General features: G+C 45.4%; 1 protein-coding gene across 1 annotated transcript; it reads right to left on the bottom strand.

Moving 5' to 3' along the window:
- Window positions 1-24,849: 24,849 nt before the first annotated feature.
- Window positions 24,850-51,615, bottom strand: LOC119376554 (uncharacterized). Its single transcript, XM_037646344.2, has 3 exons — window positions 51,366-51,615; window positions 35,353-35,504; window positions 24,850-30,872 (listed from the first exon to the last, which is right to left on the bottom strand). Exons 1-3 carry the CDS (start codon window positions 51,613-51,615, stop codon window positions 26,535-26,537), a joined length of 4,740 nt encoding a protein of 1,579 aa, XP_037502272.1. The 3' UTR covers window positions 24,850-26,534.
- Between the last annotated feature and the right edge of the window lie 8,386 nt (window positions 51,616-60,001).

Raw genomic sequence — 60,001 nt, 5'->3', positions numbered from 1 at the left:
TAAAGGCCATACGATTTGTGAATGTCTGGCAGTAGTGGTTCTTGATGGAAAGGAAGGCGCTAATTTCTGTCTACCTTGTGGTGACACGGCAAAGCGCCTTTAGGTGTTGGGGAAGTGAGTAAAAAAGAAAAGTAGGAAGAGAAAGAAATCGAAGCGGCAGCGTGGTCGCCATCGTTTCGACGCGCTGCTGTTCGGAAGCCTTCAAGTCGTGTTCACCCTCAGCGGTTCCTTCAAGGGTGTCTACGTGCTTCCTACTGCGGGGGTGCGGCCGAATCGGGCGGTGCTCTTAGACATTTCAACCTAATGTCTCTTTCGACTCCCGGCCAGGCATATTCTGCCTGGTCGGCTTCCCTTGCTAACAATGACCTGCCAATCGATCTTTTTTTGCGCAGTGGTCTGAACAGCGTTCCTGTGGCCCTGGTTCCAACCAATGGTGAATCCATTCGCATGAAAAACCCGAGAATCATTCAGGAAGAGCTCCGGAAGATAACTGATCATTTCCAACTGATCACCGAGGTGCGTCAGTTTGGACGTGGTGGCATTCTGTGCTGCTCGCCGGACCAGGCCTGCATCACAGATCTTCTGAAATGCACAACGTTTGCCTCTCATCCGGTGAGCTGTTTCGTGCCGGCCCATTTGGCCTGTGTGAAGGGTCTAGTTCGTGGCGTGGACTCGAGCCCTACACCACTAGTGATACTAGAAATGTTTGCCGTAGCAGGAGCAGTATCCGTATTCCGGTGCTCGCGTAACGTTGAGAACAAGAAGGTCCCTACAGAGTCGGTGATCGTGACATTTCCCGGCACGACTCGTCCAACCGAAATCAAAGCATGGCCTCTGATTTATCGTGTTGAAGCGCTATCCCCTCGCCCACTTCAGTGTATAAAATGCTGGAGGTACGGACATACCTTAAAGGGATGCAGATCGGAGGTGAGGTGCCGTACATGCGCTGAACAACACAATACTAATGAATGCTCAACCCAAGAAGTGAGATGTTGTTTATGTAGTGGATTTCACGCAGCTGATGATGAAGGTTGCCCTATGAGGACACAGGAGTTGCAACTTCTAGAGATAATTGAACAGAAACGATGCTCCCGGCTTGAGGCCCGATCTGTTCTTTCAGAGCGCTCACGTGGCTATGCCACCGCTGCCAACTGGGCCAATCAGATGCTCGACTCGTCGCTGACGGATATAATAGCATCAACGGTGGAAAGATCGATGACGAAGTTGATGGAAACTATTTGTGAGCCTAACCGAATCATTGGCACAAGTAGTGAATACTCAATTGACGCAAATCTTGCAGGGCGGTAATCGATATGCTGAGAATTCTTTACTACCTTCTCCACGTGAGATTACTGAGGTTTCATCAGAACCAGGCCCTTCGAAACCAAAGCCAAGCACGTCGAACACAGGCCGTAAAATAATTGTACCTACTGAACACGAGGTAGATTGGAGCTCTGACTCCGGATCCCATGACTCGATACCGGAGAAAATGGACCTTGATTCAAGAAAAATGAAAAGACATGCTTCTCCTGAAGAACAGGGGTCTTCACAGAACTCCAAAGCAAAGAGTAAGAAGTACCAGAAGGAAACCTCATCAAAAAAGGATTTTTTGAAGGATAGCATTTTGGAGAAAGCAGTGAGTGCTGCTGGTATTTCACCACAATAGGCAGTTTAAAAGTATTACAGTGGAATTGCCGTTCTATTTTTTCAGCAACTACTGATTTATTCCATCTTTGTGATCATTATTCCCCCGATGTTATTGTTTTACAAGAAACTTGGCTTTCAGAGGAAAGGTTCTTTAAAATTAAAAATTACCGCTCATTTAGATTAGACCGGCCCTCTCGCGGTGGCGGTTTGGCAGTTTTTATATCCTCCAAAATTGCTCATAGAGCGAAAATTACATATCAGTTAATGACTTCAGATAGCGAGATTCTCGCATTAGACATTACTATTCCGGGATACCTCCCATTTTCGTTAATTAATTCATACTTTCCAGCGGGTGTTCAAAATTCTGCCGTTCTAGATACCGTAGTTTCATATTGCCGCAAAGATATTATATTAGTGGGGGACTTCAATTCTCATCATATTTCGTGGGGTTTTAAAACTGACTTGAATGGAAAGCGACTGTGGGATTGGGCTAATAAGAATAACTTGCTGTGTATCAACACCAGAACTCCCACGTTTGTGTATAATCAGTCTTATTCTGTGCTTGACCTGACTTTTTCTAGTGTTAATTTGTCCATTTCAACGTGGTCTGCTATTAATTCTGGCACAAGTAGCGACCATATGCCTATATTTTTTGAGATGGTATGCCCAGTAACTTCCATGATTCGACCATCGGTTACGCATGTAAATTTCAGTACATTTGGAAAATTACTATGAGCGGCTTTATCTAACCGAGCAGATGATAGGGAACCAGACGCTATCAGAATAAGCAACATCCTAAAAGAATCGTTGAATAAGTCCAAATTTACCATACACAGCTCCAAAAGCGCTTCGACCAACCCTTGGTGGAATGCGGACTGTTTGCGGGCGTATAGAATAAGAAAAGCTGCATGGAAAAAATTACTTTTCAACCAGTGCCCTCGCAACTGGAGTGACTATAAGTATGCCGCCGCGAGTTTTAAACGAACCGTTGCCATTGCGAAGGACAAATTTGACAGTGAACGATCTGAGTTTCTCTCAAAGACAGCAATCAGACAAGCACTATTTCGCTTTCTGAGAACCAAGAAAGTTCTTCCAGTACTGAAAACCGTGGAATCTGTAGTATCACAACCAAGTGAACTGAAGTCTTTTCTCGAAGACATAGCTCAGGGCCTAAAGAGTCGCTTTACGACTGTTCTCTTATACCAACCCCAGACCCCTCAGAGGGGTGAGGATTTTGAGGAGGTCACAGCTGCTGAGCTAGTAAATGTGGTAAGAACGCTGCCTAATTCCGTTCCAGGTCCTGATGGTATGACGACGTCGGTAATAAAAGCAGTACATAAAATATACCCCCTTGGCCTACTCGAAATTTTTAATCACTCAATTAGAAATTCTTGGATCCCAGCTGATTGGAGAGTTGCAAAAGTTATTCCATTATTAAAAAAGCAAGGCGCAGGGTTTACCTTAGATAATATCAGGCCTATAGCACTCACATCAAATCTAGTAAAACTCGTCGAGAGAATTTAACATAGCCGGGTAGATCGCTGGATGTCAGAAAAAATGACACTGAGCCCATGTCAAATTGGTTTCAGGTGTGGGTGTTCCATTTGGTGTGCACATGTTGATCTGGAAAGTAGAATACAGCTTGCTCGATATCAGAAACAATATTCAGCTTTAGTAACCTTAGATATCACCAAAGCCTACGACTGTGTGGAGCATGTGAAACTGATAAATTCGCTTCAGAACTTAGGACTGCCAGAATACTTTGTGGCATGGGTCTATGCTTTCTTGAGTGATAGAGAATTTTATTGCTCGCAATCTGGTGTCAGTTCTTCAAAATATAAGCAAACGAGAGGCCTCCCGCAGGGATCAGTGTTATCACCCTTATTATTTAATATTCTACTATGTTCTATTCCCATACAGCAGAACGTGCAGGTGTATGTGTATGCCGATGACATCGCATTTTTCGCTACGTCAGCAGACATTCACACTCTTTACCAAATCCTGCAGAAATATATGAATAGCCTGGAAACGTGGCTAGAGGGTATTAATTTATCGCTAAATATTAATAAAAGTGCAATTGTTGTTTTCGCACAAAATGTACCAGTGCAAATTTCATTACTTTACCGACAAGCCGTGATACCTCAGGTCGAGTCAGTTAGGTATTTAGGCGTAACCTATACCGACAAACTTGACTGGAGACCCCATATAGAAAACATGGCTACTAAGGGAGCACGCGCAGTAGGTATGCTGTGTAGGCTCAGCAATAAACGTGCCGGTTTGCGAAGAGACGTGCTCGTCATGATTTATTGCATGTACATTCGACCAATACTAGAATTCAGCTGTGTTTTGTTTTCTGGCGCTCCGGCTTATAAAGTTTGACCATTGGTTTTGTTAGAACGTGAATCATTACGATTATGTCTGGGGCTACCAAAATTTGTTGCAAACAATATTCTATACGACGAAGCACGCCTGCTGTCTCTTATCAAAAGATTTCATATTTTAACAGTACGTACATTCCTAAAAATCTATGCTTCTCCACAGAGGAGGTCACAGTATGTCTTCATTAACCACCAAGGCTCATTTTTTACCCACCAATGGTCTAGATTACGTTGCCCCCAGGTCATTTTTACACAGAGACTTTTGGACCCATTAAAAGTTCACCTCTGGGAAGTACAGATACTCAGCACTGTAGAAACAATTAGGATTGAATTTGATTATATATATCCCAAGAACGCAAAAAATTTACCATATAGATATCTAAATTGCATTTTGGAAGATCATTTGGCCACTTTAGAAACAAACACTGTGATAGCGACTGATGCTTCCATTTGTGAAGAGAAGGCAGGTGTGGGAATTGTATCATTCTCTCTAGACTGGTCATTCTCGATTCGGTTACCGGACTTCACCCCTATTTACCAGGCTGAATTGCTGGCAATAGTCCTAGCATTGAGTAAATTGCCCCACTGTCTTTCAGCAGTGGTTGTATTAACAGACTGCCTCTCTGTCTGTTCTGCCTTAAGTGCACCTAATTTATCGAGTACCTTACAGACGTTCTATTCGCTGATTCCCAGGCATGTACGGCTGGTTCGATTAGTGTGGGTACCAGGCCATAGAGGGCTAGCACTCAATGAATATGCGGATGCACTGGCAATATCATCCCATGATGGCCCTATTTTGTCTGTATTGCCCACGTCAGCGTATGTCACAGCAGCGAGATTTGAAAAGCGTACCACGGCCAATACCTTCGATAAATCTCCTTTGTTTTCATCGGATTTCCCACAGCTAAAGTTCCATTGGAAGAGCAGGTGGTGTTCATCTAGGAAGGAAGAAATACTAATTACAAGGCTACGCTGTCGAGTCCCACCACTGAACTTTTACCTTCACAGGTCGGGTCTGGCTCAGTCACCGTTATGCCTCCACTGTAATGAGAGGGAATCTCTGGAGCACTTCTTTTTAACGTGCCAAAGATTTAAAACACAAAGAAAAAGACTACTAGAAGAACCCCTGCGGAAGTTGGGCTTGAATTTGTCACTTCCGGTGATTCTTTCATTTGGGGCAACCATATTTGGTTTTAGCCACAGGAGCGTTTTCAATGCTGTCTCTAATTTTTTACGAGAATCCAAAATAATTGAATGTTGAGTGTAGCTGAATTCAGTTGTCTTATATGCAACTGTATATATTTATTTTTATTATTGTTCTTGTTGTTGTTTCCATATAGGCGTTTTTTTTTTAATTCTGTTTTTCTCTTCTTTAAATCTTGCGAGTTTATATGTAAAGGCTAAACAATTCATTTCAACTTTTTCCTTCACTAAGTGAATTAGTCTGCTAAGCAAGGCACCGTCCGCTTCATGGCCTATCCCCCGCAGTGGGTCGAGCCAAACTGAGGAACCAACCAACCTTCAAGACAGCTAAGTGAGCACTCAAGGTTTTTGTCTAAGGGTCGGGCGGATCTAAATCGTAGTGGTTGAAAGGTGATTTACTGTTTTATTGGCTGCTAGCACAACTGATGTCGACAAATTCTCCTGGAGATGGCCCGGGGCGGTCTCCGCCTTGGTCAGCCACTCTCTCAGCTGATCAAATGCCGCTTGAAGCGTTTTTTCGCAGTGGTGTGAGCAGTATTCCTGTAGCGCTAGTGCCCCTGCACGGAGGATCCATTCGGCTTACCAATCCGAAAGCGGTGCAGGCGGAACTCCAGGTGGCCACGTGCCACTATCTTCACATTACTGATGTCCAGCAGTTTGGCAAAGGTGGGATTGTCTGCCGATCGCCGGACCAGGCTTGTGTGTATGATCTTCTAAAATGCTCGTCATTTGGATCAATGCAAGTGAGTGCTTTCATCCCGTCGCACGTTGCCTGCACCAAGGGAATTGTTCGCGGAGTAGACGCTACTTTAAGTCCAGCAGAGACACTTGAGAAGCTTTCCGCAGCTGGTGCGATAGCAATTTACCGGTGCAACAGAATGGTCGACAACAAACGAGTTCCAACAGAGTCGGTGATTGCCACGTTTGCAGGTACATCATGCCCTTCGGAAATCAAATCAAAGTGTGGCCTCTTATTTTTAGAGTAGATCCGCTTGCCTCGCGTCCATTACAATGTCGCAACTGCTGGCGATATGGACACAGTTTGGGAGATTGCAAATCTGGCATGCGGTGCTGTATGTGTGGAGAGAGTCACTCCCCGAACGACTGCACTGCTCAGTCGCACAAGTGCTGCCTGTGTGGAGGTGCTCACAAAGCTGATGAACCCACCTGTCCAGCTAGAACGCAGGAAATCCAAGTCTTAGAGATGTTGGATAAAAGGCGGTGCTCATGAAGAGAGGCTATTTCAGCTGTAAAGGAAAGAGAACATGGATATGCTAGCATGACTGCGCGACACCAGGCGATGACTGATGCAAATATTTCGCAAGTGATAGCAGAAGCTGTAGAAAAAGCTATGGCCTAAATGATGGAAAGAGTCGTAGAAAGTGTGACGGAATGCCTTAGTGGATTATTAGCATCTCAAATGGGACTAATGGCTCAAGCGGAGTCTATTCAGTCAGAGAGTCTCAGCCGAAACGCTCTTCCCTCGCAAATCGATGGTTTAAATGCGACTCCCTCTCACGAAGGCCCTATTTCAAGCTTTCCGACAAAAAGCGGTGTGAATCTGCCTACACAGCAGATTCACAGGAATACGCAAGCATGGATGTTGGCTCGCACGTACAGAAACGAAGGACTCCTCCCCTAAAGGCGACTGATACTATTCCCAGCTCAAAATCAAAGAAAATTTTCCCGCAAGGCAAGGCAACAGCTAATATTTTGGAAGAGGCAGTAGCCTCTGCGGTGTACTGCAGTGGAACTGCCGATCAGTATTTGCTGCTTCTACAGATTTAAACGTTTTAGTTTCCCAAATTTATCCGGACGTAATCCTACTACAAGAAACTTGGTTATCTTCTGACAAATTCTACAGTTTGTCTAATTACCGATCATTTCGATTAGATCGTCCATCCAGAGGTGGTGGTTTGCTTACCTTTGTATCAAATAGATTTTGTCACAGAGCACAAATATCATTTCAGCTAATGTCTGCAGAAAGTGAAATTTTGGCGGTAGAATTAACTTTTCCAGGAGGTTTCACATTTTCATTGGTTAATGCTTATTTTCCTTTGGGTGTGCAGGATACACGGACCTTAGATTCGATTCTTCTAAGTTGTGGAAAAAAGATTGTACTAGCTGGAGATTTCAACTCTCATCATATATCATGGGGATTCAAAACAGACCAATGTGGAAAGTGTCTATGGGACTGGGCGGCATCCAATCAGTTCAGTTGCCATAACACTGGATCCTTAACGTTTCTGCGGGGTCAGTTTAGATCGGTATTGGATCTTACGTTTTCGGGTCCAGGACTTTCGGTATTATCCTGGGAGACATTTGAGGCTGGAACGAGCAGCAATCACATTCCAGTGGTATTCGAGATCAACTGCTCACAGTACTCTGTGCAGTTAAACGTTCGTTCATTTATTGATTATAACATATTTAAAATGAATTTGCGGAAATCTTTTATACCTTTAGCTGAGAATCCGTGCAGCGTGCGTAATATTTGCGCTACTCTCGACTCCTCTCGAAAAAAATCGGGAGTTCGAAATACAGGGAACGAAAGACCGTACTTCTAGAAATTGGTGGAATGACGACTGCTCGAGGGATTATAAGCGACGGAAAGCAGCGTGCAAGCAGCTCATGCACAATCAGTCTCCTAGAAACTGGAAAAACTACAAGTTTATTGCAGGGACATTCAAACGAACAGTAGCGAGAGCGAAGGACGAGTACAATGTTCAACATTTTGAATTTCTGTCAAAGTCTTAAAATAAGAGCGCGTTGTTTCGGTATTTAAGATCAATCAAATTAATTCCGCGTTCTTTAAATATAGAATCAATTGTGCTAACTACCCGAGAAATAGAAGACTCTCTAGATGTAATTGCCAGAGGTTTGGAGGTTAGATTTTCTTCCTGCATTCCTTCAACTTTTGTGTGACAAGACAGTCTCGAATATAGTGAAGAGTTGTCATTGACTGAGTTATCCTCAGTGGTATCAGGTTTACCAGCGGCAGCCCCAGGTCCTGATGGCATCACTACAAAGATGTTGAAAATTTTCTTCGATGTCACTGCCAATGTTTTATTGGATACCATAAATTATTCGATAAGAAACACTTGGATTCCTTCAGTGTGGAAAGTAGCGAAGGTGATTCCACTGCTTAAAGATAAAAATAAAGAGTATGCTCTTGACACATTAGACCGATTTCGTTAACATCCAATTTTGTCAAATTAATTGAGAGATTATTACACGCACGGATAACCAAATTTGTGACCGCTAAAGGATTATTGAGTCGCTGTCAAATTGGATTTAGACCAGGGATGTCAATATGGTGTGCACACGTTGATCTGGAGAGCAGAATCCAGCTGGCACGGCGTCAGAAACAGTACGCAGCACTAGTTACTTTAGATATCTCTAAAGCGTACGATAGCGTAGAGTACCCGATTTTACTTGAAAGGATGAAAGAGATTGGCTTGCCTGACTATTTTATTGCGTGGACGACTGAGGGAGTTTTACTGCATATAGAGTGATATTTCAACTGGGAAATTCAGACAAACACACGGTGTTCCTCAAGGAGTAGTGTTGTCTCCGCAATTGTTTAATATCTTGCTTAGCTCCATTCCTTGTCATCGAAGCGTGAACATGTATGTTTATTCTGATGATATAGCATTCTTTGCCTCGGCGGGTGACGTTCAGTCACTGTACGGCCTTTTACAAGGATACTTGTCCGCCTTGGAATATTGGCTCGACAGTATTCGTTTGACGATTAATGTACAGAAGTGTGCAGTTCTGTCATTCTCTCCACTAGACAACATAAATACTATATCCCTTTCATTCCATCAAGCAGACATTCCCCAAGTGCAAACAGTGAAGCACCTCGTAATTATTTATGAAGGAAAGCTTAACTGTCGTATGCATATTAAACATATGGCGACTAGAGTATCACGTGCGATCGGAATACTCAGAAGGATTAGCAATCATCGATGGGGCATGCGCAGAGACACATTGATAATGATTTACCGCATGTATATACGCCCTGTACTGGAGTTTGGATGTGCCTTATTCTCCGGCGCACCAGCATGGAAGTTAAATTTGCTAGTTTTGCTTGAACGCCAAGCACTTCGCTGGTGCCTTGGGTTACCAAAATTTGTAGCAATGCAGTTCTATATAAAAAATCCCAAATCCCATCTTTGAACACTAGATTTAAAATATTAACAGTTCAAGCATTCTTAAGGGTCTATGAATCGCCGATAAGACGAGACCACTATGTATTTATAAGCCAGCCAGAGCTGTTTTTTAATGTCTTGTGGCTTCGGTTCCACACCCCACAGGTGATTCTTACACAGCGGCTATTGGACCCATTAAACATAAACCTAATGATATAATGGTAATGAATAATAGGTTGAGTTCATTGGCGATATCATATGATGATATATTCCCTAACAACGCGAAGTTACTTCCTTGGAATGTACTGAATGGACTTTTCAAGATCACTTAAATCAGATTAGCACGGCTGTTGTGATAGCAACTGATGCTTCGCAGTGTGAGGAAAGGCCGGTGTTGGTATTTTTTCCACGCAACTAAACTGGTCCTTTTCTGTAAGACCCTGATCATACACCAATATTTTTGGCTGAATTCTTAGCTGTCATTTTGGCCCTACGTAAACTTCCCGTCTCCATAACTTCTGTGGCTATAGTCACAGATTCATTATCATTGTGTTCTGCTTTAACAACCCCAGCTGAATCGCATACTCTGAGATTATTGCGCATCCTTGGTCCACAGCATTTGCGAAACCTGCGGTTAATTTGGGTTCCGGGGCATAAAAGAATAGCATTGAATGAAGTTGCGGACACTTTGGCAAAGGCTTCCCTTGCAGGCCCAGTCCTTGATCTACTTCCAGTTACGGCATTCGTCGCTGCGGCCAGATTTAGAAAGCACGCTCTTTCATTCCTTACTCTAATTCTCGCTTCATCGCCAGATTTTCAGCACCTTCAGTTCCCTTGGAGCAGAAAATGGTGTAAAACAAGGCAGGGGGACAGAAGTGGCAACGACAAGACTGCGATGTAGAATCCCAACTCTTAATTTATACATGCACAGAGCTGGTCTGGCGGTCTCTCCTACATGTTTCTTTTGCAATGAGGTAGAAACAATCGAACATTTCTTGCTGAAATGCCGACGTTTTTCCTCTCTCAGAAAACGAATCATTGAACTGACAACTGCACTGTTGTCATTTGGGGCTTCTGTGCTGGGGCACTCGGACGGGAATATATGCACTACTATCGAGAAATTCATATGCGAATCAAATTGTCTTATTCGACACATCAACCGCTAATAATTTTTAAATTGTCATAATGACATAATCATTTTGGCCATTTGGGAGGTTATGCAACACGGTCTAATCTAAAACTGGAATTCATTAAAAAAAAACCTTCATTCTAATTGATACTGTAACCTGTATTAGCACCTAAAAATTTCAGACTATATGATCCACCCGACTCTTGGCCGATCCCCCTGAGTGGGTAGGTGCCAATCATCCCAGGAGCATCATCATCATCCTCAGGTAGGATAGATGGGGGAGCGGTCACAGGAGTTCACAGACGGGGACCGATGCGGCGAGTGGTCTTCATGATGGCATCGCGGGCGAGACGGTGCCCCGATCGGCGAGCGGCCTTTGGCGAAGACATCGCGGTCGATGCGACCGACTGCGTCGCACAGCTAGTACTGTGGCGTATGTGGATGTGTGGTAAGTGCGTGCGTTGCGTGGATCAATGGCTTACAGTTAGACAGTCATTTGGGCGAAGTGTACTAGAAGCATAGCTTGTATTTAAGTTCCGTCTTGCGTAACTGCGCGAGGCAGATACGGAATGCACAAGTTGGAAACGACAGGATAAAGGCATTCACCCGACGTATATTGTCCATGTAGCTTATGATGTCACCGATGATGACAATCGGTTTTCTAAGCAGTGTCTATTTACGTAGGTGCATGCAAATGAACAAGGAAGTAAAACGGAAAATTTATTGCTGGGAGCTCTAGTATTGTCCAGCTTAAATTGCCGAACCCTAAACGTCTTTCTAAAAGTCAACATTGCCGCAAGAAAGCCGTGTCATGCGGCAAAGCGCGCGCAGAGTATTGCGGTAAAGCATACTTAGTACGCGCGCACGTGTGTGTGCAAAATGGAAATGCAGCACTGTCATTAGGACTCGTGTGTGGGCCTTCATTATGCACGCGCCGTCCCCTGCTTCATTCGTGGCAATGCGGCGGACAGCGCCGCCACCAACTTTAGCCTTTGGAATGAGCCTATAACAATTTACCCTGTAAAAAAACATTTTGTGGCAAGCGATTGGCAAGGCAGTAAGCTTCTGGTTCATTGCAGAAATAATTCAAAATTGTTGCATGGCCCCTTTAAATAAAAGCAAAATACCTGTGATAGACTCCAGTGGTACTCCATATTTTGCGCCTTCATGTATAAGCTCCGAAATGAAACTGATAATTAAGGAAATGTACACTCAGGCATAGAGGATGAGCAACTTTTTGAAAAGTGGTGGCTTATGGTTCACTTTATCGAGTTTTTTCGAGTACTCAAGATAAATAGCTATTGGAGAATGGCCTAAATTATACATGCAGTTTGTCAAGGAAGCAAGTTTAGCTTTGCAAGAAAATAATTTATGAAAACCATGCTGTGCCAGAACTAAGGGCAAGGTGGTTTCAGCAAACTTATGGGGACCTTACGTGATAGCAGGTGTTCAAACATCTTACAGGGGCTGCTTGTTGTTGGCAAGATGGGGTGGTAATTAGGCCTGTCATCAGGGTGTGGAGATGCATCGCATCCCTGATCATCAAGTCCTAAAAAATGGCTATGAAGGGGATGCCAAAAATTTCTTGCAGGCATGAGCACACAGCAGTACTTATTAAAGCATCTGTTTAATGAGGTTAGCACTGGTGCTAGCAAGTATCTTAAATAAACTTGTCACTTTAATAATAATAGTAATATCTGGGGTTTAACGTCCCAAAACCACGATATGATTATGAAGGACGCCGTAGTGGAGGGCTCCGGAAATTTCGACCACCTTGGGTTCTTTAACGTGCACCTAAATCTAAGTACACGGGCCTCAAACATTTTCGCCTCCATCGAAAATGCAGGCGCCACGGCCGGGATTCGATCCTGCAACCTGCGGGTCAGCATTCGAGCGTCATAACCACTAGACCACCGTAGCGGGCCAAGCTGGTCACTTTAGTAACACCCCCAAGGTCAATAATTATTGGGTTCACAGCAAGGTATGGATGAAGTAGGATTACGCCAATGGGGAAATTAGAAGTAATGAAATCAATGAAAATATGTTGTTGATAATGCCTGCACAGTCTTAATGCAGAATGAAGTTTCCAGCACGGTGAATCTACTTTTGCCGATACCTGGTGGCATCATTGCAGTTTATATTCACTGGTTTCATGCACTGTATATCAAGCATCACTAAGGACAATCTGGTTTTTTTAAGGTTAATTAACTGATTAAAAAAATAACATGAAAACCTACATGCTATTGTACGGCTTAATCAGGCACACAATGTACAGGTAATTTGTGACTATTTAGCGAATTGTATCGGGGAGGTCTGTGTAGGATATCATAGTAATCTTTTAATGCTCTAGCTTTGTTTGTGCAATGCTTGAAGCCACTTTTTTAATTAAAAATTGCTAATGAGCAAACAAGTTCCAATACCAGTATTGGCCTTTGGGTGAAGCAAGTGGTTAGAGTAAGCTCAATTACAAGCCCTGCAGGAACAAGTACCTATAGGGCGAAACTTCCTGTGCACCAAGACAGAAATTGGAGAAGGGGTTAACATTTCAAGAGGGCATCTCCTGGCCATCATCCCTCCCTAGCCACAAACTTGTATGGCCAGTATTTAGGAGATTCCTGTGAGACAGAATAGGCATAAATGTTGCTTCTTTATTGCAAGATGGCACATCAGACCTTTTCCGAAAGCCTTCATTGCAACCCTTACATTTGCTTAAAAATCTTTCCTTGCACAGTGTCCTTTTTTTGCTACCACACAGTTGTCTCAAGCAAAAGTATGCAGCTTGTCACAGTCTAGATGGTGCCACACAGGGATTGCTCCAGCCATAGTGATGTTTACTCCACTAGAGCTGTCAGACACTGTAGAGTCATAGTCTGGTGTGCATGCTTAGGGCATTAAAGATGTAAACAGTGACCACTCCTGCTTGCGTCCCCTGCACTGGTTCATACCTGTCACACACATGCACAGGATGTTGACAGAGACGTTAGTTCTGGCAATGATGCCGCAGTGGTAAGAAGATGTACACCCAGAGGTACACCACGGCAAAGCAAGCTGAGGTCCATATCGAATATAATATGCTACATGCAATACAATGGTAATATAAGTACTCTTGCATTCATTTAGAGTGTTAGGCATCACATAATTTTGCCTAACTGTGATATTTCTTACTTATTATCTACATAGTTTTCCAGGTTGGTCACAGTACAGAAAGAAAATTTTCTTTGTGGGAGCACCACATTTTAAGCTCACAAGACTCCACTGAAGTACTTAAAACATATGCGAACAGTGATATCCTGAATGCCGCCGCTTTTTGTCCTAACAAAGGTAAACTGGTTGTTATCTTTGGCCTGTGATCTTACAGGAGCTTTAGCATATGCCCTGTTGTCATCTTGTGTCAACGATGCCACATACAATAAATAGTTTAACAAAGCTTATAACTCGGCAAGATGTACGCGCATAGCTTCAGGGAGGTAATAAAATGCAGAAGTGACACTCACATAAGACAAGAAACACAGGACATGTGTTAACTTCCATCTACTATCTATATTTGTGGCTTTGCCAGCAAATATGTAAGGAAAGAGACACATGCGCAGTATGGCAAAGTGCAACGTCACAGTCATTTAACATTCAGAAACATCACAAGACAACGCTCAAGAAACTTTTCTGCCTTTCCAAGTTTCAACAGATGTGTCACTAATAGACACATCACTCCTTCCCCATCATGAAGTGCTTCCAACAGTTCACATGCCATTCTATCACAACCCTTGCCTGGAATTCTTACCTCATATTTATTCTCAACTGGCATGCTCTGCCACTCATGCAACAACAAGACAGATTTGCCTGTCCACTCTTAAAAGTCTGAAAGTCCACTCCTAACATCCCCCCATCCACCTGCCCAGCGTTCATAAGCCAGGTAGGTTATATCCCTGTAATGCCCACTGAAACATATTTGATACATTGAATATAATGCCTCAAAGAATGGTAATGAAGCTCTCAAACAGGACTGGATTAACAGTTTAAGGCCCAGTTCAAAAAAACAAGGGGGGGGCCTCAGCCCCGCCCCCACTTCTTCGCCTAAATATTTCGTCATTCTTGAGACCGGAAGAAAATTTGCGCTAAACTAGAAAGGACAACACAAAGAAGGAACACTTCAACAGATCGAGTGCGCTTGATCTGTTGGAGTGTTCCTTCTTTGTGTTGTCCTTTCTAGTATAGCGCAAATTTTCCTGCATAGTATGAACCAACTAGCCCCTCAAGACGTCTTGAGACCGGAGCTCTTTTAGAAGACGCCAGAAAAAAAACGCATGCCGTATTTACTCGAAGAATCTCCGAAGTGTATATGAACATTGCCTGTGTGTCTACTTTCTTGCAGAGCACGTTCACAGATTGTCATCAGAATTGAACTATACGAGGATCAGAATTGTAATAGTGCGGAAGCAACACAAGGGATGAGAAGGGACGTCGACAAGCGCTAACGAGAAGATGAATAGATATAGACAGCATCAGTCATGTAGCAAGGGGCCCTGCCCTCCCCCTACCCCAAAATTCTGATGGTTGTGTGCTTTACCGAAAATAAATAAGGAAAATGGGTGTTTTTCATGGCCTCCAGCAAGTGCCCCCCCCCCTTCCCCCAAGAAAAAAAGATCCTGGCTTCGTGCCTGGACAGCATTAAGAATTACTGGGCTTGTTGATTCATACTGAAAGAAGGGTAAACTGTGCCAGAAGTTCAGATGAAAGGAGGAAACACATACGACACTTAGAAGTGCACTATAAGTGTCGTATATGTTTTCTCCCTTCATCTTAAGTTTTAGTGCAGTTCACCCTTGTTTCAAAAGACATCTTCCCTCAAAAATCAGGAAGTGCAATCACGAAAAATGGCTTCCTCTATCTGCTTCACCAATTTGACAGCGCACGCTTTGGTTGCCTGCGCGTGAGCACTGTCAAAGTATACAGGTGGGCCTTTCTAAGAGAGTGTTCGCACATCCTTACAGTAAATACGCTACCATTCATCTGGCTATTTTGTGATTTCATACAGCAACACAGATTTAAGCACTGCTAAGTCAGCGTTTTGATACGAATGGTGATATTATATTGTATCATGCTGATTGAGCAAAACTATAATTTAAATGGTTTATTATTCAAATGTTGTCATCATGAGAGGACCTACATCATTTAGAAAAGGTGGCGCCTGAAAAAATTAGATCGACACTGAGCTTTCACAAAAATGTTTTTAGAATGCACTTGAATTAACATTCATACATGCTTTCATTTATGTACAGATTGCTCAGTTTTAAACAGGTCATACATTTACAATTTTGCAACCAATATCCATTTTATCAAAGGAAGAAACACATTCATAATTCATGTGCATTCTCTGCATGTGCAGTAAAATAAAAGTTTACATATTCACAAATTTCTTTTTACTTCAACAGTGTAGAAAATAGGCTATGCGTTTCGCAGAAATTAAACCTTGAAATGAGGCATCCAAGTTTTATATTTTAATTAATCTTTTCAGAAAAGAAAGAAAAGTATGTGGGTTTCTACAAGTGTTCTTGTGCCTTTTGCTGGAACAGTTTGTTGATGACATCTTCTACATTGACCCTCCTAAAAATCTCCGTCCCCACGTTCAGCAGCGATAAAATTGCTGAGGTGGCTGTTAGTCATTGTTGAGGGAAGCCTGTTTGTGACCAAAGTCAGCCTGCTGAATGATCGTTCGCTAGTGCAATTCGTGACCATCAAGCACAAAAAATTCTAAGAGCAGCATGAACATCTGGGGATGCACCTTCAGACTTTTCACGAATTAGAATTTTCAGCATGTCTGCCACAAAAGAATAGCCTTCATTGCTCACAAATGAAATGAACTGTTCAAGCTCATCGGGAAATGTGCCAGCCAGATAAGAACGATACTTTTTCAATGTGAAGCATTTATTTTTTATAGAGCGTTTCTATCTACGTATCTATGTCTGGGTGTTTTCGTGATCACCTCTTTAGCTTGGTGTGCACCAAAATTGGTATGGGAGGGTAAGAGAGTTTGACGAATATGGCTGTCTGGTCATGACATGAATAACGTAAATATTCTGTCGCGTACGTTGTCAAACCCTTTCCTCCAGACACGTGTGGCACATACCTGTATACCAAAGGCCTCGGTATGCAGATATGCGCCGCAGGTGTATGACAGTTTATATCTACCCGGGAATGGCGAGGACAGACATTAGCAACTTCAATGTGACAGCAATAAGAGAAACTGAAATCGGCCAGTGTTGCATAGTTGCCACTCCGGAAGTGGAATGACTCCAGAATCATTCCACGTTTTCGTGACCCCGGAATGGAATGGGGTCAACGCTTGGAGGAATGGAATGGGAATGGAATTACTTCTTTTTCAGAAAATAGAACTTGGCATGATCTTTATCTCACGAGCAGTTCGAAGAGGCCTGGCACACGTAAATAACCTTTGCGACAAGGAAGACATTGTATACCTACGCACAGGCGAACACAGAAAGTTCTCCTCGCCCCATCCATGCTTGCAAGGCGCTCTTGACAAGAGTGAGAGCTGACTGAGCAGTGTGGCCCAGTATTCCGTATTCAATGAAAAGGCACAAGGTGCCCGAGTGGTGCACTGTTCCAACTAATACCAGCAGATCTAGAGGGTTTTGTTCCCTATTAACCAAATCTTAGTTTTCTCCATGTTCACGACTGCTCCAGGCACGTGGCAAAGCTGCTTAGTCTTCTTGAACACTATTTTGCCAGCATAAAAATACGCTATGTCGTCATTTTAGCATTAACACATTTAAGCTTAAACAATATTAAAACGTCACCATTCATTCAAACATGCTGACCATGCAAATACTATAGGTAGCGGGAGAACTGCTTCTGTAGGAATTAGTAGGGTGGTTGTACTGCACGAGATGTCACCAAGCTACTACCCCTCAACCATGGTAACGTGTTTTGCGTACTTTTGCAGTTCTTAATGCGTCTGATGACATCAGCTTTAAGGGGTGTTCATTAGGGATGGGCGAATATTCGGGCGTTTCGAATATCCGAACGAATATTAAAGTATTCGAATTCGCTTCGATACGAATTCAGATTATTCGAAATTTCGAAGTATTCGAAATGAACGAATATATGTATACATTTGACCGCACATAAATTCCTGTAAAGGTGGTTTCACTGCAGCGTCTGGTTGCTGTGCCGTGAAACAACCCATCCAGGGGAAATCTGCACTGCCGCGAAGCCACACTTCAAGGTACAATGTACATATTTTTTTTAAGTTTAAAAACGTGTTATATGGGCTTATATGTGCTAAGTATAGTAATTTTTAAGTTGTAACATATTGCACCACTTATAACTTGCACCCTACTGCTATTCAAATTTTGATAATATTCAAGGCTGCTTCCACTTCATTTCAAACCAAAAAAGTGACATTCACTCATACCTAGTTCCAATCCTTAAAAATACTGTGCAAGGGTCATGACAAAAATGCTAATTTTTCTTAATAATATACAGTAAATACTATTCGAACTATTCGATTCAAAATTATTCGACCAAATCACTATTCGCTTCGGATTCGCTTCGAACCACAAATTTACTATTCGCCCATCCCTAGTGTTCATTCTTAACTAGATAAAACTATCAAGATGCCTTTCCTACGTTGAGGAATTACAGGAATGGAATTGAGCTGGCATATATTGCAAAACAGGCACATATTGCAAAATGGCTGGTGATAGGCCAGCAACAAGCTTGGCATGCTTGACTGTCATCAATATTGTGCACACAATACATACAATAGATATAGTTTTGGGAGGCACAGCTATCTGAATGAATCCTGGGAAGCCAACTAGCAACCCTGGGCCCGTATGGCTTTTGGAAGAGTGGCCCCACCTACAATTAACCCCCTTTTTTATTAGTGAACGTTTGTGTCCGCGCTTGGCTGTCCTGCGATAATTTTAATGTTCACAAGACACAGCTCGAGCGTATAATTAAGGAGCTTACATTCTCCCATAACAGTGCCCCCTTGGAGTATGCCTGGGAATACAACATTCTCATGAGCTTTTGGGAACACTTGCAAGGTGATGGGCACATGGAAGCATTGGCTCATTGCTGAAAGATAATCGACATGGCAACAGTAGTGACTTTAAGTAATGCTGTTTTGGAGAAGAAAGTCAGTTATCCATTACCTTTCTTGCGTGTGTGCCGCGTGTCTCTAAGACATCCGAGACCCTACTTGATACAATTCAGATTGATTTTACCAGGATGGCATGGTTATTACCATTTAGCACAATTTGGTGCAGGGCAGGAATCACTGCCACACTAATCCTGTTCTATAATCACGTTTCTTTACCAATTTTAGAGTGCGAATTTGTTACTTCACCTTGTTTTTAGTACCCCCAACTATGAGGTAAATATATACAGTGAATGATTTTTTATTTTAGCAACCTGAAGTGGAGCTGCTGCTCTCAGACATCAAAGCTGCAACCTCTGGCATTGAAGCAGCTGTAGTCATTCAGCCATCATGCTGTCTGTGTAGCAGGTTTGTTTGTTTGAAGCAGAGCCTCAGATCAGGAAAAGCCAGTTTTTCACACTAAAAAGTAACTTTCAAGGTGAAAGGAATAATACAAAAAAATTTGCAGTGGCTTAGCTCGGCTATGCCAGGATACACGTAGCATTAGCAAAGGTTCAGCTGATTATTCTTAGCTTTCCAGATTGTCTAGGATTATTAGCCTCCTTCTGTTCATTCTTCGTACGCTGAACCGCTAATTGCCAGGCATCTACTTCGGGATCCAAGGAGATAAGCTTCTCGGCTCTTCTACGCCGTCGAGCAGCATTTGTGCTCTCCTTCTCCATGGCGTCGCCCACCTGCAAACGCCAGTCAGAGGCGCTATCAAGCGGCCCCAGCGCAGTGTCAGACGGCGACTGCACAGCGAAGGTGAATAGCTGCGCGCGCGCCGGCGCCACTCTATCTATGGCTACGACGTCACTCCTCTTGAATGCAGCACAGACCAGCAGCGGCGGCGGAGTCTGTGCGCACGCCGGCGCCAGCCTGTCTGCCGCGCCTACGACGCCACTCCTCCCGAACGCGCAGACAAGCAGTGGCGGTGTCGGAGAGAGCGTGAGATGGCAGCTCCGGTGACTCAGCTGTGTGACATCGCTGATCCTCGCGCATGCGCAGCACGGCTCATGACCCTCCACACGAAATCGGCTCTGGCTAGGCAAGTGTAGCTAACGCTACAAAAAAAAGCAACCAAAGGAACCTAATGTAAACCAAACTACTAAGACAAGCAAGGCACATAATTAAACAAAGCTCCGTCAAATGTTCAAAACAAAAAGGTCACTGTTAGTTCCAATGCTGGCAACGACTGCAGCGGCGGACTCACTGTTGGCAGGTGTATTCATTGGCGGCGCGCGACACTTGTAAAGTGGACGAGGAGCCAAGCCTGCCCAGAAGTCGTGGAAAGAGGAGAGAGAGAGAGAATAAACATATTTATTTGGTTATCATTTAGGTGAGTCTTCACTCATAGCGGGCTGGCAACCTCCAAACGTGAGCATAAAGATCTGCCCACATATGCACCATGGAGGCTGGCGTCCGGCCTTTGTGATGGACTCATGGCTGCCAACCAGCAGCAGAAACGCAATCTTCAACCTAGACGGTGAAGTCCCACAGGCGATTCAGGACCAGGACATGGCGGCTGGCAGCAGGCCCTTGTTATGGTCTTCATGGCTGATGGCCAGCGCCAGGAAGACCAACCTGGACGGCTAAGTCAGCCCCCCACAGGCGTTTCAGGACCAGGATCAGTGGCCGGAACAGGAACACCTTGGATCCATGAACTCCCAGTACCGAGAACGTCTGGAGACCCCTTGACGCTGTCTGGACCTATGTGTTAAGTCTGTAAATCAACAATACGGACCCTGACACCAGCATTCTCCCGCTCCGGGTTCTCCGAGTCAGCCTGCTTGCGTTCCACCCCATCGTCTTTCTCTACTCTTTTTTGCCTCTACTGACAGCCGTGCCACCTTATAATGGGCCGTGATCTCTTTTACCTCTTTTTCGCTCGCAAGTGCCAACCCCTGCCAATGTCGTCCTGTTCAGTCCGATGCATGTGTCTGTTGTGCGCTGCTGCTGTCGTTTCCATATCACCACATTTTGCACCACTCGCTACACCACAACAGTGCAATAAGCACACCGCACTGATGTCACTCAATCATCGCAAGGTCTAAGTATAAGAAATTACTTATATTAATGAGATGTGTGTAAAGCAACGGCTGCAAGCACAGCAGCATACTACCATATTTTCCACTGTATAAGACGCTACTTTTTAAAGAAATTTTCACTGGTGCGTCTTATTATATACACACAGTCACTATCTTGATTGACCAATATGTCCATATTACATACGCAAATATGATAAGTTGCGCTTGACAGCATTCGTAAAGTTATTTATTCTTGTTATTACAACGACCACGGACTGAGATGGTGGCTCTTTGCTGTTAAAGGAGTCCTGAAACACTTTTCCAAGTACCCACAGAATGGCTTCGCTAAAGAAGCTTATTGCCTCACGAATCGACCGCCGCAAAAATATGTAGAATCCGTCCAGTATGAGCGGAGTTACAAAAATTTGTCACACGCTGCAATTGCTTTCTCTCTTTCCTTGACCCAACAAAAGCGCTGGAAGCTAAGCAGGGAGGGATGGCACGGGGGAAGGAGATATGTCACGCGTGCCTTGAGCACCTTTTCTTTCTTTTTTTCTTCAAACGTGCGCTGCGATCGTGCGCACGTGGACACGTGGCGGCCGCAGTTACTAAAAAGGGCGCCATGCTCAAATCAGCCAATGCTGGAACTGTGGACAAACACGCAATTATTTGTGGACTAATGCATCATTTGTCTAGAGACGAGGGAGCGATGTTTAGCTGACTTTGAGAATTTATTGTAAATTCCAGGGCATGTGCTGCGCTTAATATTTCGGTCGCATGTTCTCGGGAGCCTCGACTATGGTCGGCAGCGCTTTCTGACCATGCTCAAAAAGTGTTGCAGGACCCCTTTAAAGCAGCGCAGTGACAAGGGAGATTACGGCCGCAATACCAGCCGCCCCACTCACGCGTTAACGCACGGAACTGATGCACAAAATAAAAGGGTCACCCCACTGCACGCTGGTCGAGTATCTCAAGACTATTGATAAACCTTAACCAACCAACCACAACCTTTAATTCTGACACTGTAGCACCCACGATCTACCAGTTACAAAAATGAAAGCACCATTTTGTTATCATCATCAGTTTCCATGCGAGACTTGAAGGCAGTGCAGCAGTGGTCGCAGCTTCCAGCTTCCCATCACCGTTTACCTTTTGTATGCGTCTGTTTTGGTGCCATGCAGTGCGATCGTTGTTCACGCATTCTAACCTAGCCTTATATTGTCATGAAGGCAACACCAGGTGCTTACAACGCTCGGAGGCCAACAACGGCAACCCAGTGATGCTGTCTACCGAAGCAACAGAACTTTTGACAGTGCACTGGATGATGCGGCTTCAAGTGAAGTGGAATAAATATTGGTTTTCTACGCATTAAGACAGCTTTACTTGCAAGTTTTATACTGCTGCTTGCGGATATTCAGTGCCGCGCAGGACTACGCATTTTGTAGTGAATGTACTCTCCGTGCGTCATGGTGTTTTATCAGGTTCACCAAGTTAAAAGTAGGTGCACCTTATATATCATTTTTTCTCATGAAAGTTGTAAAAAGTAGGGGGTGCTTCTGATACAAAGGTGCGACTTATACACCAGAAAATATGGTACTATGAACCATCATTATATGCCTGTTGGTCCGCGGGCATCAATGCCTGTACCATGAAGTGAAGCAGCTTTGCTCAACTTCACATCATGGAACGTTTCTCTATCCGCCACCCGAGAACGCGCTCTCTAGCGGTCAGGCTCCGCCGAGAGACTTGAGTAGTATGAAACTAATACAGGCCACACACTAAACTGCTGCATCAAATAGCAGCTGGGCTAATTGAATTGAATTCTGTCACAGCAAACATTAGGACTTTTACTAGGAGTGATGTTGATCTTTAGGAAATGTACTGAACATTAATGATGTGTTAACTGTGATTTTTGTACAAAAAGAGAGGTACATTATAACAAAACCTAAAATTGTAGTATGATCTTATAAAATTTATCTCCAGCTGGAAAACAGCAATATAAAATTATGGTCAGCGGCCTGCATCACCGTTCATTCTACTAAAGTATGTGCTTCTACGATGTACAACTAAGCAAATGAACTCAAGCACTCAGTCACAAAGAAAAAAACTCCTTATGCTTAGGTTCGAATGATGAATGAATGTTTAAAACACCTAAACAGCATTATTTACACGAGGGCTTCGTTCACAGAGAAATTAAGTACATTTATGACTAGGCTTGCACCACCAGAGGGATATTCTGCTGTGTGGTGACATATTCAAGTCCCAGAAAATGTCACTGCTGCTTAAACTGCCAATCGTAATCATTCCAGTGCATTACATTGTGGGATAAAGTGCTACTTGCTTCTTTTTGTCCCCCTTCTTGAACTAAAAATCAATGAAATCCATGACTAGCTTCAATCATCACACAGAATGTGGCGGTCGGCGACCGCTTCCCCCAAGTCGACTCTACAACAGTATCATAGAAGTTTATCTGCAGCTGCTGACAGTGGTATCTGCTCACAACAATAGCTCCATTGCCACCTGCTTCTGCCTTTCGCACAGGTGCCTGGACCGTCAGCCAGTAAAAAGAAAATGTCAACAGGACCTGGTTGGCAGGTGGTTTGAATGTTTGTAGTGGCATGCTGACCACTAAATGTAATTTTTGTTCAAATTAAGCATTTTCTTACCATGAAACAAACACATTTCTTGATTGGTATGTTAACAGTTCGTGTTGACTTACAATTTGCCTTTAGGGTACCTTCAAGTGCTTTCACATATTTTTATTAGAGCTGTGCGAATAGCAAAATCTTGGGTGCGAAGCGAATTCGAATATTGAAGTGTGAGTGCGAATCGAATCGAATATTTTTCGAATAATTCTCGAATATTTCTACAATATTTTTCGAATACTTTGAAGCGAAATTGCAGAAAAAAAAGTTAAGAGAAGATTCCTAAGCATATTCTTATGAGATAGCAACATGAAAGTGTTTCTTTTCGCTAGGTTGATGAAGCACTGGCGGGGTGGTGTTTCATAGTTGTCTTATCAAGAATGAGGCAATGTAGAGGTCGAATTGTATTTATGTACATGGTTTGGTGCAACCAAAGTGTTGCCGATAACACTTTACACGTGATAGGCAAAGATGCCGTTTCCTCAGCCTCTCCTCCTCTTTCTGTGGAACTTCTGTGGAAGCCCAACTGATGAGGCGGACAAGTTCCAAATCTGCCTCCTAGACGTCTACATTATAAGAACATCTGAAATTTTGGATGCTAAAAAGCTTCGGCTTCCGATTTTTCGCATTTCCTGCCCAAATTTCAGGTCCAAAACAGCATTAATTGAGCCCCCACCTCTGCCACATTTTTCGAACGGAGCTTGAATGGCAGCTTTGCCGCAATACCGGGGTGTGATGAGGTGAAGCATATTGAAAATCTAGGGACCACTTCCAATCGGACGTTGACTGCTTCTTGGCAAAGTTCGACCGTAACGGAGCTTGAAAGGCAGCTTTGCCGCAATACCGGGGTGTGATGTGGTGAAGCATATTAAAAATTTGAAGGGGTCACTTTCAATCGGGTGTTGACTGTATTTGTTTTTGGGAAGTTCGAATAGTTCGAATATAAAAATTCCAGTGCGAATCGAATCTAATAGCAAACACTATTAGAAAAATATTCGGAATTTCGAATATTCGCACACCCCTAATTTTTATGCTTGGAGTATATAAAAAATTTGTGACATGCTTTGATGCATTTTGTCACTAAAATACCACAACAATAAATTTCTGGCCTGTGTTATTTACGCAGCTCATTGTATGGGCCAATAGGCATCAAAACTGATTCACTTTTTCTGCATCCACTAAGTTTCCATAAGCAAGATGCATATAGTATAGTGCTTAACATTATTTTTCGGACAAACTAATCTTGCATTAAGTTATTTTGCTGAATAACACAGGCCAAAGAATGCACTATTCAAAATCTTTGTGGGGCAGAAGCACATAAGAAATGCAAAAATATTTTTTCATTTTAAAACACAAATGCAAATTACCATACATCATTGCAAATGTCAACTGCAGCATCAGTGCACTTGATGCTGCATCAGAGCCATAGGTCGGCAAACTCACTCATGAGTCGACTCACTCAGACTCACTCAGACTCAGATCGAGCCGTGAGTCCGGGTGAGTAATATTTTGGTGAGTGTGAGTCCGAGTGAGTCCGGATCAGAAAAATTTTAGTGAATCTGTGTCCGAGTGAGTCCGGTAGAGGGAAGTTTCGGTGAGTCCGAGTCCGAGTGAGCTCTAAGCGCAAAATATATTTCTTGAGTGAGTCTGAGTGAGCTCCACAATTCTTTGCCGGCCTATGGTTCTATTTACACAACTTCAGCATTACTATCAGCCTTATGTCGGCTCACTTTTATGCTCCCGCTGACGCACACATACTTGAAAGCACTGGCGTTCATATGCCAGCTCATTATTTATTAATCAGAGGCGTGAGTTACGTAGAAGAGGGGGGGGGGGGGCAGGTTGACCTGCTCCCCTGCAACCTTTTTCACAGGAAGTTCTTGATAAAAATATCTCGTGTGAGTCACCATTTTCAATAAAAATGTCCTTACTGAATTGCAACCACTAATAACTCACATTTCAAGGTTCGAGATCAAAAGGCGCCAAGTAGAGCACCAAATATTCGAGATATTGGTGTTTAAGAGCATTCACACCATAGTCAAAAAAGCCAATTATACGCTAACGGACTCATGAGTCGACTCACTCTGACTCACTCAGACTCAGATATAGCCATGAGTCTGAGTTTGAGTGAGTCCGAGTGAGTAATATTTTGGTGAGTTTGAGTCCGAGTGAGTCCGGCTGAGAAACATTTCACTGAGTCTGAGTACGAATGAGTCCTAGTTGAGGAAAATTTTGGTGAGTCTGAGTCTGAGTGAGCTTAAAGGCAAAATATATTTCATGAGTGAGTCTGAGTGAGCTCTACATTTTTTGCCGACCTATGCGCACCTGATGACTTTAGTAGCAAAAGTAGAACATTCCTTGACCACAGCAACCTCTCAGAGATACAGTAAAACCTCGTTAATTCGACACCCGTTAATTCGGAAAATCGGATAATTCAGACGCTTTCTCTGCTCCTGGCCAGCATATGCATCGTTTAATGGCATCAAACTCTCGTTAATTCAGTCATATTTGGCGGCAATCCAGTTAATTCAGACACTTCTCGGAGCGCGCCAAACCCGAAGTGCCGCAATTGTGCGATGCAAAGGAGCAAACACGACGTTCGCGGGCAACCGAAACGAAACGGCGCAATTTGCCATCAGCGCAAACCATACGGTAACAACTTTTCTGGTCAATTTCGGGTCAGCACGTGTCAGGTAAGTTAAGACAGGGAAGTCTTGAGCCGTGGTCACATTGTGAACAAAGTTGCGACTGGCAAAAATTGCGGCTTTTAAACTGCTCTTATGCAAAGTGCTGGATTTATGTATTCATCAAGAAAATGAAAGTTTATTGACGCAATAGACATTTCTTCATTCTTTTCTTGGTACTTTCGATAATTTGGAATTTGGTTAATTTGGATATTTTTTCCGGTTCCGAGAGAACGAATTAATGAGCTTTTACTGTAATTACTTCCCAACTTCACTTGCTTCAAAAAGCTTATCCACGAGCACTTAATTAACCAAAGCAAGTACACCTGCAGTGCCCTTTCACTATCAAAGGACATTCAAGGACATGGCTGAGGAGCAGGACTTCTTTTTATGACAGAGTGTTAATAAGCTAGAGCTGGGATCCATAGAGAGGCCTAAAATCAATGGCTGTAATACTGTGGGGTTTCAGTTTAAGGCTGATTTTGAAATGGTTTAACTTAAACGGTGTAATTTAAACATCATTTTTGTACTAAGAAGCAACTTGATTTTGTTTTCACCCTAGGCACTTGCACCGTAGTAACAGGGAAATGCACCATTTCATTGTCTGCCAGACATAATATTAAATGACTGCGCATTAAGGTCTTGTCAAAAGCAACGGTGCACGGGTCGACGCCAGATGCAATAGTGAATGCGTTAGCAATGGCAAAAACACCGCAGTCGTAAAAGTTCTCTTGACGCTGTACTGCCTTCGCGTGAATGGTAAGAGTGTTTGAAGCAAGACTCATTATATTCATTACTTGATTTACTACACTCTGCTTTATGTCCTGGTCTAATGAATCGTACAAAAAAACACTGTTGTCGGGGGCTCCACAGTTTGTCACTGTGACCCAATGGCTGTGAATATGCAGAATTTGAATAAATTTGTCTCGTTTCTTGAATTTCGCGCTCTCCCCAAGAAGAACATCCTGAAAATTGCACAAACCAGGAAACTGGCGAGAAATAATATATTGCGCTGCATTTATAATTGCATCTGACAGCCACCCTGTGCCTCGCAAGGCCGCTAAATCGGAGGAACTTATTCTGTACGGATTGCAATTACCTGAACCAAGAATAGCGTCCGCAATGGGGTCACTAATTTCTTCCACTGTTTTACCAACAACAACTGATGAAGAAGCTTGCTGTTTAATCTTAATGTTTTTAGAAACATCTAAACATCGTCTGTTTTCTTCCCGTTTTGCATCATGTGCTTTTCTCTTACGTGGTCGGCCGCGAGCAGATTTAACTAGAGGTATGCTAAGCACCATCAGTTGCTGCGCAGAATTACCAGGCATGGAGCTGGGGTCTGATGTCTTCGCAAGAACCTGACATACTTTATTTTCATGCGAGACTACAGTAAAGTTAGTTATATCTTCTGGATCTGATTTAACTCGATCAGCTTGCTGCTTCAATTCAGATTTATCTTCTGTGGAGCCATTCTTTGTACAGTTATTATCTACAGACTCGGCCAATACATCATCGGTCAGGTCTACACTTAGCGAATTGCTTAATTTTTCTTCATCACTTGGTCGTTCATTATACTGCATCATTTTAGAAAGCTGTGAATCACATTTCATATTTGTAGGATAAGTCAAAAGGTTATGGAAGAAATCCTCACACTTGCTAAGTTTTTCATGAAGTTCAGTTGCACTACATTCTGCAAGTACATTAGCAACTCCCTGTGAAAGTTTTAACAGACGTGCACATGCATATTTATACCTAGCCTCGGCTGTATCAAGCTTTGGCTGCGCCTTTTTTGCCACACTTGTTTTTAAAATGCTTAATTTGTCTGGTGACACTGTTAGGTCAGTCTGCACAAAATCAGATTTTAGCCAGCGCTTTGACACGCAACTTTCATCAAAAAGTTTCATATTATTTTCTGATCTAGCTGCAAGAATATGTCGGCAAGGCAGCTGGTACTGCACGTGAAATGTGCATATGCATGTCCTCATATTATTGCTAACTTCGTAAAGCTTACTGCCAATGAAAATGGTGCATTTCCCATCAGAGACAAAACATTCTCCTGGATTCTTCATATACAATCCATATTCTTTACATACCAATCTCCTAGCATATTCGGTGCATTTTGCTGACACTTCCATGCAAAACTTATCAACCTTACTGGTGTCAAGGCAAATTTTCACTTCTTTATACTGTGTGTGGCGGACTGCAAGAACATCATGAGTTACATACCTTATCAAAGCTTTCACTGCTTCCACTAAGTGCATGTCACGTGTTAGATAATTCTTTAACTTTTGATTATGGCTCTCCATTCGATTGTTAGTATTATTTCCTAAAGTACATGCATTAGCACGATAAGCATGAACCCAGATGCTCTTGCAACTGTGCCAATTTTTATAAAAGTACTCCAGGAGGGTTTTGTCATTTTCAAGTTCTTCCACCAAATCTTGCAAACGCTCTTGATATACATGCTCAGTATGTGCAAAAACCAGTTTCGTAATTATTTCTTTTACATACTTTTTATCCAGGCTGTCTGACTTATGCTGCATCACCTTGGTGTGTAGATACTTTAACACGTGCCATGAACACAACAAGATTCTACATCCGGGCAGAAGCTGCGAAATTATATTAATTTCTTTTAAATCATTATCCATTATCACAATTTTGCACTTCTCCTTTACAACAGGATTCAAACGTAGGAATGTCTCCAGGAAGGAGTTTAATATTTCTGACGTCTCCCGCTGAACAAATGCGTAACATACAGGCCTACCATGGCTAGTCCCATCTTCACACAGTACCGAATGCAAGACAAACCCTTCTTTATTGACTTTATATGTACCATCGAAGAACAACACTTCAGGATATTTTTCTAGTAACTGGGCCATATGCTCTGACTGAAGCAATATATACAAGAGATCATTTCCTGCATTTTTTTCTATATGGACTTTCCATCCGGAGTTTTCGGAAAACAATTCGTTAATTTTTTCTTGCAGAAGGGCTCCATGATGTGCACTGTCCTGTATTTTTTGAACATTTGTATGCTTCAAGTTCCTAATGTCCTGTGAGGTAACGTACTTTCCCATTTTTCTCAGAACGGCATCCTTTATGTCTTTAGATTTCGCATTACAGGAAATCAAGTCTTTAAGCTGCTCTTTTTCGGAAGCTGTCAGTGCACGATTCTTAGTATACCATACAAAAATCTCGGGGCCTACTTTATGGTTGTGCACATCAACGACACTTATAACTTCATAATACAGCTGCGGAGTAGACCGCAGCGCAAGCTTAAGTTCAGCATTACATCCTGTACCATTGAAGTGCTGATTGGGCCGAATATTCTGACCTCTTGGATTTGGGTGCCCTGCATGGCAACAAGCAAACTTAACTCGAATGTATGGAAAGTCCGCTTCATTTACATCTTTTTCAACACAAAACGGGTTTTTATCTGATCTACCTATACGCAATGGATGGAACCCTTCCTTTTTCCATACCTCATAGCTAGCATTAAACTCCTTATAGGTATTAAACTTCATACCTACTGACAGATTTCCCCCACCTGTACAAACGTGGCTGTGCGACAATTTTGCTGATCCTGCCTCCTGCTCCTCAGCATGGCCTTCACCACAAGGTGAGCAAGCGCTGGGGTCGGCTGCGTTGCCACCCTTGTGCAGGACCTCACGTTCTGACCGGGGGCTCACCTTGAACGTCACGCCACAGGCGTCAGGTGGCCCACAGTCAGAAGCTGGGCCCAGCTCAAGAGCAGCAGCGGGCAGTGACACGGCAGCACTCCCAGTCTTTGTCACCTTGTGGCAAACACTCAAATTACCAACAAGTGCAGGAGCACCTGCAGGATTCTTCTTCCTGCACCCTTTATTACGTTTGCTCCCGACTTTTGCCGATCCTGCCTCCTGCTCCTCAGCATGGCCTTCACCACGAGGTGAGGAAGCGCTGGGGTAGGCTGCGTTGCCGCCCTTGCGCAGGATCCCACCTTCTGACCGGGGGCTCGCCTTGGACGTCACGCCACAGGTGTCAGGTGGCCCACAGTCAGAAGCTGGGCCCAGCTCAAAAGCAGCAGCGGGCAGTGGCACGGCAGCACTCCCAGTCTTTGTCACCTTGTGGCAAACACTCAAATTACCAACAAGTGCAGGAGCACCTGCAGGATTCTTCTTCCTGCACCCTTTATTACGTTTGCTCCCGACTTTTGCCGATCCTGCCTCCTGCTCCTCAGCATGGCCTTCACCACGAGGTGAGGAAGCGCTGGGGTAGGCTGCGTTGCCGCCCTTGCGCAGGATCCCACCTTCTGACCGGGGGCTCGCCTTGGACGTCACGCCACAGGCGTCAGGTGGCCCACAGTCAGAAGCTGGGCCCAGCTCAAAAGCAGCAGCGGGCAGTGGCACGGCAGCACTCCCAGTCTTTGTCACCTTGTGGTGTATCCACACACCACCAACAAGTGCAGGAGCATGCACAGGGCGCCGTTTCACTTGCGCATCAACAGTCCCAGTCGAAGCCCTGGTGCTTGCCCCTGCACTTATTGGCAGCGGAGGATACCCATGAGCAGCGTCTGCTACTGTGACCTTCGGTGTCACTGCCATCATGGTAGCAGAAGCAGACCTACGCACTACATCTGCCCACATCTCCTTGCACGGAGATGAAGGGGCTGCAGCAACTGCCAGGTCTGCAGAAAGAAGTGGAAAATTGGTTAGGTTAGTCCAGTGCTGTGCCAGCACTTTTTCCTGGTCACCATACTGGAAACGAAGCTCCTTGTGCTCCGCTTCCTCCTGGCGCTGCTGGCATACTGCACCATCGTGGCTTGCTTCCTCGCATGCGCGCTTGATGGCCTCACGCAGTAGGCACCCCAGAAGCTGAAACACAGAGGAGCACATTTACAGTTGAACACATTAATAACGAAGGAACCAAGAATGAAATTCTCATGGCAACAAAGAAATCTGGCTTCCCCAGAGAACATCCATAGATTACAACATGTTTGCCCTTTCACACTCCCACAATAATGAAAGTTTCAGTCAATGATGCGCAAGCTTTTTTTTTTCTCTCTATCTCTCTCCACACCTTAGCTAGGTGGGAACCCAGAGGTTCCAAAATTGCAGCACGGCCCATTCGACAAGTTGGGCACATACATTTCTGCGAACAAGCATTTGTGAAACTACTGCTGTATACGTTCAGTCAAATGATGATGATGATAGCAACAAGTGTCCTTTTTTTTTGTGAGAAAAGTTTTTCCAATGCCTCCGTTGACAACTACGCCAGCAAATGAAGCATTTAATTTCTCGGCTTTGCCAAGAGGCATTCGTTATGGAACTCTCTTTCAAACGACACTGTGCACAAGCAGATAAGGATAAATTTAGGCAACTCTTGGCCCTACAGTATTCATCGTAACAAATATTCACAATCATCACATTGTACATCGAGCCATATCGTGTCATGGAATTCCTTTTTTTTTATTGTGTGAAGAATGTACCAAACGCCGTGCTACACACTTCTTTTGTATTTTACTGGAAGTTGCTCGGTATCTAGGTTGCATTTCTCTTAATTTTAGCATTGCTTCCGTTATAATCCTTTTTGTTGTTTTCTTGTTTCTATGATTGCACAAGTGATGTACTTTTCTTTTCTTTCTCTTTTTTTTGTTTTTTTTGACGCGACTTACGTGCCGCTCTTATTGCAACAATGAATGTTATTTTTCATTTCTCTCTCTGAGTATTGCTTTCTTAGTATTGTTCTGTTAGTTAATAGTTGGTGTCCTATATTCTTATTTTTTCTGAGTATTGTTTTCGTATTATTGAGCTGTTAGTGAGTAGTTAGTGTTATTCTTAGTATTATTTTGCCATGTAAGTCAATTTGTTTCATTGTCTCACAAGTACGTTAGTGTTGCAGTGTTCATACTCATGTATCGCTTTCTTCTACATTTCTTTTTGTGATGCTCCCCTTACTCAATGCTCCCCGTGGAGCCTGTAAGGTACTTTTAAATAATAATAATAATAATAATAAATGAAGTTTCAAGTGCCGATACCCAAGACAGTGACATCATGCTGAGAGAATTCTGTAGACTGCCTGACTGCTTGCTGCCTCACGTCTCTCAATGTGTATGCCACAATCTCCCGAGTAGTTTGTGGCCAGTGGTGGGGTTTATAGGCAGAGGAGAGTTGCAGGTGAGAAAATGCGGTATCCATACCGCCGTCCCAATCACACTGCTCACTCTCGTAAATGCATGCAGGAAAGTCTCCTCCTGTGAGCAAAAGCCAACTTCTTGAGCCATTTCCCACTGCCCAATGTTCAATATATCAAGTGTTCTGGCTATTTTTGTTCAATGTAGCCATAAATTTTCCTATGCACTGACTTGTTCAATAGTAGTTTGATATAAACAATAATTTAATTCAGCCCAGTTGGATATAGTCAGGTTCGACTGCACATACATAATCAGGCACAATTAGATTAGTAGTAAATTGCTACAGAGCAGCCTGAACTGTGCAGGCAGTATAAGGTGTGCTCCACAAACTGCCAACAAACATGTAATGCCCCTCATGCCCGAGAATAGGGCAATTTTTCTTGTCAATAGTCGTCTTCTTGGTCCTTTTTTTTTGTTTTGAACAAATAAACCAAACGAGTGCAAATGCAACCTCACACTTTTTTATTTATTTTTTTAAAGCAAAATGCTTCGTACAACTCTTAGTCTTCCAGCATGAATGACACAATAGAGTTCACAGACACCTCTTGCAGTAGCAGAAAGGTAAGTGCCCCTTCACCTCCCCCACACAAAAGCTGGCACAGGTGCACTATGCTCTCTAAGATGTTCATTCACTCACCTCTTAACTTGGGCAACATAACACTTTTCACAGGGCAGCAACATGCCAGTGTACAAGATGTGTAAAATGGTTTTCCACGCATTTCTGAAACTGCCCAGCACATTTGCGCCAGCTTCTCTGTGGCATAGAACAGCAGAGAACACTGCAGAGCCGTAACTAAGGGTGGATTAAGGAGGTTCTGACACCCCCCGAAATTTTTTCATGCTTTAATTTCTGGGGTGATAGTAAAATATTTACACGCCTTCACAGCAACCACCAGTTGCCAAAGTTAGCCGTTATACACACAAACCCTCCCAGAAAAAAATTCCTGGGTACGGCCCTGAAACAGTGCATCTACACCAGGCAGTTATCAAGCAATGGCAGAGGTTGTGCTCATAAGGTGCCGTCACTGGCTTTCTCAGTAGTTCTTTTTCAGCTCCCTTACTCTGCAACCCGTAGTAAGGGAGGTTCTGTTGCAAAAGTCCTTTGCCACTAAGGCCTTTTGCAACAAAAACACATGGTTGCAGATGGGGAGGGGGGCGCACCCCCCCCCCCCCGAAATTTTTATGATACATGGTGTTTTACCGAAAATAAATAATGAAAATAGGCGTTTTTTTCAAATAGTCAAGGCTTTCAGCAAGTGCCCCCCCCCCTCCCGAAAAAAATTCCTGGCTACGGGCCTCACTGTGACAAATGAATATACGGCATAGTCCACTTTTAACGTAGGCTGCCGATGTAGCAAATATCAGCACTATAAGCGGTACCGCACTGTAACCAGAACAACGCTTTTAAAGGATGTACGTGAGCAAAACATGACCAACAGGCAGCCGCGCGATTTGACTGTCGAGGCATGCTACTTAGGGGTAAACATGCAAATGTTCAAAGGTTAACATCCGCCTACCTGCGGCGCCGAAATAACGATCGAATTAACGCGGAAACAGAGAGTACGGCCCGTAGCGAAAAGCCGCCGACCAACTTTTCGGACCTCCTTGTTTATGCGGACTTCACCGCGGTAACACACTGCGCAGAAACTATACGTCGAACGGCTATTAAAATGCATGGTGCAACTGTGTTAAGCGCGCACAGACGAAAAACGGATAAAGGAACACGGGACAACCGCTTACTGGCAACTAAAAAATTTATTGATCCTTTGTTCGTATTTCGTAGGGATGGGCGAATATTCGGGCGTTTCGAATATTCGAACGAATATTAAAGTATTCGAATTCGCTTGGACACGAATTTAGATTATTCGAAATTTCGAAGTATTCGAAATGAACGAATATATGTATACATTTGACCGCACATAACTCCCTGTAAAGGTGGTTTCACTGCAGCGTCCGGTTGCTGTGCCGTGAAACAACCCATCCAGGGGAAATCTGCACTGCCGCGAAGCCACACTTCAAGGTAGAATGTACATGTTTTTTTAAGTTTAAAAGCGTGTTATATGGGCTTACATGCGCTAAGTATAGTAATTTTTAATTTGTAACATATTGCACCACTTATAACTTGCACCCTACTGCTATTCAAATCTTGATGCAGGGGCGTAGCCAGAAATTTTTTTCGGAAGGGGGGGGGGGGTTCAACCATACATTATGTATGTTCGTGCGTGCGTTATAATGTGTGCGTGTATATATGCGCAAGTAAAATTGAAAAATTTCGGGGGGGGGGGGGGGTTGAACCCCCCCCCCCCCTTGGCTACGCCCCTGTCTTGATGCTATTCAAGGCTGCTTCCACTTGAACCAAAAAAGTGACATTCACTCATACCTAGTTCCAATCCTTAAAAAATACTGTGCAAGGGTCATGACAAAAATGCTAATTTTTCTTAATAATATACAGTAAATACTATTCGAACTATTCGATTCGAAATTATTCGACCAAATCACTATTCGCTTCGGATTCGCTTCGAACCTCAAATTTACTATTCGCCCATCCCTAGTATTTCGTCTTCGTCGGTGCACGCTTAATACAGTTACACCATGCATTTCCATGCACGTGCGCGATATCGAAAACCATGAACCACACTCTAGTGTAGTGCAATGAGGGATTAAAGTCAGGGGGGCTGCCTCCCCCCCCCCCCCTCTGCCATTTCTTAAGGAGGGGCTCCGCCCTCTCGTTTTGTTAAGCATTTCAGTCACCCCTTGTAAATGCAACAATTAACCGCACAATGTTTCGTTGACTCGATCGATACAAACCCTCAACTTTGATCGCCCACAGCGACTACCGACGCTTGATCGTTAAGCCTAGCGTGCGGGGCCGTGGAGAGCTTACCCGAGACAACAAAGAAATCAGGCGTAACGCACTCCCGAGCTAAACAGCGGGTGCAGCGCGCGTGAAACGAAGTTTTGGTTCACGGTCGTGCCCATCCCATGAAACACAAAACATCTATAAAACGTCTTTAAAACGTTTAAAACATCTATATATAAACCTCTATAAAACGTTTTATAGAGATTTCGTGTTTCGTGGTGTGTGTGCGTGGTGGGCACGCCACAACAGCGCGCGCACCACAGAATTCAACAATACATATAGCCACGTGCAAGTCGCTCACCTGGCTACCACGTTTCGTCGGGTGAACGCCGTCAGCCTTCAGCATCCCCGTCAAGTCGCGAGTGCCGTCCACGTACACGTAGCCATTCTTGTGGCACAGCGCCTGCAAAATGACATTCGTCTCCCCGGCATCCGTGTTGAATGTCTCCAATTCTTGAACAGACAGCGCCCATTTGCATTATATGTATAAGTATGTATATATATATAAAGGCCCCAAAGAAAATAACTCAGAAAAATGCTTCCGAAGCGCGGAATCGAACCAGGGACCTCTTGCTCCGCAGCGAGCGGCGCTATCCACTACGCACGAAACGCAGATCCTCCACGTAGCTAACGGCGAGCGTTATATACACACCATTTAGCGCTGGACGGACTCAGAGACAGCAGGCGATAATAAGCGTTTCTTCATTACCAGCGAGGTGGCGCTAGGAGCCCGCCGGGCGCATTTAAAAGTCGTCGTCGGGGAGCTCGCTCGCTTCTTCTTATATTTGCGCATGGGAGAAGCTTGCCCTTCCGCTGTCTGCTCGCGCGGTTTTCTCGTGGCGAGGGGTAGAGGAATGTTTCACGCTTTCACCGTGATGTCCGCGCTCATGTTACGGCGCGTACGAATGTCACTCGAGCTCAGAGACGCCGCCAAACGAACAAATAGAAGATGAGCGCGAACTATCAAGTGTCACAGCTCGACACTTGAAGCACGCTAGTTTCCTTCGCTGCTTCGGCCGCCTTTGCAACAGAAGCGCTGTTCAAACTGAGAGTATCCATTGGCGAGCCTCACTTCGTATAGCATTAGTTTCTTGCTATCGCATTCATTGCTTCGCCCTTGCGGCGAAACTGTGACTTTTTTGCAAACACGCCTGCCTCGGCAGAATTGCAGACACTACCACACGGATACACGGATTCACGTCTAGAACACTGGATATCAAAGCTCGGAACCTGGCAATCAGCGTGAGTGGTTCTTCGCCGACGTTATTAGTGCTAACATGAAGAGCGATCACCTGCACGTCTGCCAGACACTGAGCAATCAAAGGGAACAATTTCTCAATCCGCACACCGCTGAATGAGCGAACCTCGACATGTGTCGTGGGGCTCAATGTGAAAGACCCTGCGAGGTCCCTCAACATCGAGTCTCCGGCAACAAGTACACGAGTCATGCTGAGGCTAGCTTCTTGGCAGTCGCACACAAACACTTAAAGCACGCTTTGGCAGTAAACTTCCACGCCACAGCACACCAGCGACCAACTCAACTCGTACCGCGCTTCAGCGTGGTTTTGGAATTCCACGCTTTGAGACAACAAATAAATTCAAACAAACTGCAATGCAAAGAGTACAGATACAACTGGAAGATCACAGACTTATCTCGCTATGGTTGCAGAATCCGACGGCCGTCAACAGTTGGAATCGTCCGCACAGTCAACCGCACCACTGACGTGCGGGTCAGTAAAGTTCCGAAATTGGAGCTTTGTCGCCGCTGCCCTCTCCGCGTTGACTGCTTGAGCGCCAGGGGCCCAGGGGCGCTGCCGCCAGTTTCTCCTGAGAGCTCTTGCGGGGTGTGAAGCGCGTCCCCTTAGTCGGTAGGGGTTAGGCTGGTTACGTTGTAGTTGTGGGGGGATCAAAAAACGCGGGGTTAGAGGCGTGGAGAGGGCCACAATGACACAAGAGATCACAAAAAAAAAGAAGAAGAGGGGAGGGGTCGAGCATTTTATCTTTTTTTTAAACCTGACCCAAATAGTTGAAGCTATCTGTTTCCATTTGTGTGTGCCCTGCAGCGCATGTTCACGCCATCAGGGCCGGATTAACAGTGCGGAGGGCCCGGTTCAAAAATATAAAGGGGGCCCCTCCCCCCTCACACCGCCCCCTTTCTTTCCCGCTTTATCATTTGGTCATTCTTGAGACTTGACGCTTTTTAGATTTAGCTGCAAAGAACACAAGCCATATTTATTCTAAGACTCTCCGGAGTGTTTAATATCATCTGGGCGTTTTTTTTTTTCTTGCGGAGCACGTGGAGAGATTGTCATCGTAATAATTAACTATATCAGAAGACGAATACACATGGACAGCATTAAGATTTGTCTGGTTCGTTGGATCATACTGAAAGAAGACTAAACTGTGCGAGAAGTTAAGACGAAAAGAAGGAATGCATGCGACACTTAGAAGTGCAGTCCAAGCGCAGTGTGTTTTTGTTCCATTCGTCTTAACCTATAGCGTTGTTTACCCTTATTTCAAGAGAGGACATCTTCCTTCGAAAATCAGGGAGCGCCTTTGTGAAAAATAGCTTCCTCTATCTGCTTCAGCTTCACTGATTTGGTAGCGCACCCTTTGGTTGCCTGCGTGCGAGCACTGCCGAAGTTGACAGGCGGGCCTTTTTCAGAAACTGTTCGCACGTACTTACAGTAAATACTCTACCAATCGTCTAGCTACTTTTGATTTCATACAACAACTCACATTTAAGCTCTTCTAAGGCAGCATTTCGATATAGTGATATTATGCATATTGTATATGCCTACTAATCATATATGCCATTTATGAGAATTCATAATGAAAGATGTATGTAACGCAGTCACATGCTTTCTTGTTAGCAAACAACCTTTCGTAGACTTGTCAGAAATATTTTCAGCTTCAGCACTTTAGCGAAAATTGTGAAAAATAGCCCCCAAATTCGGAGTCAGCCAGAGGCAGTCGCTCAGAAATCAAGTTCGGCAATTTTTCAAAAATGCACTGTGCGTCACATAAATTAAGTTTCCGTAGACCGATAGAAGCATTAGCGTAGACTTATGAAAAATTAACATTGACGTCAACAATGTGTTAATTTTTTAATGACAGACCTCCAAACTGGACAAATCTGCAAGTTGCAGAAGTGCCTTTTTCCACCTGCAGTGAAACACGAACTTTTCCTAGAAATTTGTGGTGATTCTCGCAAAAGTAAGGTTCATTCCTTTCTATGGAGACATTTACCCAGCTCGTATAAAAATTTCGTGCAAAACAAAAATAGTCGGGACCCCCCTTGGTCTGTCCTTATCTCAACACACCCACAAAAGAGCATATCACCAGGGGCGTAGCCAGAAATTTTTTTCGGGGGGGGGGGGGTCAACCATACTTTATGTATGTTCGTGCGTGCGTTTGTATGTGTGCGTGTGTATATACGCAAGCAAAACTGAAAAATTTCGGGGGAGGGGGTTTGAACCCCCCTACCCCCCCCCCCCTTGGCTACGGCCCTGCATATCACCATCTAAATTAAGAACAGAGGAGCTTACCCATGCAAAGAAACTTCTTTGGATAATAAATGGATACACACATGAGATTGCGCAAGCACTGCTCCACTTGCTCATCTTCAATCGTACGTTGCATCGTTTTAACAAGTAAAACAGAGACAGCAACTCCTAAGTGCAGCAGCATCACAGACGACGAAAATTAGCAAGTGGCGCAATGGTTACGCATATTCACGTAAACCTGCAGGGTACTTTCTGTGGAATACCTTAAACAATGACTGCGCATCTTGTAATCGAAAGAAGAAATCAGAAAGCGCATAGCGACATGATATCGTACTAAGCTTGAGTGAGATGTCCCCCCTTCCACCAACCGCCAGAGAGGGAGGAGGCCACTGAGTTTAGAGCGGCAAGATATATATATATATATATATATATATATATATATATATATATATATATATATATATATATATATATGTATGTATACCCGCGAAGTGGATGTTGACCGATATATATCTGGAAATCCTGCAGGGAGAGCCCGGGAAGTGGCGTCGTCACTTTTCGCAGTAGTCGGCTAAGTTTGGCGTCAATAACGGATACGGCGGCTCCAGTGTCAATAAGGGCAGATGCGCGTACACTGTCCACAAACACGTCTAACACGTTCGATGGGCTTCGTTGAGGGCTTTCGCAGTTCGATAGCGTCGCAGCCCTTGCCTCGTGGACTGCGACGACTAGTTTTCCTGGTCACGTGGAACCGGCCGTGGCCGCATCGGTGACAGTGATCGGCGTCGTGGTGACGGCGAACGGCGGGTAGATGGAGCTGGGCGAGACGACGGTGACATAGGCGGCGGTGAATCGTAATACGGGCGGCTTGACTGGCTGGGGATGGCTGAGGCTACACGAGGCGGCTGCACTCGATTGCAATAGCGGGCGACATGACCGGCGCAACCACACGCGAAGCAGATCGGGCGGTTGTCAGAAGTGCGCCATCGGTTCGCCGGGGTAGGTCCCATCTATGGAGCAGGACGCGGTGGACGAGGGGTCTGCTGATACGACTGCATGATGGGCTGCATCGGTGACCTATGTAGGCGTCGGCAAACGCAGCCGGCCCACTCGCTTCGAAGGCTTGAGGTCTGGCGACGGCTTCGGCGTAAGTAAGTGGGGCAGCCACAGGAATCGCTTGGGGTGACCTGGCTACAACCTGCGCGTAACTGAGCGGCGCAGGTGCCGGAGGGGGCTGGTGGTAGTCCGGCATGGCCTCCGCGATTTCCTGCTGAATAGCGCGGCGTAAGGGAGCCAGCAGCGTGGTCGACGGCTGTTCAACATGCTGCGGGTGAGGGAAGGCCAGTAGGGAGAACTGGCGGGCAATTTCCTCGCGCACGAATGATTTGATCTCGGCGAGCAAGGCGGACTGATCAGAAATGGCCGACAAGCCTGCGAGATCGGCGTCGCGTGATGGAGGTCGACGGGTCAGCAGTCGCTGCCGGCGCAGCTCCTCGTAGCTTTGGCAGAGCGTGATCACCTCGGCCACAGTACGAGGGTTCTTGGCGAGCAGCATAGTGAAGGCATCGTCGTCGATGCCTTTCAGAACGTGGCGGATCTTGTCAGACTCAGGCATGGCCGCGTCAGCCTTCTTGCACAAGTCCAGGATGTCTTCTATGTAGCTCGTAAAAGACCTCACGGTCTGCTGAGCTCGTTCACGTAAACGTTGTTCGGCTTGCAGTTTACGAACGGCAGGGCGGCCAACAACATCGATGATGGCGGTCTTGAAAGCAGACCACGTGGGGAACTCGATGGTGTGGTTGTTGTACCACAGGCCCGCCACACCCGCGAGGTAGAAAACCAGGTTGCTGAGTTTGCCTGCCTCGTCCCATTTGTTTGGTACGCTCACACGCTCGTACATCGCAAGCCAGTCCTCAACATCGGTCCCATCCGCGCCGGTGAAGATAGGAGGGTCGCGGATGCGTGGGACACCGGGGCATGCGGTCGTTGTGGAAGGAGACGTTTGCTGAGCAGCGTCTTGAGGCATGGTAGTTGGTAGGGTACGGGATCTCAGCTCCAGGGGCAGCGAATAGGAGCACAGCACTCTCCACCAATTTGTTGAGGCGTTTATTGGACGGTAGTCGGCGACGATATGCAATGGCGACAGTCAAGGCAAAAACACGGAGTCAGAGCGCGAGCGCGAAGAGCCAAAGGGGACGACCCACTAGAAGGCTATAGAGAGCGCAAGGCTATAGAGAGGTGGTTTCTTGGCCCGCGCTCGCTACAACTTGCACCGTCACGCGTGCAGCTGGCTGGCAACGGGCCAAGAAACCACCGCCAACTTATAGGCCTACCGCTGCAACGGAGCCGGCGAGTCCCGGCCGCAGGTGATTTCGTTCGCTCAAACCTCGGCTGAGGGCAGCATTCTCGCAGCGCGCGAGCGCGCTAGTCACGTGGTTCTTTTTGTATTTCGCGGGCTTTCTTTGCAGCTTGGAAAAAATGGTATACGTGAGACTTTCTTTATCGCAAATGATGCGATTGGGGTTTCTGAAGACGCTCTCGAACTTTGCAAGCAGCATTTCTTGCCTAAAGTCAATATTTAAGAAATTAGTTAAATTGTCCTAATTAACAAATTAGTTAATTACAAAACAAAAAATTGTCTGTAGCGCACAAGGTGGCTGTCAGCAATTTGCAACTGATTTCACTCGCCTGCCTCTAATATTGTATTTTTTAACCCTTGGCTAAAGATAGCTGGGACACCCGGTATATATATATATATATATATATATATATATATATATATATATATATATATATATATATATATATATATATCGAAGATTGCCTTGCAGCGATCTTTTCGCCGCCAAACTGATGTTGCTGTGGCCTCAGCGGCTCTGCAACGCGCAGATCGTGGGTTGTTGGAACGCGATGCGAGCTAGCGTACTGAAGCAAAGAATAAACGCAGGATTTCCAGATATATCTGTCAACATCCACTTTCGCGGGTCGTATTATCAAATCTTGTGCAAAAATGTGATCATATTAAACGCATGAAAATGCATTATTTCCAAGGGATGTTGGCCGGGAATAAAACAAAAACGTATTAGACTGAAAAACGTATTTTGCAGAAACGTAATCAAAGAGATTCCACTGTATATATGTATGCTATAGGTTAAGCGTTCAAAGAGGTGTTTGCGATGATCACAGTGCAGTGAAGCCAACTGTCTCTAGAATGGAACAAATGCTTGTGAATGCTATACAAATACATGTATTATTCCAAATGTATTTCGGGCATTTATTCAACGTGTCAATCCAATCAAGCATTAAATGAGATTATTTTGGGAACAATTTTTCAAAAATAACTCGGGATGTAAAGGCTTAAAGATATGTGAGCTCAAAGTAAGTGACATTAGTTGACTCACTGGATTCAGAACCTCAGCCATGACAATGCTATATTTTATTTTCACTACCACTTGCCTAATAAAGTAGGCAAAATACATGCGTCTTAGCAGTTACAGCAGACTTGTGATGCACAACTGAAAGAATGAAAATTGAGTGGCAATTACTAAACAGACCATGGTGAACTATTAATGATTCACGAGCAGGTAGCTTCACACTCAGGTGCCTCGTGAAACAGATGCTGTGCCAAGACGCTCTGTCGAACAGGGTGGTGATCCGTGGTTTCAGGAGGCGTTGCCAGTGGTGTTCAGTGTCTCAGTGAATTGCATTCAGCAGTACGACGATACCTAGCTGTTTTCTTCTGATCTGCTGACACCCCGTCAACCAAACATTCGCGATTAAATCATTATTCGGAAAATTGCAGAGTCCAATTCCCCCGCACAATGTACTACTGCCAAAAAATTCAACTCCAGCACTTGTCAAATGGGTGCCGTAGTGCCACCGTCGGACTGCCGAGGGGAGGCTGGGCCCCTCCTTAAAAAATGGAGGGGGGGGGCGGGCCCCCCCTGACTTTAAGTCTGGATATGCATTGCAAGCTCGCTGCCTACAGTTAGTCAGTCGCAGTAGGTAAGGCAGTGTAATTTGAAGGTCATAAATGTGCTTTATTTAGATAGGCAGTTATTTATTTTGATTTTTCATGCAAGTAATGTCACCCGCTTGCAATAAACCGAGCTCACGTAATGCATTTGTCATTTCTGAACTAAAACGGCCAATAAAAACTACTCTGTATAACTTAAAAGAAGCATCATGTATGCAGACAACATCAAGCATGAAAATTTTTGCGTGCTGCCCCAGCCGCGCTGCACCCATACCCTAGTCTGTGGATGTTTTTTCTTTTATTATGTAATTTGGTCAATGGAATGAGTAAAAGTTCTTATCTTTCGCTGACCGATAAACCAGGCGAATGGAAATACCATATATGCCATGTGAAAAAAACTCAAAAGGCGTGGCCGCAATGTCAGATTTTGGTACCAATACACGTACAATATAAACAAGAAATCTTCCTTCAAGATTCTTAGAGCGAACATAGAGCAATGGCACTTTGCACTGACGACTCGTACTATGGAAAATAAAACGCAGTCGGTGGAAAATTGTGGGAAAGAGGGTCAGCCTAATGCCAACTAAGGAATCGCGCGCTGCTCTAGCTAGCGTGGAGAGAAAAGCACATTTAAAAAAAGAAGCAAGGAAAAAAAATGGGCCACTGCGACCCCGGAAGCTCCCTGTGGGGAGAGGGAAACTTTTTTTTTCTTTTTTTTTTCCACTGTTCTCCGGTTTTCTTTCTCAGTGTTTTCTAGCGCCGCAAGGGCAAAATGGTGGAGCCGCCTCCTCTTTCGAAGAAGCCGCACATCTGTAGACACGCCGTCAGTGCCCAGCAGTACTTTTGCCGCCAAGATAAGAAAAATGGGACACATGTCCAAAACAGCACCACACTTGCGTTTGCCAAAATTTACGTGTATACGTAGCAACAAATCTTCCTTGTATATGTTTGCGACATTCATCATTTTAGCACAGCATTTCTAATAAAAATCAGCCCTCGTTTTTAATAATAAAAGACAAAGCAGGTACACACAGTAACCTACATTATAAAGAAGTTAAAATACTGCACATTTAGGATATCACAATGATGCACTGCCTCAAGATACGAAATAATGCCAGTCATAAATCGCACTGTGATCATTTAGATAAGCAAGCGAATAGGACGCATAGAAATGCATCAGAAACATTCCGCGCATTTGTCTAATCTTCTGACTCATACGTATAAAAGAATCGCATAATGGAGCATTTGCAGCGAGTAATGCGCAACGCCCACTGCTGTTCTGTTGGATCAATGTTAATAAAATGTTTACGAGTTTCGTTATTTCACAGAATGATAAATATCAATGGGAGCAACTTACACGTGCTTAAAACTGGACGCTTTATATTTCTATGACTGAAATCAGGAGGCGTAAGACAAATGCATAGCTTGTACCTGGCGGTAATCTGCCGTCGTCGGTGCTTCTCGCATGTAAACGAAAAAAAGTAATAAAGTTACAGTGCCAATAGTAGAAGCTTCACGTGCCGTTGCCGATGTGTGTGGCTGAATGGAGTATATAGAGGCTGCGCAACGCAGCTCACCGTACGAAATTTCTACACATATGAGAGCTTAATTATTAAGTCCCTTGCTGACGCACCATATGGGACCATGTGCACTGCTCGACACGGTTATATTGATTCATATATTTGTCCAACGTTACATCGGCTGCATGGAGTGATGAGGATTTGTCAGCAGAGCTCATCAATCTAACGCTGTTGTTATCGAAAACAGAGCAAAATAACGCAACATGGTGAAAAGTATTCGTCTCTGATCGAGTGACAAGCTGAACGCTGGACAATTTTACTTTGAAATTCAACATTTAGATTTCGAGCTAACAAGCGTGAGCGCGTTCGGGCAGTATGTTGAGGAATAAGTCATGTAGTGTAGCTACAAACGCGATGACGGCGTTTGGTCAAACAAGGAAAACAGCGATGACCGTCAACCACAGACATAAGAGAAATTTCCTCGGATGACTGTCAACTTCCGGCTAAGGAATAACATCGAGTTTTGCTCTGAACCACGACCTCCTCTGCTCTGAACTGACTGAAGTTAAGCTATTATTTGGATGCTGGCTACACATTCAATGGCCACAGTGATGAGCGCATGCATTGGCATCAATATGGAAGTTGGAGTTCTTCGGCGCTGTGAATTAAGTTATTCGATTAGAGACATATATCGTTAAAATATTTTTATAACCTTGAGAAATCGCAAGATTTGAACTCTGGAGATCAATGTATTTGCCACCAGGAAGTACATAACGGATAGGAAAGTGAAATCACGCGAGTTTATCTTTAATGTGGCTTTACATTGGTCCGTTGTGCTGCAGTTAGAATTGACTGAAATAGTTCGGAAATGGCACGTTGATTGTAAGCGACCACGTACATTAAACCATCTATTGCTAATAAACTTTATTGAAAATGAATTAATGCAATTTTTCTCCCACCGGGAAAGTTTTGGCGGCATTATAGCGAGCCCAAAAGCTATTAATTTCGTCGCACGAAACGTGCAAAATAGAGTTCTCGAGGACTGTACAACTATGGTAGAAAACTTCAGCTGCGTGTTTCAGGGGTGCGACAGCTCTAACTGAATATTTGCAAGGCTGAATTGCGAAGTGATCCCTAAATCTGGCGTTCTTGTAGCTTATTACACGTCCATTTGTCTAAGAATGATGTCGCATTTACAGTTCTGCTCCAATCAATAACCCCAGCACTAAAGTTATGTTTGCTGTGCCTCAGTTTTCCCGAATCCAGCTGAATATTTCTGATGTGCACGTTAAGTATTTGACTAGGAAAAGGTACAATTACGGAGTTGGTTAGGATGCGGAATTTAAATGTAGAAGTTTTTCACCTGTTTCGCAAAAAACTTCACAACCTTTAGCGATCGGGCCGCCGAGAATCCCCCGCCGCATTGTCATGAATACCGATTAAACCCTACCTCTTATGATGAAGGACATATATGCTCAATGTACAGTGGTACGACATGAGTGTTTTTCAAATGTACTGAGCGTTTACGGTTTGTGCTCGAAGCTCAAGAAAGCGTACCGCCTTTGCATGCACAAAGCACTTGAGTTCAGCAATAAATGGAATGCGAGTGCCGAGCAGAAATATAATTTTGATCGTGATACTATAGCACTCTAGGCTCTATTAAAATATGTAGGATTTCGAACTATCGACCAAAAGTTATGATCCCCGCCTCCGCCTTGTCTATGAGCTTAAGTGGAACAGTTCGGCACTTCTGGAGCGCTAGCACGGTGCTCACGCTTTAGCACAGTCGTGAATATTATTATATGATTGATGTGATCGAGCCGCATGACAAAGGGAGGACATCAGATATAATGGTTACATATAGAAGTGTGCGAATATTAAACATTTGGAATATCGAATCGAATATCGTCATACTTGATTCGGTCTTCGGATGGAATAGCCCCTATGCGTTAATACTAATACAGTAAAACCTCGTTAATTCAAAGTCACTGGGACTGTGAAAAACTTTCGAATTAAGCGGGTTTTCGGATTAACGAAACATACAAAAAGCGGGATGCAAGGAACTTTGAATTACTGAAAGTAATCAGAGGTGGTCGTTTGGCCTTCTAGTTTGCGGCTCCAAGGGTTGTTTTCCAGCAATACCTGGTCCCATTTTTGCCGCGAACTCGGGAAAACGGCAGGCCTCGCTGCTATCAGCGCAAAAAAAAAGAAAAGAAAAAGTCTCGTGATCAGCTGAAATGCGTGCCTGCGGAAAAGAATGCGTGCTTCACTGCAGCACAGTGGTGACACGCGGGCAGCACGTCACCTGCTCCTCGCAGCCTCAGCGCGTCATGATGCGACCATTCGCCCATTCTTTCTGGTAAAATAAAGAATATGATAATGGCCAGTGTGACGGAATCCGCAATGTGTTCTGGCTGGAAAACATGATCATTGAAGTTTTCACTGAGTTTTCGAAGTAGGCGTTACAGGCAAGAACTCCGCCAGCAGTGCAAGTGCGGAAATTGCCGAAGCAACCGCCAATCGTAGGTTAGCATACATCGTGAAATACATCAGACCATCCTGTATTATCTTTTCTTTTCCCCAAAAAAGATGGGTAAACCATGACGCGCCGACGTTGCGAGAAGCATGCGACATGCTGCCCGCGTGTCACCGCTACGTTGCAGTGAAGCACGTCTTCTTTTCCGCAGGCGCACGTTTTTAGTTGAACACGAGACCGTTTTTTTTTATTTATTTTTTTGCGCTAGCAGCAGCGAGGCTCGGTTGCTTCAACTGTCACTCATTAATATCGCTACACTGCATTGCCCTGTGGCTCCTATGGGCCGTCGCTTCCGCGGATTTGCGGCGAAATCGAGATCGGGAATTGGCACATATGGCGCCCAAAGTTTTAGAATTAACCGGGCTGATGCTGACCGCCGCTTCAAATTATCCACTCAGATTTACATTGCAAAATACGGGACCACAGAAACCCTTTGAATTATGCGGGATTTCTAAATAACCGAGTTCGAATTAACGAGGTTTTACTATATATCAGAATATCATCTATGTCCAAATAAACACGAAATTTGCGCAAAAATACGATAATTTCTATGGTCATAAGCTGTACGTCGCTTGCAGAGCCAGAATTCGATAGTCCACACACTCTGAAGAGTTATACTGCATGCAAAGAACATGCTTAAAATTCGTACTTGATGCTCAGTTTTTGGTTTTCTTGTTAATTTTTTTTAATGTTGGGGTGCCAATGATATTTTGTGTTAACAACGAAAATGGTTCAGTTCAAATTCGATTTGCTACTTGGACGCATTAGCGCTGCCCTAAAATGTTTAGGCATGTTCTTCAGTGGAAATTTCGCGCGCGTTTTATTTTTTCTCACCGGATAGAGCTGATATAAGCAACACGTGCATTCCTCCGAAAAAAAAAAAAGTGGTGAGATGGGGTCTTGTGGTTTCGGCTTTCGAGAGAGGGCACACGCCAAAGCACACGCCACATGCATCACATCCCTCTCCCAGAAAGAATGACAAGACCTGAAAGGAGGAACGGAATGTGCCGGTCTGTATGTATGTGCCATCTGTATGTCTTAGTCATAACAAATTTCATCATATATCATGCGTTACTGCTCACCTATATTCTTCAATTAGCTGTTGACTTGTTCAAATGTGATTTCTTTCATAACGCATGCTACTTCTGGGTGACTTTAGTCTTCCAGAAATAACCTGGAATGATACTCCATCTTTGCTTTCTTTTTCGGTCATAAGGTAAAAAGACTAGTACTGAGTTTTTTCATTATCACGCACACAGTAACACAAACAGCACGTGTATCTTCTAATTTTGCATGTATACGCCCAGCCTTGACCATGTTGACATCGTACCGTGACAAATGGTTGGAATTTATGTACCTACCTCTAATAATTATTATTGACCTAAAATAAAAATCCATTACATCAAGTTTCGTCAAACTACGTCAACTCTGGTCACATAAATATTGTCCCAATAAAGAATACATTCCTACATGTGATAACTATTGTCTAATGACGTTACTTATTTTTGCACATTTTCTTACAAGATGTTCAAGGATTGTGTGCCAACGTGTTACTTCATACAAACGTTTCAGTGCCTTACCACTGTATAATGTCATATACAGAGTACAACTCCTTTCCTTTTTAGGGGCAGATGATGTGGTGTCGCGCCTTACCAGTTTCGGTTTCGATTGTGTGACGCAGAGCGACACACAACGGGTATTTCATGTACGAAATCGTATGACCAAATCTCTTTGTTAATAAACTTCAGTCCCATCCCCGTTTCCGGCCTGTGTTGACGCAACTGCGGGCGCTCCAGCGCTAAGCCGCCCTTCTTAGCCCGCCGGACGGTACCTCCGGCGCCGACACTACAGATGCCACAGTTATCTCAAGAAACAAAAAAGAATTTGGAATCACCCATAACAGTTTCGGAAATTGAAAACGCAATAGATTGTCTCCCTCCTGGAAAGTCGCCTGGACCAGATGGTCTGGGTGCGGCATGGTATAAGGCGTTTAAAAAAGAAATATCCCCAGTTTTACTAGCTGTCATCGAGGAAGCTTACAAAGCCAAAACATTACCGCCGTCATTTGCGGAGACACACACAGTTCTCATTCCAAAGACCGAGGAAAAAGCAGAGCTAAAATTAGTTACGTCGTACAGACCCATATCACTAACTAACACCGACTATAAAATACTCATGAAAGTACTTGCAGGGAGATTGCAGTCCGTTATTAAAGAAATAGTTGGGGAGCACCAGACGTGTGGCATAAAGGGGCGTTCCATTTTGACGAACACACACACGATGCGTTGTGTCCTTGAATGCTGTGATGCTTTTCATTCAGCTGTAGCGATATTACAGCTTGATTTCGAAAAGCCATTTGATTGTGTACCGCATGATGTCCTATTTACCATACTTGAGCATGTTAATGTTGGATCGGTAATTACAGAGGGAGTAGTCCTGGCGTACCAGAGATGTACCACTAGATTAATCATTAACAAGATGCCGGGAGCTCCTATAAAGCTGGAACGTTCTGTTCGCCAGGGATGCCCAGCTAGCCCTCTCTTGTTTGCCCTTTACATCGAGAGTTTATGCTTGGCCATTGTATACAATGAAAGCATTCGCGGTTTTAGGCTACTGGAAGCCGAAGTGAAGGTTTTGGCGTATGCCGATGACGTGGCAGTATGTTGTACATCGAAAGAAGGTGTCCAAGAGACAATTGACGTTGTTAAGAAATTTGGCCAAATTACCGGAAGTCGAGTGAACTGGGGGAAGTGTCTGGGGCTATGGCGTGGTGAATGGTCATCGGTCCCAGATGCTTTTGCCAGCATTCGGTGGTTCAGAAGTCCAGGAAAGTACCTAGGTATACCCCTTCAACACTATAAAAGCACCGACGAATATTGGACTGAGCAGGTGCAGCAAATGCGAGAAAAAGCAACACGGTGGAACGCTACTTGTCTCTCAATGTTTGCGCGAGCCACTGTATGTAATATGTTTTTTATGAGCAAGTTGTGGTATGTGATGCAAGTGCTAAGTTGCACACGAGTGAATGTGCAAAAGTTTCATAGAGTATTCGCTGTTTTTGTGTGGGGGTCAACTTGGGAAAGATGCAGTAGATCGAATCTGTTCAGACGAGTTAAAGCAGGAGGACTTAGCTTGTCGCATCTATTTGTCCGGCAGCTAGTTAATCGCTTTCTCTTCTTTCGGGACGTGCAAGATCCTTTTCTGCGAACAGTGTGCCAGCTACGCCTTTGTCGCATGCTACCTAACTTTGTTGTTAGCACTCCAAACATGCCTGGAGCCACGCGAGGCTTTTTTAAGGAAGTTGTGGACAGCGTCCATTTTCTGTCAGTGAGGTTCTCAAATGAATATCTCTTTACAGTCACTCGAACGAAATTATATAAAGACATATGTGATATGATTTTTCCAGTGCCTATGTATAGGTCAATAAACAGTGGAGGCGAAGGAAAAGATGTACTCAAAGGAGTGAAGAAAATGCAAATTCATTTAGGGGCGAAAACTTTCTTTTTTAAGTTACATTCGGGTACTTTATCGGTGCGGACCTTCTTGGAAGAACGGGGTTTTTACATGCCGTGGGGTTCTCATTGTTTTATCTGTAGAAAACCGGAGACAATTGATCACGTATTTTTGCACTGTTGGGAAGGGGTCTACTTCTGGGATGTTTTACAGAGAATGCTGAAGAAAGAGTTTCCTCTGAATCCACTTGGAATCAGGTTTTTGCAGATAAAAAACGAGGATGGGATGCCTTTTGACCTTATTAAGCTTCTTGGCCTCCACTGCTTATGGCGAGCGAGAATGGCGGGGTTTCACTGCGACCCTGAGAGGCGACCTGCACGTGTACTTTTTCGCGAGAACATTGTTCAATACATAGATGTGCTCCAACAACAAGACTTTGTTCCTGACTGGCTGGCCAGGGTTGAACCTCTGGCATACCTTAAGGAATTTTAGAAAGCCAGTCCCGTAATTTATTTTTTTATTATTTTATTTCCTTTATTTTTTATCTTTACACATTCTTGTAGCAATGTGTATTATTACTGCAAGTGGTGTCTGTTATTGATGTACATGTGACGTTAATAAACCGGCAATAAAGAAAAAATTATGTAATGGGTAGCATGCTTTAAACCAGGAGCAATTACGCGCGAGAACCTTTTTCGAAGCTGCGATGCACCCACTACGTGGTCTTAAGGGAATACGCGCAGTAATGTGTGTGCCTTTGTAATGGGTGGCTGTCTTTAAACCACCAAGGCGTTATGATATTGACGTGGTGTGACGCCCGATGGCAATGTACGCTTGTACCACGCAATATTACTGCAATATTACATCTCGTACTGTGACACCTGTATACAGGACGCGTATTTTTGGGAAGCATCAAAGTTACTTTCAGTGCAGCTCCAAGCAGAGGCGTGGCTGTGTGGTAGAACACCTGCTTGCCACGCAGACGGCCTGGGTTCGATTCTCACTCGGACCCAACATTTTTATTATTTATTTTATTTGCAGCTTTTTCGATTTTTCGGTCACGGACAAGATGATGATTTTTCGCTCACAACCAACGGTGCCGGCGCCGACGCCGACGGCGAAATTTCTGCGATACGAGCTCTTTAACGCTATCGCGTTAAAAAGCCCTAGTGGTGCAGCGGCTAACGTGTCTGACCGGACTACTGCCGTTATGATCAGACACTGGTTTCCACCCCTCAAGACAAAATCCTGTCGACGCCCATGCGTCCGGACAAACACGAAGTTTTACTTCGACCGTAACGTGAAAGAGCGTCGTTAACTAACCTTGCTTAGAACGACGCGACACGCTGCGATGGAAGCTGCTTTGCTGCTTAATGCCCTTCACCCATCCGCTGGTGAAGTAGTTGTGGCCATCCAGCGACTTGTAGGCCTTCATTTGTTGCAGCGTGATGTGACTTGTTGAAAGCACCAAATAATTCACAATGTCGCCGTGCGTCACGGCAGGCAGCAGATCGACGTCCAATGCAGCGTCCTTACCGATGCGCAGTTCGTAAGGGTCGATGCCATCGCACATTTCAATTTTAGATCGGTAACGTACCCAAGTCAGTCCCACGGGTTCTTCAAAGCACGACGGGCAAAGCGCATGCACGTTTTCTTTCGCCATATCTCTCAAAATAAATCAAACGACGACGACAAGCTCCGACGCGGCGGTAAGCCGCACGCGCAGCCCGACTCGATGTTCCTAAATATAGCGGTCGCTCACTTTGCAAGTCGGAAGTGATGTCACATGCAACCCATGTATATTGGGCTGTAGTCAACACGCTTTCTTCGCCGACAGTCGGCTGAAACCGCTCACAGCGAAGCGCCGCTGTGTACTTAGTACATTTGGATACGTCCCCCCCCCCCCCCCGTCGACCGCCCATCCATACTACTACTGCTACTACTGCCACGACCGCTGGATGAAAAAGCTACTGCTAAACTGCTAACGCCGCGACGGTGCTGCCACCTGTAGTCCGATCTCGCGACAATGCGCTGCGAGTAGGCCAAGTAGGCTGCGCCAACATAACGACGGAAGGAGGCTTTCTAAAGACATTTATGTGTACACACGCGGGACAGCTGTACCGATTGTTATTGTATGGACGTAACCCTTGTGTACGTTTGGCACATCAACACGGGCATGCAAACCATACTTACATCAATTTAGAAGGAGAGCTGCAGTTATTTCACTAACCGTGATTGCCCCAAACTGAGGTTGACCGCCTCAAGGAACCGAACGAAAAGGCAGCACCCGAGACGGTGGCTGAAGGCAGCGTGGCACCGGCGGCCGAAATTAACGTCTTCCTAAAGTGCGTCAGCTGGTTTGTCTGCTGAGCTGCTGATACGCGAAACAGTCCGGCAAAATGAACCACGCATGTCTAAATAAGCAAGTCATGCCGCTAAACGGGTGATACGACGGTGATACCAGAGTCATTCAATGCTTCTCTGGTGATACTGAACGCATGGCCGCTTAATTCAGCGAGCGGCCGTGCTGAACGTTACAGTTACCGTGGCTAGGTGTTAAACGTCTACTTACACGTGGACCTAGTGGACCCTCTTACCTTTCACACCGACCACAAGGGGACCATCCCTAACTTATGTCAAATTTAATATTCTCGCGGACAGCAGACGCAAACAGCAAGGAGTTTTATAGTCTGCGCAAAGGACGTAAGCACGGCCGTGGACGTAACGCTAGCGGTGGCTTTAGTTATGTCTAGACCATGGTGTAGACGTAGCGTAGCGCTAGCGTTGGCTATAGTTACGTCTGGACGTAACGATAGCGGTGACTATAGTTACGTTGTGGGCAGGGACGTAGCCACGTTAGGGCACACCGGGCCCGTGCCCCTCCCGAAATTTTTTTTGCCATAGCATACAGAGCAGAAAATGACACTCGACCACATCTGCCTGCTCGTCCCCACTACAGATCAAGGAGGTGCCCCCCACCCCCCCCCCCAAAAAAAAGAAAAAATTCTGCCTACGCCCCTGGTTGTGGGGATCCGAGGCGCGCCCGAAGCCACTGAGCGGGCATTTCGCCGTTCCGCGAATCCTTTCCCTCTCCCGTTCTCCCGCGACGGCAAGTGGCGTCATCTTACGCTACGCGCCGGCTCTCGTGGCGGCGCTGCACGCGGTCTCGGAGCCGCGAGATTCGGCGACTGACGCGCGTGCACGCCGGGACGAACTCTCTCTCTCCTTGGACGCCGCTGGGTGAGCACGTATTTCCTTCTGGCCCGACGTCCCCTTTGGTAATCGCCGGGCTGTAGCCTGCCTGGGTGCCTCGGCATCCTTCCAGGCGTGTTTACCCCAGTGTTAGCTCCGGTTCGTACGTTTTAGCCAAAGAGCGGTGCCTAGTGCTCGTGCGCGGTCGTACCACGCCGAGCCGCACTTGCCGGAGGCCCGCGCGTACGGAGATTGCCCTAACTCTCGCGACCAGGCCCAGTGGTCATCGCGAGAGTGCGCAGCATAGCCGCGAGGGACCTTTCTCCCGAGCGGCGTGTCAAAGCTCGCCATTGCCAGCTGCGACGTGCTCGCGGCCCCCTTGGTGTATCGTCCGCGCGGGAAGCCCTTTGCTTCCCCGTGCCCCGGGAACGGACGTGTACTGTGTGTGTGTGTGTTGGGGTGTCGCCGAAGGCAAATAAAGTGTTTGTGTGTGTATATTATCTCGAACAGTGTGTTTATGCCGCGCGGCGCTCAACACCTTTGCGAGCTGAGCGCGCGCGGAGCGGTGCGCTAAACGTAAGCAGGCAACGGTAGACGCGGCCCTGTGGCTCGCTAAGCCTGAACCCGCGGTAGTCTTCGGCTCCGGTGAGCATCGAGGCAATCGAGGCTACCACAACGTCTAGATGTGACAATAACGGTGGCTAGAGTTACGTATGGACGTAACGATAGCGGTGACTACAGTTACGTCTGGACGTAACCGTAGTCACAGCCTTTTGACAAAGAACTCTACGAAGTCTTGCGGGCTGTCGAGGAAAACGGCAGCACCCACTTACTGCACATGAGCCGTGAGTATTGCAGCATTGCTTCACTTGTTTGTAAGCACCCCGTTAAGACATTGTCTGCTGACTGCAGAAACTGAGGAAGGGATGGAGGAGGCGTGAGTCGAACAACAACCGACGTGTGCCGCGGAAACTTGGCGATGCCCAACTGAGACCGGGATCACGAAAAAGTGAGCTACGCCTGTATGCTTTCTTCTTTAATGTAACGGAAAGCTTCATTGTGCGAAAAAAAGGGTGCCGTCCGTCTTAGGTACAGTTTTTGTTTCGAGTGGAGTGAGACTTGGCGATACGCATAATGACAATAAAGTAAAATGGTGTGCTGAAGAGATATCAAAGTTCGTAAGCATCATTCAGCAGCATTGCGAGATGCTTTCGCAATTAACCCCGGATTTTTTAGTCTTCTAATGATTGACAGCAGCATGTTTCCGTTTCTTTCCTTTTTCTTTTTTTAAAGAAGCAGATAAGTTGTGCAACAATTCTGCTATGATACACGCCCAATGAGCTTTCGGCTCCGCGCGCTACAACCCGCTGGTCACTTCACTGAAGGAGTACGAACAGCCTGTTGCGTGCACTTTGTTTATTTACATTTCTGAGACTATGCTGATAATTGTATTATAGCGTAACGTTTTTACCATTGAACATGTGCTCAAAGAGGGTTTCACTCATTCACGGCATGATTGTGAAAGCTAATTGATTGCATTTATAAGGCCCATCTTGAAGGCATGATTTCGATGCTGCATGTCAGCCTCTGGCACGATTGTAGGCTTTTGCACCTTCCTAGACTAAGTGCGTTACTAAGACTGTGACCTTGAAGTGCAGGTTAAACGCCTAACGAGATTATGCCAGAATTGATCTAGTCCTCTTGAGTTGCCTCTTGAAATGAATGCACCAGCTACAATTGCATTTTTTTGCACTATGAGGGAGTATTGCACTGCTTCTGCAACGTTGAGACTTGCTCAGTACCTTTGTTTTGTGTCATTTTGAGGTAATTGTTATATTAAATACATTTTCCTTTCCTGCTGACTTTTTCTTCTCCTGTTTTGTGTTAGGCTTTCCCGCAGTGCCAATTCTCGCGGCAGTTGCTTGATTTTCATTTTACAGTTGCCTCTAATTAACTGCAAAAAGCTGGCTCAAGTGGCAGCAGAAAACTTTTTTCTACCGGTTTAGCAATGACATTAGTTCAAATTTATTGCACCATAAACCTCGAGCCACTTGCAGATCTACGACAGTCCTCCTTGTGACATTTGTTCTATTTTAAATGAAGTTCCAGCTTAGTATATTTTACGTAATCTGTTATTTGTATATGAAATGACCGCCTTGGTGTACAGCGGGGTTCATTATGTAAACTTGACAGTGCAAACAAACAAACAACAAATAAGCACAGTGGGTCCTAGTCTCTCTGTGTCCCACTGGTTTGCGCTGCCAAATTCACATAATGAATCTATACCAACTAAATGTTTATAGTGCATAGGTTTGGAAAGGGACGAGACAAACATAGGAAAAGAGGGCTGACTTCCAACTAGTTTTATTTCGATAAAAATGTGCATATATACAAAGTTACTTCCAACCCACCAGCGTCGACATAAATACATGGAAAGAATTTCTAGAAAAGCCCCGGTAGAAACTCCACATTTATCGGCGAAATCCGTCTCGTGCCCTTGTTCGTTAATACATTCATTAACACATTTTAACAAGTCCTCATGCGGCAAGGAGTAATAAAGGTCTTCAATAGCTGCTCGTGATTGTTAATCATTTTTGCATGGGTTCGGATATTCTGGGTTCAATGTTTGCTCATTATGTTCATATTTCAGTTGTGAATTAAAGCTGTTTTTGCAGATTGACACTTTGTCTGTTTTTTAGTACTAAACATGTGACAAAAAAAAGATTTCAATTTTACTTGTGTTGATCGAGTTTTGTATTATTGAGAAATTGGTCGGCTTTAGTTTGCGCACTTCACAACACACGAACAAAGTTTTTAAAAAGTGGTTAACTGAGTTTAACGAATGGCCGCGTCGCCTGAGCGGGCAGCGGATCTGCAAGATAGCACGAACGCATTCCGCTTGCACGCGAAGTGGGAAAGGAGGGCTTCCGCAGCCAACCCTCCTCCGGTTGCGCGCCCTTTCCCTCTATTTGCTGAGCTCACCAGTGACGTCATGAAAGAAACGTTTTGTTTGTGAATTATTTCTCGTAGACACCCGGCAGCCGCCAGTGGTGGAAGCGGCGCTGCCGCAGCGTATCAGCATGCGATAGCGCGTCCCATGGGAGGTATAGGGAGTTTCCGCCCCCTGCTACGTCACGTTTTAACTCGTGGACATCGCGCAGTTGTGGTATCACAACCACGAGACTGAAATTCCGACTTGGGCAGCTTTCAAGACTTCTGTTACAGGCGTCTTTGGGCGGCCTACGGTTCGCAAGCTTCACGCCGAGCAGCGCGTCAACGTGCTCAGCAACCAGGCGAGAACTACACGGGCTACATCGAGGATGTCCTGAATCTCTGTAACCGCGTCAAATCCGCCATGACTGAGGAAGAGAAAATCAGGCACATCTTGAAGGGCATCGAGGACGGCGCCTTTCAGATGCTGCTCGCGCGAAATGCTACAGTGATCGCTGCATTCGTCTCACTCTGTCAAAGCTTCGGCAAGTTGCGTATGCATCGTGCGACCGCTCGTCAAGCCCTCAGGACTCCCGACACGCTCTCAAGCTAGCAGCTAGCTGCCCGTCCTGCCGATCAGGAGCCGCTTCTGTCGACGATCAAGGACTTCATCCGCGAGGAGGTAGCGCGCCAGCTATCATTACTGCCGCTCACGCACGAGTCTGCGCATGCTTTGGCTCCGGACCTTCAACACGCCATTCGGACCCAAGTTGCTGAGGCCCTCCCACCGAATCTTCAACAACCATTTGTCACTGCACCTCTTACCTACGCCGCCGTCGCTGCTCGCCCGCAGCAGCCTATGACATTTTCTCGACCTGCCATGCCACCCCATCCCTTGCCGACGACCGTGAACGCTGCGTCGCATACCTTCGCGAGACCTTCGACTCCATCTTACCGCCACCCAGACGCGTGGAGAACACCGACAATAGGCCCATCTGCTTTGGCTGTGGTATCGCTAGACACGTCGCCCGCTACTGTTGCCAATGTCCTTCTCCATTTGACGCCGTGGGCAGGCCTGTTGCGTCGTCGTCAAGGACGCAACCAAGGTACACCCTTGACGATCAACGACCCTACGCCAATCACCGATCACCATCCCCTCGACGGCGCTCCCTGTCACCCATGCGTCGCCGACCTACTACGGAAGAGGAAAACTGATCGCTGCAGTTCCGGAGGCAAGAGCTGCATGCGAGTCGAACTGCCAAAGGCATCCATCTTATTCGCCGCAAAACGTTATCGACGTCAATGTTGAAGGGACCGCCGCACAAGCGCTTATTGACACAGGGGCCGCCGTTTCCGTAATCTGCGAGAACCTATGCCGCAAGTTAAAGAAGGTGACCACGTCGCTCTCGGGACTAATGATCCGCATGGCCAGCTCACAGTACATAGCACCTTCTGCTGTGTGCACCGCGTGTGTCATTATTCAAGGTGAACTCTACGTCATCGAGTTTTTCGTGCTATCGCCATGCTCCCACGATGTCATTCTCGGCTGGGACTTCCTTTCGCGTCATCGTGCCTTCACAGACTGCTCCCGTGCAGAAATCGCCTTTACGCCGCTGCACACTGCTCTTGCGGTGGATCCCCTTCCTGATGCTTACAAACTTGTCGTTGCTGCGGACACAGATATAGCCCCGAAAACGTCCACCCTTGTAGTACTGACCTGTGAGGCCGCTCCAGACGGAACTGTTCTGTTCGCCCCGTCCGACGGATTTCTCCGCCACCGCGGCTTGCGACTGCCGTTTGCCATACTCACCGTTGAATGGGGTGCTACAATTATGCTGGTTGCCAACTCACTGACATCGTCAGTTACATTACTTCGCGGGGAATGTTTGGGCAACATACAAGGCGGTGACCTCCTGCGCTCTCTGGAGTTTTCTGCAAACCAGCCCCACCTCCACCTGAATGCCATGACACCACCTGTTGCCGCACCTTCCGTTCCAGACTTTTTCCACCCTCCTGTTGCCGCTGATCTATCGCCGATACATCGACGTGAACCCTTAGCCCTTCTTCGAGAGTTCCGCTCTTCCTTTGATTGCGCTCAACCATCTTTGGGTCGTACATCGAGCATCACGCACCACATTGACACCGGTTGTCATGCTCCCTTATGCCAACGGCCATATCGAGTTTCAGCGGAAGAGCGGCGTATTATCAATGAACAAGTCGACGATATACTCAAGCGCGGTCTCATCCAACCATCCCAGAGCCCCTGGTCGTCCCCTGTTGTGCTTGTGCGCAAACAATTAACACCATCTTCCCAAAGGGAACCCTGATGGGATGCGAAGCAGCAGCGTTGCGCACGGATGGTGTCACGGGTTGAACGGCGCTAACTCGGGTGCTGCAGTGAGCGCTGGAAGATTCGTTTGAAGCGATGGCTGGCGTAGGTCTTGTCGTTTCTTCAGAGTGGACACGGGCGCTGGACCGGAGCTGGCACCCGTTTCGCCTTGACTACCACGGCCTTGTGATCGAAGTGCGCGCTGAGAGGTTCCTGCAGACATTCGACGTCGAAGTTGGTAAAGACCAGATCGATGCACGTTCCCCTTATCGTGGTAGGTAGTTTCCGTTCCGCCCACACGCATTTCAGCGAGTGCACGTCACGCATGTAATCGACGAGCCATTCTCCTCCTCCTCCGCTGACGTCAACGTTGAAGTCTACCGCGACTATAAGAGGCGCGGGTCGACATGCCTCGCCGCAATCAGTCAGCGTCTCCTACAGACAGCGCTGAACCTGTTCAACCGACAAGTCGGCGGTGTAGCGAGCGGCGGTCGCGGCAGATGTTGCAGGCGAACGGACGAGGCAGCCGCTGCGGGCGCTGTGGCGAACGCGCGGCGGGCGAGGGAGAGAGTGACGTCAGCGCGCACTGCGAGGGGAGCGTGACGTCAACGCGCAGCTGCGGCGTGACCTACTTGGCACCGCTCCAAGACCTGCGGCGAGGGGAGCGCGTTGCGGCGCGTTCGTACGGACGCACGGAGGGACAGCGTTACGCAGGCTGGTCAAAGAGCTGCTTCGCATCTAAAAGGATGGATCAATTAGATTCTGTGTCGACTACCGCCGCCTGAATAAAATAACTCGGAAGGATGTATACCCGTTGCCACGCATCGACGATGCTCTCGATTGCTTGAAAGGAGCAGAATATTTCTCGTCTTTGGATTTACGCCCGGGTTATTGACAAGTTCCAATGGCCGACCCTGACCGATCGAAGACTGCATTCGTCACTCCGGACGGGCTGTATGAGTTTAACATCATGCCGTTTGGACTCTGCAACGCCCCAGCTACCTTCGAACAGATGATGGACAACATCCTTCGCGGCTACAAGTGGAATACCTGCCTCTGCTACCTTGACGGCATGGTTTTTTCTCGCAATTTTCCGACTCACTTTGCCCGCCTTCGTGCAATTGTCACGTGCCTCACCTCTGCTGGCCTTCAACTTAGCACCAAGAAGTGCCATTTTGCTGCGCGCCAGCTCACTATACTAGGCCACGTCGTCTGCAAGGAAGGCGTTCTTCCGGACCCTGCGAAACTCCGTGCCGTGGCCGAATATCCGAAGCCTAATTCCATGATGACGCTTCGAAGTTTTATCGGGCTGTGCTCGTATTTTCGTCGATTTGTGCGCGACTTCGCTTCTATCATCGCGCCTCTTACCAATCTACTGACAGCCTCCAACGGCCTCTCTGCTTGGTCACAAGAGTGCGACGAATCTTTTATGACGCTACGGTGCTTATTAAGGTCGCCTCCGATACTTCGTAACTTTGACCCTCATGCGCCTACGGAGATCTATACC

This window comes from Rhipicephalus sanguineus, unplaced genomic scaffold (assembly GCF_013339695.2).
Source record: "Rhipicephalus sanguineus isolate Rsan-2018 unplaced genomic scaffold, BIME_Rsan_1.4 Seq143, whole genome shotgun sequence".
NCBI classification, from domain to species: Eukaryota; Metazoa; Arthropoda; class Arachnida; order Ixodida; family Ixodidae; genus Rhipicephalus; species Rhipicephalus sanguineus.
The sequence above is the reverse complement of the archived record's forward strand: the minus strand, read 5'-3'. Positions and strand labels throughout refer to the sequence as shown.

Coding starts and splice junctions, on each gene's coding strand:
- LOC119376554 (XM_037646344.2), bottom strand. CDS start 51,615: ATGTGCGATGGCATCGACCCTTACGAACTGCGCATCGGTAAGGACGCT. Junction 35,505..51,365: donor GTCGCGTCGTTCTAAGCAAG/GTTAGTTAACGA, acceptor TGTCTGTTCAAG/AATTGGAGACATTCAACACG. Junction 30,873..35,352: donor CGACGAAACGTGGTAGCCAG/GTGAGCGACTTG, acceptor TCTGTGTTTCAG/CTTCTGGGGTGCCTACTGCG.